Genomic DNA, 61488 nt, shown 5'->3' with positions numbered 1-61488 from the left:
CGAACAAAATAATAAAAATTCATTATTAGGATAAATGTTAATGAAAATTGGTCAATTTATTTCACGATTTTTTAAGATTATTAGTAAATGCTACTGGAGTTCGGTAAATTCGCATCAAAATTTGTCAATGATAGCTATTTGTGCAAGAAAAAGCACGTGTGGTTGATATTTGGGTTTATCTTTTGTTTAATTTACGTGGCGCTAATTAAACGGTGAGTTATTGGAGCTGCTAGTTCTAGTTTGTTAAAATGTCACAATATTCGTCTTATATTTTATATTAGAATAAGCAATGGTTAACACTTTGGGATTTATACCCCATATACACTCTTATAAATAGGTTAAATTGTCAAAATTAGGACGAACATACGACGAGTGAGAGAGAGAAGGAGAGGAATAGATAAAGGTGTAAAGTTAGTACAGAAAAAAAGTGGAAAAAATCAATGCTTTATATATTATGGAAAAAATATCATTATTTTCTCATACACAGATAAAGGAAGTTGAGGATGTCTGGCCCGAAAGATCAGTATAGAATTGGCTACGATAAAAAATAATTCTTAAACACTACTCAAGATACTAATGTACAATATATACTACGAAGATGGGGAAGAAAAGTCAGAAGAACGTGCAACTGAAGCTGGTACCCAATGTACCATTGGAAATGTATTTTGGGCCACAATTATTCAATTAAGGGGCCAAAACATATAACTAATGAGATTGTGGAAACCTATAAAGCTTGAAACCTTAAACACACAGTCTTAGGATCTTGTGTAAACTACTCAGACTTCTATCATTAATTAGGCTGAAACCTGAAGCACTTTTAATGCTCTCACTCTAGCACTCTCATTCAAACCAAATTGTTAGGCTGAAGCACTACTTAATCTAAAAGGCTAGATAGTTCAAGATAACTTGGTGGTAATTTTTTACAAGTTTATAGTATAGTCCAATCTCGCACGTGACCAATACCCTCAACTAAATTCCTACCATTCTCATTTGGTTTAATCAATGACCTACAACCAGACAAAGTTTCGGAGGGTTTTGTCCAAATTGAAAACAACATCCGACACATTGGGATGTCAGGTTCTCGTTAAATGAGGGGAATTAGCAAATAACTTGGATCCAAACTTTGACTAAATCTACAGCCAATGCCATTTTTTTTACATTTGAATCTTTTAAACATAAAATGAGTAGTAAATATTTATATTCGAAAAATCATCGGCATTTCTGAAAGTTTAATGAAGTGTTCTGAACACAGCTTTCATGATGGAAAACAATATGGAATGTAATAAGTTGCATAATTGTGAATAATGAATATAAAGCAAACCCAAAAAGACACCTTTTACTGTAGAACATCGATTGTCCAATGTGCATCGCATGCAATTTATATGTTGTGCTGGAATAAATGATAACTTCCGGGAATATTTATCTCTCTTCTTTGTTGGCACCTTATTCAGACCACCTAAACTATTCCCACTTTTGAAGCTGATGCATGATGTCCATGAAGACATCATGTTAAAAGGAAAATTAAAAAAAGCTCGAATGAAGGTAACTCATTGATTCAGAACTGTTACAGTACAGAGGTTATTATACAATAGAGTCATAAGAGTGAGCTAAAATCTAGGAGATTAACTAGGACATTGACTAATCTAAGGGAAAGGAAATTTTCTTCAGAAATTACTTACACATGGGCTAAATCGGGGAACGAAAATTGGAACTTTCTAACTAACAGGTATTTACACGTGTGAAACATATCAATAGATGTAACACTCCAACTGCCAACTAATGATTAATAAGTGATAGAAATCATCATGTCCCAAAGCCTGTAAAACCTCTACAAAACAACATCAAAACCTTATCCCACTATGTTATTTGACACGGTTAATTGACGATAAATTTTCAATGTGTTTAGTTCATTCAAGAAAATTAAACTATTAGATGCAATGTGAAGTGCGACTTAATTTGTGCTTAGTTTTTTCTACAGTTTTACGATAATTTATTTCCTCTGCTGAAATGTACCCTTTGTCAACAACACGAGCTGTGTATCGCTCAACGAGAAACTGCATGATAGTACGTATTAATTTTGAAGACCTATTTACAAGCTACAACCAATTAGTGGTTTCTTAATCAGATAGCAGTTGTAACAATTCGTGTCTTATCCTGTTCGAGGACAGCAATTTCTAATTCCATAGCATGGTTGGGACAGCTTCAACCAAAAATGCTTTGGTTACTAATGTGTCTGGGCTTGCAATGGGTTCGCATTAGTAGTCAAGTATTCGGAGTTAATTCTCATTTTCTCTAAGAATGTGAATTTGATTGTTCCTAATAATCCCTTTAAAATCCCGCTTGATAGACAACCTTTCTCAGTGAGATTCACTTATGCCCAAGGGCTAATTGAGTAGTTGTGACTAAGTAAAATTGTTTGCCATATAAATGCAGTAATCCTCTTGATGAATCTGCGCATTAGTATTAGAGGCATCTCGATCTTCATTCTACCACATTTAAGTTTTAACAAATATAAAACAAAAAATGGTAGAGGTAAGGTTAGCATTGAGACAAATAATGAGTAAGATAAAGGTAGAGGTAATGTTAGCATTGAATTAATTTCCAAGCATATTGTCTTATACTTTAGAAAGAAAGGCATGCCAAGGTGTGATTTAATTCAACACCACACACAACCTGACAAGAAAAGAATGGGTTGTTGGGGATATCGGGTGGTAGATACTTGATAGAGATGAGCTCTACCTCTTCTCAGATGTAGCAAGAGCCACTAGTTTTATCACTGAATGCGTGGTTCATAGCAAATCTAACTCCATTGCTGGGTAATTTATGGCTGAGGAGAGAGGACTATTTTCATGTAATTGCATTATTGCCATTTGAGGATAAACTTGTAATTCTTCCTAAAAAAAAAAGTATGGACCACATTGACATGTTTTATTTCCAAATAAAATTGCATGGCCCACCACCATGAAATTGATCATTGATCAAGGATATGATGTACTAGTGGGAGTACATGTTTTGGTCTTATTCAACCAAGCTTGGCTAGCTCAACAACCTTTTAGGTAGTGAAATTCTGATATAGCCTTCAAAACAGATGTTGAAATTTATCATAAAAAATTCAAAGAAATACTAACAATGCACTCTTATACACCACACAAAGATTGAATAAAATTCATAGACTTGTATATATTTCACTGTCATTAAAAAATGTGTTCAGAGAAGAACATTTGACAAATTTGGAACTGGAGCTCAATGAATCTGTTGGAATAGCACATGCGAGGTGTCTTAAGTCTCAGGTGAAAAAATAATACACTAGAGCAAGAATGATGGCTTATAAGCTTAGATTATTCTAAATGATAAGCCTTTAGGTTAGTGATGTGGTCCTTTTCTTTCTTGAATTGGGGGAAGAGATAAGGCACCATGACTTGAATCAGTGTTTAGAAGAAAAGTTGTCTAAATCATTGTTTTTTTCAATTTTCTTATTTCTACCCTTCAATTGATTTAGTTATTCAAATTCGATCTAACAGGAAGTTTTTTAGATTGAATTAGTTTTTATTTATTCTTTTATTTTTTTTAGAATGTAAATAACCAATCGATCTAATAATACACAATCAATATAATAAAAAATAATTCAGATTATCAAGCATCTGATCCTATAAGCTATTTGTTATCGTTACAAGTCTAAAATTAATGTATCTCATTTTATTTTTGAACTAGTGGAAAGAACACAATATCGCAGTTAGCATTTTTTAAGTTTGAAATTAAGTCTAAAAAATTGAAACTAACTCGCTTACTTTATTTTTGTTGTGATTTATTTTATGATTTTATTAAAGATATCTTATATATCCTATGTCATTCCCTTTAGAATTTATTCTTCAATACAAAATTTATATAGTAAAAAAGCAATTAAGTTTTAAGCTGAATTAGATTAATAAACTTATAAAAAAAATAGAATAGCGTGATATAATTTAGATAATAAGATAACAAAGAAAAAAAAACTGTTATAATAATTACGTAAGTATTTAATTATACCAAATATATATTAATCTAAATAGGATTAAATTATTTTTAAATTTAAATTTAAAATCAAATCCCTTTCAATAGAAAAATAATTTTTCAATTTTCAGCCTTTTTGATTTGTTTTTCAAATTTACATAATATCGAATTTTGAACATCTCTGCGCCTATCTTGAAGATCAAACTTGTTTCATTTTCTAATGAAACGTGTAATACTACATGAACATCTTACCTTGTTTACCACATGATGATTACAAGTTGTTGTTTTTTTAAATATAGAAAGCGTGTGATTCTAACCTAGGTATTTAGTTTTTTTTCTTCTTTTTTTTATAAAAAAAAGTATTTAATTTTTAGTTTAATTACTATTTTAATCATCTACTTTATTTTTTTGTTTAATTCGATCCTTTTATTTTTTAAAATTTTAATTTGATTCTTTAATTTATTTATTAGATCCAATTTGATCTCTTTATTTTAAAAATTTTCAATTAGGTCCTTTTATTTTCAAAATAGGTTCAATTTAATTTCACTTAAAATCAAATTTGGTTTCATTTTTAAAAATGTTTGGAGCTGACCGAAAAAAATTAGATTAAATTGAACTCATTTTAAAAAAAATAAAGACTTAATTAAACCTTTTTTTAAAAAATCAAATTAAACTTAATAAATAAATTAACAGATGAAATTGAACTTTAAAAACTGAAAAATAAATTAGAACAAAATAATAATTACTATCAAATACATAATTAAACTATAGTCGTAGGTTGTTCTAGCATAATTAATGATCTTGAATTTAAATATTGATAGTTACGTTCTTAGTTTTTTTTTTTTTGGTGGATATATAGTTATATTCTTAGTAATTCTATGATCTGATCTATCCACCTCGAACCAGCAAAAGTGAGTTACACTCAAAACAACTAACAAGTATTCAGTTTTTATGCCAAAAATGCTCGATTGTGGTTCAACATCCATAAAGCCGAAATACCAACTCAAACATTAAAGTTATTTCAAAAGGAAATTTGCATAGAACTGTCATAACTTACACTAGGTTCAACACTTTTTTCCCTAGATTAGATGATTAGAAATCACGAATATCTCTCGATCCACTGAATTACAAACAAATATAAAATTAGTAAATTTTAATTTAGATTTTATATAAAAAAAAAATCTTTAGTTTTCATCACCCAAAAAGTAAAATTTTAGTTTTTGTTTCTCCTAACACTCGCTAATGACTTTGTATTTAGCAGAGAAATTCAAATGACCATCCTAGATAACATCCGTTAGTATCTGTGATACAATGTCAACATGTTACCATAAAAAAAAAATCTAAACTTCTAAAATAAATATTACTTATCTGTCCTAAAATGATCTTTAGGAACCAAACATAGTAATTTCAAATCTTGGAGGGATTAAAAACCATGAAAAAAATTTGTAGGACCAAAGCCAAAATCCACTTATTTTATAGATACTAAAAATCAATAATTTTAAGTTTTAGAGGGATGAAAAAAAAGCTTAAATATGATTTTTTTTCTTCTTCTAAATATTGATCTATATTGATTTTAGTCCTTCAAAAATAATTTCATTGTGTTTAATCCTTGATTTTTCAAAATTATCCTTTTAAGTCCTTTATTTAACTTAGTTCATTTTTTCTGTTAAAAATTTATAGCAATAATAGAAAAAAATAAATCAAACTACAGTTATATTATTCTCAAACAAGTATATACAATTAAACTCGTATAATCTCTGTTCGTAGTGGAACCTAATTCTAAGAACAAACATTCATTGACTACAATAGGTGGAGATAACTTGCATTTAATAGAAAATTAATGAAGTTAAATAAAAGGACTTAAAAGATAAATTTTTAAAATTCAGGACCAAATACAATAGACTTATTTTTGGATATTTGGAAAATCAAAATTATATTTAACTAAAAAAATTTAGAGGGGTTAAAATTAAAACATGCTATTAACAATTTTACTAAAATCATATTTAAGAATTAAAAAAAACATCATTTTAAGTTATGTAACAAATATATTAAATAAGGGTGTGTCATGTGTGTGCATATCCAAGTAGAGGTGATAAAATGGATCGGATTAGTTAGATCAATTTAAACCTATCCAATGAAATGTATTGTTTAAATTTAAAATTTTTAATCCAAATTAAATGTAAGCTTTCTAGTCATTTTTTTATCCGATTCATTATAACTCATAACCCGCATTAGGCATCAGGATGCTATACCTGTATTAGACTTAATAGTTCATTTTGTCACCTATAATCCTAGAAACATTTCTATTGATCAGGATGGAGCTTTGTTAGGTATATCAGACAAATTGTTTGTGCATCCAGCATTAAAATAAAATTTCAAAAATGTTCTTAATTATTTTTTATTTTTATGGATTACATAATTCATATACCTCATACGGATTACGTGATCTTTAAGTGTTTTTCTTAATTTTTTTTAAAAATATTTTTTTTAATTTATTGATAAATTAATTTTTTTAATAATAATTTTTTTATTTATAAAAAATATACAAATTAAATAATTCGTATGAATTATGTCAAAATTAATTATCACAAAATTTATTATTTAAATATATATGCACATTAAATATACATTAGAAGTTTTAGTATTATATATAACAACATTATTTATTTTAAAATATAATTGGTCTATTAGTTAAGTTAGTTGGAGTGTCGTACTAATAATCTAAAAGTTGTAAGTTCAACTCTTGATTGAACCATTAATTTTAATTTAATTCATAAAACATATTTTTGAAAATAAATAAATAAATAAAATACTTACGGTAAGGCTTACCTATTGGGCTCAGCTGATCGGTATGCCCGTCTGGATGTTATTGATGATTTTCCCCACCAATGTTTCGTGCTTGCTTTGGATGAAGTTATGGACCAGCAAGTCTCTCGTGGCTATTCTTTTTAATGTTTTGTTTTTGGGCTATAAGGCCTCCTTTTTTACCGAAAAAAAAAACTAAATCACTAAGGAAATATTTGTGCCTTGAAAGTTTGCTCCTTCATATAAGTCTAATTTCGAAGGTTAAATTACTTCGTTAGTTCCTGAATGATTTGGTATTTTTTATTAAATCTTTGAATTTTTATTTTTAATTAGATTTTTAAATTTATATTTATTTTTTAATTAGGTTCAACACTCTACTGATCAGTGACATTTTGTTCACCAATATGGGCTCAAGTCCATATATTGTGACCTTGAAAATCACTGCAATGTTATGATATTTTATGCTAGAAAAATGAAGTAAATAAAATTAGTTTGAAGTTGCTTGATCAATGAAGTTAACATAATTTTCATAAAAATATGTTTATGTTTTATTATTCTATTCAAGTTTTAATTTTTTTTATAAATAATAAAAAAAGTACTCTTCCACGTATAATTTTTCTTGTGCACTGCACGGGATATATATATATATATGCACTAACGTATAAAATAATTCTGTAAACTTACATGAACCGTAAATTTATTACAATATTTCAAGAATCAAAAATATGAAATTCAAAACTTAAACTATTATTAATGTATTTTTATTATAATTTCTAACGACTTTTAAGTTTGTATTTTTTTTTTATCAAATTTGAGTCAAACTAAATCGATTACTAATGAGTTAAATTGTGTTAAGTTTATTAATTTTAAAAAACTTAAACATTTTTTAAATAAATTATAAATAATAATAAATATATAAAACATTTTTAAAATAAATTATAAATAATAATAAATATATATCAAAATACAAATAACACTAATTCATAGGATTTGCTAATTGTTTTCTTGGACATAAAACACAATAGGGATTTTAACATTATTTTCTCTCTCCTTCAAAAAAATATAAAGTATCACTGATCCCAAATTTTATTGTATTTAAAGATAAAATATCATTTAATTTTTATCTTTTTCGTTTTTATGGTTGTAAACATAACATAATTTAAATATATATATATATATATATATATATATATTATTTTTAAATAAAATAGAATTTGAAATGTAATAACTTAATTTAATAAAAATTTACTGATATTTTAATTCAATATTTATGTTGATACTAATTTTTTGTAACATTTTTATCCCTAAAGTAGACCCTTTCTAATGAAACGGAACTAACTTATGGATAGATTGACTGTAGTTTTTTTATTTTCGAAAAATAAAATTTAAATTTTGTATCTTTCAAGACCAATTTATCGATATTTTACATAATAAAGAAAAAATGTATAAAACTAAATTGTATCGGGTTACCTCCTTCAATTCTCAACGAAACCCGTCGTCAAAGTGGGTTTCCGGCAGAGATCATATATCTTCTAGGGTGTCCACCTTTGAAATTCAATCTCCAATTGAGCATCACAAACCCTAGAAAATCGTTCCAGATGAATACAAAATCGCTCCAAATCCTGGTGCACTCACCGGACCTCGGAATTTCCCTTCAATCCACAACCAACCACGAAACCCTTTCCGATCTCAAAAACTCTCTTTTCCCTCAATCACACCAATCCTTCTACTTCACCTTCAATGGCAAACCCCTCCCCGACAAAACCCCTCTTTCCCAATTCCCCCCTCTCTCCACCCTCTCTCTCCGCTCCCGCCTCCTTGGCGGCGGCGGAGACGGCGGCGCCACCGGAGCCGAGTCCCGCGACTGCTACCTCAACATGTACGCCGACAAGAAGCCCGACAAGGTGGACCCCAATGAACAGCGTCTCTCCAAGTGGCACAATTGCGCCCTCTCCAACGAACCCTTGAGAGAGCCCTGCGTGATCGATAAATTGGGGAATATCTTCAACAAGGAAGCGCTGGTGGAAGCGTTGTTGGGGAAGAAGCTTCCCAAGGAATTTGGGCACATCAAGGGTTTGAAGGATATGATTAATGTTCAGCTTTCTGCGATTCCTGGAGCGGATGATGGGGCAAAGTTTCAGTGCCCTGTTGCGGGGCTTGAATTCAACGGGAAGTATAGGTTTTTCGCGCTGAGGAATTGTGGGCATGTTTTGAGTGCGAAGGCTCTGAGGGAGGTTAAGTCTTCGTCGTGTTTGGTTTGTCACAAGGAGTATGCTGACGTGGATAAGGTTGTGCTCAATGGGAGTGATGAGGAGGTTGCGGTTTTGAGGGAGAGGATGGAGGAGGAGAAAGCTAAGATTAGGGAGAAGAAGAGTAAGAAGGTTAAGAATAATGGTAATGATGACGGTGTGAGTTTGGAAGGGACTAGGTTGAGTGGTACTAAGCATGGTGTTGATGGTAAGGGTGTAGAGAAAGCTTCGGCTAAGGTGGAACGAAATGGGAAGGTTGGTAATGGTAATGTTGGTTTGAATGGTGGTGCTGCTGCTGCTGCCAAGCGTTTCAAGGCTGTTGATCTGGCCCCGGCGAATGCTACAAAGGATGTGTATGCTTCCATCTTCACTTCGTCGAGGAAGTCTGAGTTTAAAGAAACTTATAGCTGTAGGTCTCTTCCTCTTGGAAGAAACTGATTCAGGTGTCTGGTATACAGTTGTCTCTACTGTTTTATTGTTATCCAATGTACTGAATTCTAGTTTGTGCCTTTGTGGTTATATAAGTGATTGACTTTTCCTGTGATGGATTTACTGGTTTCGTTCCCATCAGATTATTATCATTAATCTAACTTCGGAAGGAGTTTTGTTAATAACATCTTTTTATTTGGCAAGTGGTAGATTTTAGAAATTGTACTCATTGTTCTCCTACGATTCTGATTACACGCAGGTTGTGCATTATGATATAGACTATGTTTAAGTGAGAGATATCGTCTAAGTCGGGGGCTGAAGGTTCGAACATGTGACATTCACATTCAGGGTAATTAGTTTTGTTTCTCATGTATGAGTAGGTCAGCGATGTCCATGGTCCATAGAGTATTGCACTAGCATTACCCTTTGTAGATGAGGAATGTAAAGAAAGCGCTTGGAAGATGATATTATAGAGTGCTTATTTAAGCTTTATGAAAATAATTTAGGACTACTATAAATTCTTTTTAGCTTATTTCAACAAGCATCTTATTGTAGTTTATTGAAATAAACTATTTTTACCTTATTCCAATAGGTTTCATGCTTAAATATATGTTATAAATTCTCATGTTATAAGTTATTCTAAATTCTTCCTAATTCAATTTACCATTTAAACTATTCATATGCTCTACTTGGCTATTTCCTTGCTATCCTTTCAATGAACAACATTTTGACTTCATGTGTTGGATGAGCCTGTGTGATGCAGTGATGTCATGTTCTGTGTATATATGAAAAATGATAGTTTTCTGAAAGGGAAACAAAATAAAATTTTCTTGGAATGTTGTTTCCATCATATAAATACAAGTATATACTATGCAATTTTTGGTGTTTGTTGTGAGTGGTGATCAAAGAACTTAAATTTAAAAGCAAAACACAACAAATTTTCACAACTCTGCTTGTGGGCAAATTTTTCTTTCTGGACAAGATTCATAATCATAAAAATGGAAAGCAGAAATGGATTGAGTTGGGAAAGTATGGCGAATCTTGTTTTGACTTGTGCTCCTGCTGCCAAGCATTTTAAGGCTGCTGAAGTATGCGTCTATTTAGTCAAAGAAGTCTGAATTTAAAGAAACATTTACTTTTAGGCCCCTCCCTCTTGGTAGAAACTGATTGTGTCACTTGGTAATTGGTGTACAAGTGTCTGATTTTTTATTTTTTAATTTTGTTAAATGGAGTAAATTTTAGTACATGTTGTAGAAAAGATCGGCTTTTCATGTGATGGCTTTACCGATTTCATTCCCATTATATCATTGTCATTAAGCTTGCTTGGAAGGGGTTTTGTTAATGAATTCTGTTTATTTGGCCTCTTCTTCGGGAGGCAGATTTTAGATGAAAACTTGTACTCATTGTGCTCCCGTGGTCAATATTTTAAGTAAGACAAATAATCAAAATTGGGGTTTGAACGGTTGAACCTGTGACATTTAATTACTTCAGTTATTGTACTGCCTTTTCTTTGTAGATGAGTATTGTAATTTAAAGTCATCTTGTACTTGGTTATTTCTTTTTCATGAATGATATGTTTAAGATCCGGTATTTGGATTACGGTCCCCGCAAAGCATTTTGGATCTCCTCAAAACATCCGGTGGGTTTGCTTTTAATAAAATGGGTTAAATTAGATTATTGATCCTTTATTTTTTTTGGGTTCCATTTGGTCTTTTAACTTTTAAAATTGATTTAATTTACTCCTTTAATTTTTTTTTATTTGATTTGGTCTTTTACTTAAAAATAAAAAAAATTGTTCAATTTGATCTCACCGTCTTAATTAATGTAAGTTTTAATTAATGTGAGTGATCCTCTTGTCTAAATTTACTTTTACCGTTTAAATTTGATTTTATGGTCGATTCAATTGAATTAAATCGATTTTAAAAATTAGAAGATAAAATTGAATCTAAAAAAGAATTAGAGATCAAATCGAACATAAAAAATAAATTATAGAACTAATAAACTAATTTAACTAGATAAAATGTGTATTTGGTGAACCTGAATGACAGAATGGTTATGAAGAATGAAATCCGATTATAATGTACTAGGTAACTTCAGTGTTTGTTGTATTCAAAGAACATAAATTTGGAAGCTGCATTTTTTTTAGCAATTCTGCTTGTTCGCAAATTTTGCTTTGATGACGATATTCCTAATCAAAATATGAGAAGCCGAGATGGAGAGATTCCGAGAACTGGGAAAATAAACAGAGCATGGAAAAATGAGACAGATTTGCTGGCAAGTTGTAGGTAGTGTTTGGACAGAAAATTAGAAATCCATAAGAACGAAGAACAGAGGTATGTGGAACAAGGGGAATGCTGGGAATGTGAGATATCAAAATAAAAACAACAAAACACTTTCCCACACTATATCAGTATTCTCGAATTAAGGGATAATTAACGTGAGAATGAGAAACACGAGTTTGCAGAGCAAATAAAATATAATAATAGGATGATGAAAACTCTAAATTACTTTTCACAAGCATAGAATAAAGCTCTACATCTTTGTGGATTGTATACAGCATTGCAAATATCTTAGTAAATAAACTCAGTTTAAACATCAGTCTAATCTTGCTTATGTTAGCAACACTTGGAAGGCAGGGATCCATAAAAGTACTATCGGTCTCAATGCATGCCCACAGCAACAACAAAGTCCACGACATAGTAATCAGGCAACTTGTGCTTCCTTGACATTGTTGTACGAGGTCATTGTTGACCTTCCGGAGGCACAAAAAGAGCTGTTAACTTGCATTAATGAATGACATGTAATTAGGCAACTTGTGCTTACTTGACATTATCGATGCATTGTCTATAATCCATATATACAACAATGCATTATCGGTAGTGAGCCCTATAAATATATATAACGAAAGCATTCCAAGTTTAAATCACTCGTAGACATTGCAACAAAACATTTACTAACCACAAGATCATAAATAGTACATAAAATTTGCAATCGCCATATATAGAAGATGAAAGAAAGAAACAGAATTCACAAGTCATATAGGCATTTCTTTTGCAATGGATTTAAATTTAAAACACAGATAAATGACCATTGCTCAGCCATGGTTTAGATAAGTAAAAATCATATTGAACAGAAAATATAACAAAAATATTCTTTCGTTTCTTCTTATTAGTGTCTTTACCGAGTGACAGACACAAACAGACCACATCTTTTGTATATTGATTGTATGTGAATGTTGCGAAGCAGGGGTGCTAGGCAAATAGTAATCAATCAGAAGTAGTGAATAGTCAGGCACAAATCAATTAGAAAGAAAGAGTTCATATTGAACAACTGGAACACAATTCACTCAGTCACAACTTCAGGATCAGCACTCTTGTTATCAGTGATGGCTTCTTTGAGATCGGCACCCTTGTTATTAGTGGTGGCATCTTCAGGATCAGCACTCTTGTTATCAGTGATGGCTTCTTTGGGATCAGCACTCTTGTTATTGGGGATGGCTTCCTCGTTGATAACACGCAGATCTGGATAATTTCTATGGTTCAAAGAATGCAACCAAAGAGCGACAGTTCCTTCCTTCTGTTCCGTGGAAGCAATATGAGAATATATGTACTTCATTTTGAACTCATCAGCTTCTTTCTCATATGCTTTCATTGACAACTCTTCATGATCTTTCCACTTCTGGTTATATGAAGTGAAGAAGCACTCGTCCAAATATAATCCCACCTCAGGGGCAGTAGGCACATTAATGTTAACATCCCTGCATTAAGGAAACCAAAAGTGAAAATAAAAAATAAAAAATTACATCCAATGAGAATCGGACTGCACTTTAAATAGAAACTTGTAGATAAGAAACAATAGAAGTTGTACTCACTGCTGCAAAGCTTCATCGATAAGTGACTCTGGTGCACAATTTCTCATGATTGCCACTGCCAGCCCAATCATCTTCCGTATCTGATGAAGCATGAAGCTCTGTCCCACAACCTCACACTTTACAAATTCCACGCCCTCAACTACAAGAGTGGTGTTTGCATTGAATGAAATAATGTAACGTCGAGCAGCAGGGTCCTCAGCTTTTGTTCTGGTGGTGAAGTTATGGAAATTATGAGTCCCTACAAAGCACTTCAAAATCTTATTAAATCTCTCTCTCTCCTTCTCACCATAACAGAACCTACTTCCATTGGTTGGCTTATCCTCTCCATTAACTTTTTCTTCCTCAAGAATGTCTGAATTATTCACAGATTCACCATTCAAAGGAGTACCCTCTTCCTGAACAGGAATCACAGTCTCAAGGCCAGTTTTACAGTTCATGCCACCCTTGTTATCATTCCCAGATTCCTCATTTAAATGATTATCATCACCTTTGCTCAAAGAAACCTCCACATCTTCTGTAACTCCAGAGTCTCTGTTTGATGAAATACCAGCCTCAACATCCACAGCTTCTAGTTCCAGATTCTGCTTACGATTACCAACTAATCCTACCACCTTTCGGCCCCTCTCAGAACACTCCAAACACTTAACAAGCTCATTTCCAGATCCCAAACTAGCCATGACAGTCTCTCTATCACGATGACAGCTTGGATCAAGAGCAAACACGGGAATGAGATAGACATACCTCCTCCGGTCGCAAAACTTCTTGGCATTAAAAGAAGCTGTCACACGTTTGTAACCAAAGATCCTTATCTGAGAGGGGAGGTTTGAATTAAGGCGGTCAACAAGGCCAGGTGGATCAATATAGAACCGGCCTGAGACAACCTGACCAACAGCACTAACACCTTTATCAGTTCTAGCTGAGCGAGCCCAGTCATATCGTTTAGGAACTCCACGATCCTGTTCAGGAACAGCTCCAGACACATACAAGGCTTCTTCTAGGTCACCTTCAATGGTCTTTGCACCAGGGTTTTTCTGCATACCCTGATAGCCAACACCACAGTAAGCAAAGAAAATAGCAACCTTACGGCGCTTGTATCTTTTCTTGGTGCCTGTTTCTTCATCATCAGAAGTTGTGGTGGACATCTTCAACTTCTTGGGCTCTGGCTCCTCCGCAGATACTGGAGGTGGTGGAGGCAGGGATGAACTTGTCAGTGTTGTATCTGAGTTTTCCATTTTTTAGAAGTGACAAGAATATGACTGGTAGAAGGCAATGCTTTAAAATCCGGAATGTTCAACAACCCGAAAAAGGAACTGGCTCAAGACTCAAGAGTCAATGGCCTGGCCAGGCCAGGGAACAACTATGGCCAAACCAATGACACCAACATGAAGTCACAAACCTAAACAACAATTTGACATATTAATACAGAAATGAACAAATCTTTATCCTACGCTATATTAGAGTCTCTTTCAGAAACATTTCTAGTTTTTACATATAGCTTCAGATGCAATTTCCATTTCATAAAGTTTTAACCAACTCGTCTTATCACTCTTATCTCTAGTTTTTTTGGGGATTCTTATTGTCTTGCAACTTAAAAGGTAGAAGAATAAAGGATTAGAAACACGTAAGCTACAACATCTATTATTTGATTAATGTTAAAAATTGATTTATAATTGATACAGAATAAAAGACAGAATCTTTTCAGATAAAAAATAGATGGGAAATATCCAAAGATCATTAGGAACATCTACCCATAACATATGATTTTAAATTCCACATCCACTTTAGAGAGAGCGAAACAAATGGCACCTTTATATTATATTTTTTTTTTTTAAAAAAAAGAAAGAGCATAAGACAATGAAGCAAAGGTGCGCAGAAGAAGTGTTACCAGAGGAGGAGCAAAAGAAGGTTTGAGAATGCTTGCTGTTGCTGGAGGTTGAACTACAAAATGAGAACGTGAGTGCGAAAAAGATGTAAGAACGTTAAACCCTCGTTTCAGTTTCAGTATCAGAAAGAAACTAGACACGTCCACTACCTGCTTCCGATTGGGGCCCCCAAATTCAATGGACAAGCCCATAAGGTTTTTGTATATGGGCCTTAACCCAATATTGAATAATGAGACTATAGTTATTAATTAATATGTTGTATAAATCGTATATGAAAAAAAAAGGAAATATAAATCATGCTTACATCTATAGGTATATTTATCCACATTTGGTTTTGAATTTTTTTAGACATATTTATCTTTTATTTTCTATAAATTAACTACCTTTTTCTCTATTTTAATTTTATTTTCTCTTTTTTTATTCAGTATTCCTCATTTTTTATATATTTATCCTTTAACTGCTGCAAACCACTCATTACCTTCTACATCTTTCCCACTTGATAGATGCAAGAACAATGAATCTTTCTATCACAAGTATAAAAAAAAACATTGAAAAATTGAAAATTGTAGAGAAATAGGTTGGAAATATACTTTAAATAGCCTTGATAGTTCGATTGTGACTCTTTAATTTAAAGTGGTAGTGTATAAAAACTAAAGAGCGGTAGATATATCAATTCTTAGTTTAAATGAGTAAAATTTATACCCGCTCAAGTTAGCTTAGTGATAACAAAGTTTAGGTAATTTACATAAGATTTTAGATTTAAATTTCATTATCATTATTATATAAAGGAAACAAAAATGAGTATAAGTTATGTTGTACTTAATTTAAATTATATGTGAATTCTTTCTTCTTCTTTTTTATTTTCAGGTTTTATTTTATTGGGGTCAAACCTATTTAATTAAATACCAATAAGTCATGATCTCAAGTATTGAATTTGATCTCTTTAAATAAAAGGGTAAATAGTCATTTTGGTCCCTGAAAGTGTAACTCGCTGTCAATTTGATCCCTGAATCGAGATAAATTGTAAAATAGTCCCTGAAAGTGCAATCTGTTAATCACGTTAGTCCCTGCCGTGAATGGAGTAGTTAACGCCGTCAGTTATCGCCGATGTGGCTCGTTAAGTGCCACACAGACATGATTATGTGGATTTTTTATTTCTAATTTCGTTTATTTTAATGAAATGAGGGACCAAAACGAAAGTAAAAAACCCTCATATATCCTCCTCCTCCTCTTCTTCTTCTTTAACATAACCCTTAAATAGAACCTATGCCATCTTCTCCTCCTCCTCAAAAATCGCACCATTTCGTTCTCTCTTACTATCAACAATGTCGCAGAGGAGCAATGCATCATCATCTCGAACAAGAGTTTCATCACAAGTTGTTCTTTTTTGTGGTTGTGGTAAAAGGGCTGTTAGGCGTGTTGCTGGAACAAATATTAACAGAGGAAGGGCGTTTTTCACTTGTTCAATTAATAAGGTATGTCTATTTCACATTTATTGATTTAGGGTTTTGATTTCACATTGGGGGTTTTGATTTAGGGTTTCTATTTGGGGCTTTTCAGGATGAAGTTGGATATTGTGGGTACTTTATTTGGGTTGATCAATTGATTGAAGTACTTGGAGTTGATGATTCACTTGGGACATTTTCCATGGAACAAAGAAGACAATTTGGAAGAGAGGAAGATAAGACAATGTGGAAGGCTCAAGTTAACTCAAAGCTTGATTGTATGGGGATTGAAATGAAGATGTTTAGAACAATTGTCTATGGAATGTTCTTAATCCAATTGTTGTCAATGGTGGTGTTTGTATATATTCACAAGTACTAGGAATATATATATTAAGTGTAATGATGTAATTTGAGTCTTAGTGTGTTCATGTTGTTATCTACTTGAATGCTTTTAATCAATTTGATGTAATGCTAATCTAAGGAATGTTATTTTGTTGTCTTAGTATGTTCATTTTGTTGCAAAATTGCATAAGATTCAGTTCTGCATAAGGGCATAATCTGTCAAAAAACAATGTTGTATAACTGTATAATTGGTTCCAGAAAATCAATGCGTAACTGTCATTTTAGTCCCTGAAAGATATACGTTTATATTGTTTTAGTCCCTGTAAGTTGTCACTTACTGTCAACTTAGTCCCTGAAAGTTACACGTGAAATCAAAATAGTCCCTGCAATTTAACCAGAATTTTACCAACCTCACCAGAAACTTAACCAGGAAATATAGTCCCTGCAGTTTAACCAAAATTTTACCAGAAATTTAACCAGAATATTTCAACACATAAATTGTTCAAAACATATGCATAATTGCATAAGTGGTTCAAAACATATCCTAATTACTCTATTACAACTTCATAATTTGTTCAAAAGATATGCATAATTGCATAAGTGGTTCAAAACATATCATAATTACTCTATTACAACTTCATAACTAGTCTTCAAAAGATATGCATAATTGCATAAGTGGTTCAAAACATATCCTAATTACTCTATTACAACTTCATAACTAGTCTTCAAATTTCTTCAACCTTGATTCTGACCATGTCCGCTTGGGGGAAGTCTAGGAGTTGGCATGAATGTCATCATCACAAGCTGACTACTTGGCATGGGACACGAAACCATAAGTGGTGTAACATCCTCATCGGGTGGTGGTGGAATTCAATTGGGTGGTCTGCGTGAAACACCTGGATAGCAACATCCATTTGTGTTGTGACCTTGATGACCACATCTCTGGCAAGTTATGATTGAGTATGATCTCTTTGACTTTGTAGTTTATGAAGGGTTCTCAGTAGTGTCCTTCCTTCTCTGTTTCTTAGGTCTCCCTGGGCGCCTCTTAATTGGTGCAGGTGTTGGTCTATCATATGAAGTTGGTTCCCAATATTCCTCACCTTGTGTTGGTTTGATGAAATGCTCATATGTGGCATTGTATGATCCCATTGTCAGCCACCCATGACAAAAATCCTCAGGTTTTCTTACCTGATGTGCAATGCATGCAATGGCATGTTCACATGGCATACCTAATGTCAAAAACAAGGGAAGGACAGAATCTCTTATGTGTCAAAAATAGAATATTAAACAAGTTCTATTCTCTGAACAGGTAAAAATAAGCAATGCATTAAGGGTAGGCAAGTTCCTGTATACAAAATGAAAGGCTACCATTAAGGGTAGTTGTGCAGACTTAACACTTAAATATGAAGGTGAATAAGTAGGATCAGCCTCACCCTCACTATCAGCTTGTATCACTTGTGATTGAGTTTGAACTTCAATATCAACCATTCTACAATAACATAAACACATATATGCAGTAACTATAAGTCAAAATCACAAGCATTAACAATTTCATACTAACTTTTAAATCTAATATTCAGCTTCATATAACCCACTGTCTTAGTAGAAGAAGAAAATTAAATCAAGTAATACAAGCTTAACTGAAACAGAGAACAACACTTTTCTTCAAGGCAATGCATGCAACTATTCATATTTCTAATGAACATATCAGTGAAACATAAATAACAACAATGAAAGGCTCCAAATGATAAAAGCCCAAATTTTCCCTAATTTGTAACCCTAAAAACCTATCTAAAACATAAATAGAATCAAACCAACTAATAAAGTTCCAATATCAATGCAATATGAAACTAACAACAATGAAGTGCTAAAAGATTAACTTGCATCTATATTTGAAATGGGTATTTCTGTAAACCCTAGAACTATGAAACTGTAGAAGAAAAATCAGAATGGAAGAAAAAACAATCAACAATGAAGCTCAACGATGAAAATGGAGAAGAAAAACCGATGAAGATTATGGAAATTTTCAGAAACAGAGAAGGCGCAACATACCTTAAACCTCGTTTTCGAACGATCAACGATGGAAGCCGAGGACGAACGATGAAGAACGAACAATGACGAGAAGTGATCAACGACGATGGATGATGATAGTCGAGGAAGAAGAAGGTTGATGGTTGAGGGTTGATGGTGGTTTTGTCTTCTCCAGAGAGTTGAAATGGGTTGTGGTCCCTGATAGTTGAAAAGGTGAGAGAGTGGGAGTGTTTTTGTTGTTTACTAAGAGAGTTGAAAAGTTTTTGATAAAAAAACCTAAAACGTGACTTTTGATTGTTTTTTAATTAAAAAAACATTATTTAAATAAATAAATGTTTAATGTCACTTTGGTCCCTCATTACGTGGCATGTCTATGTGGCACTAAACGTGCCACATCAGCGAAAACTGACGACGTTAACTACTCCATTCACGGCAAAGACTAACGTGACTAACAGATTGCACTTTCAAGGACTATTTTGCAATTCATCTCGATTCAGGGACCAAATTGACAGCGAGTTACACTTTCAGGGACCAAAATGACTATTTACCCTTAAATAAAATCTCAAGTTTAAAATCTTGTAGATGAAAATTGTAATTGACAAAAAAAATCTATTAAAAGTGATCAGATTTCTTGACAGAGATTAATTATCGATAAAACATGTGACACCCTCTACCCCTCATATATATATTAATAAAGGAATAAAAATTCAAATATTAATTAAAATTATTTTTAAAACATTTTTAAATACAAGCTTTTCAAATGGGTAAAAGGCTCACATTCACTTTCTTCTACATCATATTCAAACTTGTCCAAATAAATAATAAAGTCATCTCGACTCAAAGAAAGTCATATAAGTTTCATACAATTAATATAGAACCTATATCCTAATGTCACATCCTATCAGAGCGTGGTGTTCCCGTGTCCTCTAGCATGAGGTTCTTCATAGTCATCCACCTATTCATCTGTTCCCCCGAACACAAGTTCAAGATCATCACAGGATCCAAACACAACAACACACAGGGAGTGAGTTATCACATTCCTAGCTAATAGAGAAACAAGACAATTAAATATGCATGTTATATAAATGAGATACCACTTGTTTAAACATAGCTCACGTAACTTCACCACTTTGTCATTCAAAATTCACTTTTTAATCATCAATCACATTACACAAGAATCCCACACTCTGATCAAGATATAATAACACATCAATTAGCAAGCATGTGCAACAGTTATGCTAAGACTCAATCCTATATGCAATGTGGTACCATGTCAGTGAAAAACCACCCTGGGGCGCTTAGGAGTACATAACAAGACACACCACACAATGAGTTTGTCAGGTCACTCTCACTAAGTAAGATCATAGGGAGACCAGTCAGGGTCACGATGTTTTGCGAGAATGCTCCAACCATATGAGATCAACATAGGCTTAAAGGAGCACTCAAATCCGGTGACCCCCAAGGCCTACACTCCGAAGAGTCCGTCAGGGCCTCTCCCTCCTGATTCAGGTCCAACCCCTAAAATAATTTTTTTTGCATGCAGACACTGCTCATGAATTATACAATACCCACGACCTTACACTTGTGTTTTAAACACGTTCAACACAATTGCGCTACGATTTAACACTTGTTCCTAAATAGGAAACCTACATTTTCTCTTTAACACTGCGCATCAACGCTTTTCTCAAGATAACACTGGTCGGGTTATTGTACAATTCATAGCTTACAACACAAGTAATTTCACATCAAGTGTTAACTACACACTTATCCACAACTAGAACTCATTCACAATTTCACATCTCATAGTGTGACAATCCATCATCACATGTTTACACGTATCTCACAAATTAACACATGTTCAACTTTACACTTATACTCAATCTCAATAACAATATTATAATCTCAAAGCAACATGTTATTCTACAATTCATCACATACTCACAATTTGAATCATCATTTCATATCCTCAATATAACAATTTATATAAAAGACCATCACAACATGAGGACTAAAACCCCTCAAATAATATTACACAATTATATCAAAATCATAGGTCGAAACATACAAATATCAAGAGCACAATTTATCAAGCAATCTTCATTAGGACATCAATATTTTATTTATAATCATAAAGGAAAAATTATAATTTAACAAACATCCCAAAATAAAACCCTAATTTAATCCTCTAAGGATCCCTACACATGTTCTCACTAATCCCCAATTGTAAATAACTCATCCCTTACCTCTAAGCGGGCTCACGTGTCTTTAGCCAGCGATAGCAACATCTCTAGCGGTTCCCGGAAATTCTTTCAATTATTCATCCGACTGCTCCGATAGAATTCCCAAACGTCAGAGAGACGGAGAAGAGATTGAAACCTCCACTTGTACTGTCTTCATACGATTCCTTTTTCTCCCTCCGCGAATATTATCTCTCAAATCCCAACGGTGGAAGCGTGCGGAATTGAATTTCAAACAACATATCCAAATTTCACAATAATCCAACGGTTAACGAAACCGGGATCGTAGTTTTACCAAGACAGCTCTGGGTTTCTGCGGGAAAGAAAAAGGCTACAATTCGAAGGATTTTTCTCTCAGTTCAGACATGATATCGAAATTCCCAACGGTAAGAATGCTAGGAATTGTGTTGCGAACATGATACTCAAATTTCACGACGATCCAACGGTGAACGGGTTCGAGATCGTCGTTTTTCTGAGACTGGTTTGGTGGGCTGCGGGAAATAGAAAGGGTTTTGAGAGAAGGGGAAAAACGAAAATGAGGCCAAAAGGAGGCAGCTAACTTAACATAACTATTTATACCTAGGGTGCTCAGCCTATTATTTGCTCTATATTTATTTATTTATTTATTTATTACTAAAAAGCTTTTTAAATTTATTTACGAAAAATTGGGATGTTACAAAACACATCTTTTGATTGTCGTTGTGACCATCTAAACCTCTATTTGAGAAATAAGTTCCTCAATACTTTTGCATTGAAGTTGCCTGGGACTTTATGTAACAACAAAATGATAAGAGAAACTAATATGCACAAAGTTGGTTAACATTTCATACAAATAATATGATAGTCAAGAAACCTATTTAATTGAATAAAAAAATCATCTTAAAAATCACATTAACCATAATTTATAATAGGATGACCGTAACGCACCACAGTTAAATTCTAATTTTATTACAAATGAGTTGTGATAACATTTGAAAGAACCATGACACAATAATAATATTTATAAGGGAGAGTGTTGACTATAACAATGTGGTATGCCACGAGCATTCAGCGATATTTGTTTTAGATTATGTCGGTACTGGTTTACATTTTACTGAAAACACGGTCCACAACAAGTTAGCAGAGGTAATTAACAAGTATGTTGCTTTTGTTAGATGCAAGTGTGCCTTATTGTCATACAATTGTTGGAAGCGCCCACGTTCACGTTCGAAATCTTTTGTTATATTTTATTTTATTATTTTGGAACATTTAGTTATTTTGAATCTGGTCCATTTTTCATCCATATTCAAACCATATCTTTGCAAATATATTTGCAACCACCTTCAGTAACAAATCACGTACCCATCATTTATCTCACGTACTGATAACTTCTTATACGTGATAAAGGGGTTTCTCAATCCTTAATACAAGGTCTAGATCCATGTAGTCAAGAACAACAATTTGCATGTTCTCTTTCCAGTCCTTAAAATTTGTACCATTAAGAACCGGAACCGAATTCAGATTAGTAGATATAGAAGCAACAACAACTGAAAAGATCAAAACAAATAATACAATAAGCTCACATAACAGTCATCAATGCATTTAAATTAAATAAAGGTATATCTCATCTCAAGATATCTAGTGCACCATTAATATGAAGTCTTTGGACAATGATATTAATTGCTAGTGATATCTTTGTTGTAATGTTCAAACATTGATAATAAAAGCATATCAAATAACAAACCCATCTTTTGACATGACTTATTATTCACATGCAAAACCTCATAATTACCACATGTGTGCGTATGTAAATTAGTTAAATGATAACTTTCCTTTGGGCCAATCACCATTCATATAAATAATCACACACGTTAAAACATTTCTCATGAACAATCTACACAAAGAGAGGTCACTTTGGTGATATCTTGATTCAATTAACTCATTTAAATGCTAAATAATTAAAATGATATACCATAATTGAATTTTGAACATTGATGCACCAAATCCAAAATTAAAATGTTTCTTGAGTAAATTACATCAATCATAATCACATGCTTTCTATTTATGTAGAGAGAAATTATTGTATAAAGATGAATAGAACCCATTTGTGTTCTCATACTCAAAATCATGATGAAAACTAGACGCGGAAGTGTACATGTATTAGACATAATGGAATGATGATGAAAGGTTGATCAGATGATTGGTTTTGTGATCTTCCAATTGTAGAGAACCTTTTTTTTTATCTTTTTATGAATTTTTCCTCTCCTGACGGATAAGATGGGGACCATAACCCCTTATATTGGTAACTGCCATCAGTTATCCCAAATTTGATAATTATAATTTGACCCCTCATCAAATTATAATATCACTAATGGTATCTACATACTTAGTCTTTCATGACATATATGCCCCTAGCTATACTTTTGTATTGATTAGATCACTTTAATATTTTGCCTAATTATATAATGGTCCTAACTCATTTGTTATATATATATATATATGACCCACAATTGCTAACACCACCACCACTACTGCTACAACTACTATTATATTTGCTGCAACCAATCAAAGATTTTCTCAATGATGATCACCCTCTTTGTCCCTTTCATTCCTTTTCAAGTTTTCTTCTTCTGCCTCATCCTCCCAACGTGGGGGTGGTGAGCCATGGGCTGAGCTCAAGGGTGAAGAGAAGTGAGATGGGAATTGGATTTGGAACACTTGGGTCATTTTTTTGCGCACGTGTGTGTTTTAAAAAATATTATAAATTTCCTTAAGGGGTAGATTTAATTTTTATTATAATACAATATTTATAAGTTTTATATTTTTTAATCGTATTCTTATATAATTTATTGGAGAAACATTTCAACATTACTTTTTGACCTTATTTATTAACTAACAATATATTTTAATTCTACATATTGAAGTTTTTATAATTATTATGGAAAACAATACATTAAATATAAATATTATATATATATATATATATATATATATATATATATATATTCACAAATTCTAGTTCATTTCTATTAATGTTTGAAATAATTAATAATAATATATTAATAAACAAGTCAAATGAGTTTTTTTTTTTAAAAAAATATACTCACATTATTTGAATTAAAAATCATGTGTGGTTATGTGGTTGTTAAAATCAATCAATTCAAATTATAAGATTTTTTTTTACTACAGACAGTGTAATTTTGAATGTCACTAACACTACTACAAAAAGTAGTTTTAACATCGGCTTATTAACATCGGTTTTATACAAAATCGATGTTAAGTTAAACGCAGTGGCATATTTGTAAATAAAGTATCCTTCTTAACATCGGTTTTCCAAAAAACCGATGTTAATGCATACACGTTAACATCGGTTTTTGAAAAACCGATGTTAACTAATGATGTTAACATCGGTTTTTCAAAAACCGATGTTAACGTATAATATGTTAACATCGGTTTTTTGGAAAACCGATGTTAATGCATACACGTTAACATCGGTTTTTAAAAAACCGATGTTAATGTATCATACGTTAACATCGGTTTTCCAAAAACCGATGTTAATATAAACTTTTTTTTTAATTATTTATATATTTTTAAAAAAATCATATATTGTGTTATTAATTATATTTTAATTAAAAAAATATAATAATTAAGAAACAATTATAAATTCAAAAGGTAAACATTTAAAAATTAAACTACATTTTTAAAATGAATTTCGTAATTTTAATCTTATTATTATTTAATCAACAAAATTTGACCAGACTTCGTCATATTTTTTATCATTTGACTAAGCAAAGTTATTTATAAAAAATTCTAAAAATTAATTTAAGATATGATTCTTGCATAATACTAAATACATGCCGTTAAGAAGATGCATATTTTAAAAAATGTGATTATATCCCATGAAAATTAATCAACATTATAATGATTTGCTCAAAAAGATCCAAATTTTTAAAATTATATTGAGCTTTATAGAGTCAAAAACTTTAATTATGATGATTATTTAAAATAGAAAAAATTTACAATTTATTATATAAAAAATAATTGTTAATAATTAAAATGCACTATGCCTTGTATTTAAGGATTTTTTTAAAAATAATCTTATATTTTTAAGAACAGAGGAGGAAGTATATCATATTAGTATTTTTTTTTTGAAATTGGCTTTAGCTTTAGGCCTTAATATTAGCTGTAATCGACTCAAACGCACGTCAGCAGGAGTCCCACGCTTCTCTACCCTTGACCTAGGTTTCAAACCACGTTTGGATTTTTTTAGAAAGATAACGGCGCCCATTTATCATTATTAACGTGTGGTGGGATGTCTAACTAATTAATTGCGATCTTCTAGTATTAACATTTTTTTATTCCATTCCATATATTATGTGATTTTTTTAATTTGAGAGGACCATATACTATGTGCTACTATATTTAAACAAAATATAAGAAGAAGAAAAATTACTTAATTGATTCATATAAATTGTTTAGGAGACTTCTTTTTAATTAGTACATACACCGAAAGTTTAGATATATAATGAACTAAATGGTAAGAGTAAACCTCCACTTTATATATGTGTTATACTAATAAGTTTGCCTTAGATTACTGTGTTGGAATAACTTATATTTAAAGAAAATCGAAACGTGAATATAAATATTAAGCTTAATGTTTATATTAATAGTATGATAGTTTGTTGATTTCGTAGTGTTTGCTGCACTCATACTTCTTTGATGATTTGACAAGATATCAGCAAACCATAATGCCAAAGAGAGGAATTGTGGCAGTAAGATTTATTACGTTAATAGATATTTTTTTTAGTATAAAAAGTTAATATATGTTATAAACATATCAAATATTAATATAATATTACTAGTATAGATACATGATTAGTTTTTTTCCAAAACACTCGACCATTTTCTTAAATTGATTGATGAATGATCGTAATTTTTTTTATCACTCTACTTATTTATTAGGACAACATTTTCAAGGATCAACTCAATAATATTTTACCTTTCAATTAATCATTAACCCTGCTAACTTTAACCGGGAACCCACAAACTTTATGAAAACAAATGACCATTATTCCAATCCAACCACGGATCTGATACTCTGTTTGGTTAAGAAAAAAGAAAAAAGAATGAAACACAGGAGAGAGAATACAGACAAATGATCAGATACATTTCTTATAAAAATTAGTTTTACTAAATTCTAAATTAAATGGGACCGACCTTCTTCTGCACGCAAAGCAAAAACCTAGCCAGCCACTTTCATCACTCTCAAACCATAAATTCCAAGTAGACGCTGCGAATCACGTTTTGTTCGAGCTTCCTCCATTCTCAATTTTCAGAATCGATTTCGAAGAGCTGCTTCGTCTTTGCTCCACCAAAATTCTTCACCGTTGTAGTTGTACTCAGCCACTCGGAGACACCGCTAATCGGTAATAATCCTTATTTTGTTTTTAATTTTAATTTTTTGTAATTTTCTCTGTCATTTTGCATCGAACACTTTTTTCTTAATATGTTTATCTTGTGTATTGGTATTTGAGTCAAGATGAGTGCTCTAAGAGTATTGTTCTACTGTTAGGGCAAAGTATGCCTCCGATTTGGGGTTTAGAATCTCTATGAAGAAGCGTTGGTGACGTCGATATTATTGATTATGCAATATGTCTTTAATATTGTAGGTTTATAACCCAAAGATAAGAAAAATCCTTGATAATGCAATTATAATCCCAATCTAATATAAAACTTTAGATAAATATAAAGTCCCTGTAGCATTCTTTTCCATTTTGCGCTACCTACATTGACAGTGGTAGAATTTGCTCTATGCATTTCGTTACTATATCAACGATTGCCGCTTTTTATAATTTAATTTTACAATCTAGAACCTTGTTATATTTTTCTTGTGAACAAGAGAAAATGCTCTAACTTGAACTGCAAATGTTTTGTTGATTCACTCTCTTCGATGCTAGGTTGGCTTGTAAGCTATTTTTGTGTTAAATTTGGTATACGATCACTGTTTATATTTATACCAAATCCTTTGCAGATTGTATTTGTAGGACATATAGTCTAAACTGAAAAATATGCCAAAGTTTTATTTTGAATCACCAATGGTCATGCCAAGTAGAGCAATGCTAATTCATTTGACAGTCTTCTAATTATGCATTTATTTTAATCTTGATCCTTCCAGGCATGGGTCACACTTGGCAGAGCACAACTTAATTTTGGTGAGCCTGATAATGCTATTGAAAGCTTTGACCGTGCTTTAGCTCTCAAGGTTAGTCTATGTTAAAATAATGAATGTTTTAATAAGTTGACTAACTTACAGCAGAACAATGTGTTAAAACTCTCAAGGTCATCTCATAATGTACTGTCCCCTTGAAAGGAAACAATGTTCCTGGATACTTTGTTCAACTCAGAATTCTTAGGCGGCTTAGAATTAGAGCATTGTAATCCAGAAATTTGAGTGGCAAAGCTAAAGAGCTTTTATCACGGATAGGTTAATTACCTGTTAGCCATTAACTTTGGAAAAGACATCTTTAGAGTCAACTAATTATTTTTAATGTAAACAAGATTCATTTATTTTATTTAGATGTATCTAATTTAATTGAAATTGTATTGTCATCTCAACCAACTAAAATTTAAAAATAAATTCGACAATATTTTAGAATAGATCATGTATTTTTTATTAGAATCAATTTTGCTAGAGTCAAATAGGATATTATAAGCTGAAAAACTCTTTATATGAGATATTTAATATAATCGCATATTTAGTACTCAAATTCGAAACCTATAATTAAGGTTAAATAGTTTTGTGTCAATTTACCATGCATAATCTATTTAGTCTTTCTTCTAATTAGTATCAAAAAAATTATGTGGCCTGAGTTTTAGCATTTTTTAGGCTTCAAATCATCACTGATACAATTTCTTCTTTCATATATAACTTAACTTACACGTGAACAATAAACATGTCAAAAACCTGAATGTTATTGTGATTTGTGAATGTTATTATTGTCTAGGAACAATGAATTACTCCATTTTACTTATACCTACAAGCCAATGGAGCCATGGAGGCTTTTTTCTTTAATTTGAAAATTTCCTGATTATGATAATAACTATTCAAGTGAAAAACGAAAGAGATGGGAGTGAGCGAGCGTTACAAATCAATGTCAACAGTGAAAATTTTAACTATTGAGTTAGGTTCCCCATAAGTAAGTATTGCCATGTGTTCGAATTTGAGTGTTACATTTCTACTTTGTAAGAATTGATTAATTTAGTATACTCCCAACCAAAGATTATAAGTTGTGTGTGTATATATAATTTAGAATAAATTGTTTTCATATCTTCTGAGCGCTTGTTATACTTAATCTTACTCTTTTTTTTTATCATACACAAAATTGTCTTATGTAGGTGTTCATTCAGTTATTTCTTTGATTCTTGCTTTCATTTTGGACCGTGCTGCTCATCATCACAGGTACAAATGTTTGTTACCAATGAATATTTTTATTACGTGTTCACTGCCATTAATGACAATTGATATATGCTATACAAATTGTGTTCATGATGAGTGAACCTTAGATTCCCGTTTGAGATTGGATGCAATGATTCTTGCGGACAGTTTGCATTAATCATTGTATTCAATCTTGAATTGTCCGTTTGGACAGTTTGGGGAGACTGATATTTTTATGGTAGATTCATGTGTTAAGGTTAAAATTATTTTGTTTAATTTGATGAAATTTTGGTAATGCATTTCTAGTTGTTCTCTGAGTGCATACTTGATTATCGGGAAATTAATTTCACCGATTTCATGTCGTGTACTTAGAGACCAATGCGAAATGCTGCCAAAATTTTGTCAAATTTAACAAAATAGAATTAACCCTGATGTATGAAGCTACCATAAAAGACGGTCTTGCCGAATGGGATAGGGCCACACCTTTAATAAAAAAGTGAGATTTTCATGCATCGAATAACTTTGAGAGTATGACCGAGTTATTACTTAGATGGATCGAAGTTGGATGAATGAAAGTCGCATCAGCCCAGAATATGAGGAAGGCGTCGAGCAATTCTTACAATTTGCTTCAGAAAGAGGTCAACCGGATGAAGATGGAAAATATTATTGTCCTTGCATCAATTGTTTGAATGGAAGACGACAAATACTGGATGACATACGAGAGCATCTGTTGTGTGATGGAATTAAGAGGAATTATACGACGTGGATATGGCATGGTGAAATGACAGACATGCAGAGTGGGCAACAATCCGAACCGTTTGATGTAGAAATGGGAGATCGCTTGGAGGATATGATTCGTGACCTTGGACAAGAGTCTTTTCAGCAAGCACATGCCCCTATGTATGATACATTACAAACTGATTCAAAGAAACCTTTGTATCCGGGGTGCAAGAATTCGTTGACGCTGTTGTCGGCAGTTTTAAGTCTGGTTAATATCAAAGCCAATATATGGAATGGAATAAAAAAATGTTAATATATTATTATGATTGCTAATATATTATTAACTTAGGATGAAACTTAGGATGTTTAGACAATCATAATATATGAAACTTAGGTCTGATTTTTTTATTCCATTCCATATATTAACCAAATTTCATATATTATGATTGTCTAAACATCCTAAGTTTCATTTTTCACTTTCAAATATTATCAGACCATTGGAACCAGAAAGATTGAAGGCGCTTCGCAACCAGTGGGCAAAGTACTATTTGAAAGTGAAAAATGAAACTTAGGATGTTTAGACAATCTTGTAATTGTAGTTTATATTTACTTACTTAATTTACAATTCATGTCTCAACATTAAATATGTTTTAAATTCATAGTAATTAGTAAATTTCTTATTGAATTTTCTGGTAAAAACTGTTTCAAAACAGAATGAAAATTATATGTTGTGTGGTCTGATTTTAAAATTTGCAGGTTATTTTTGGGATTTATTGAAAAAACAGACATCATGTTAAAAATAAATTTCTAAAACAACATCGGTCTTTAAAAAAACTGATGTGAAATGTTACTTACAACATCTGTTTTTTTAAAAACTGATGTTAAATGTCACTTACCTCAACATTTTTTAACATCGGTTTTTAAAAAAACTGATGTTGTAAGTAACATTTCACATCAGTTTTTTTAAAAACCGATGTGAAATGTCACCTACAACATCAGTTTTTTAAAAACCGATGTCAAATATCACATTTAACATCGGTTATTTTAAAAACCGATGTTACATGTCACTAACAACATCAGTTTTTTAAAAATCGATGTTGATTTATAGATTTATAACTTTTTTTTCTTCATAATTCATATCATATAACATCGCCTATTTAAATAACTGATGTTAAATATCACTTACAACATCAGATTTTTAAAAAACTGATGTGAAATGTTACTTACAACATCAGTTTTTAAAAAACCGATGTCACATGTCACATTTAACATTGGTTATTTAAAAAACCGATGTTAAATGTCACTTACAACATCAGTTTTTTAGAAAACCGATGTTAAATGTCACTTACAACATCAATTTTTTAAAAAACCGATGTTAATTTATAGATTTATAATTTTTTTTTTCATAATTCGTATCATATAACATCGCTTATTTAAATAACCGATGTTGTATTTATTAGTTAACATCGGTTTTGAAAAACCGATGTTAATGATACTACTTTCCACATCGGTACTTTCAACATCAATTAATAACCGATGTTGAAAGTCTTAAATAACCGATGTTAAAACCTTATTTTCTAGTAGTGTAATGATTGAATACACCAAAAAAGCAATAATGATGAAATGTTTGTATAAAATCTAATCAATCTAATTTAATACAAAATTCTTTATTGTTCGTATTTAGTGCATAAATTAAAAGACATTAAATACACATTTTAAATATTTTTTGATTTAAAAAAATTAGCTATTTTTTAAAATATAATAATTTTTAGATTTAATTGGATTTTTTATTAATGTTCACGGGTATAAATATCCATGAACTCAAATTTACTTAACTCAATTAATTCAACCACTTTGATTTGATTTTTTATATTGTTCGGCTAAAACCTAACTCAACATATGTAGTCAAAATCATTATTCTTTATGTTGGGATATTGGGTTTTAATGTTTAATCATGAATTCAATCCAAACCAATCTATTGACATGACATATTTTAAGTTTAGACTTATTTTAGTTGCAATGTAACTTATTTTTGGAGATTGAGTTTTGCTAATAGACTGTAAATTAAATGATACTAGACATAAGTTTATTGCTCATGATATTGGGTTTTGTTGACTATAATGACACAATTTATTGTTTTTGTTAATCGGGCAATGTTTTCAAATAATATTTAAGATAGGCTGATTGCTGGTTACAAAGGTTGTTGATTTATATAATAAGACAATTTGTGTTTCCATTGTCTTGATAGTCGCATATGAAATAAGTTTATAAAGCGTGAACAAATATCAAAATCCATATTGCAATATTTTAAGAAAAAAATGACTTGTAAAGAAAAGTCATAGAACATAATTATTCAAAAGAAAAAAAAATCAAAATACAATTATTCAACGGTCATATCAAATATAAACCTCAAAAACAGTTTCAACAAAAAAATGAGAGCAAAGGAAACATGAGGTAACAACAGTGTTAGCCAAATTAGAACGGGACATGGTCTTAGCTAGAGATAACCTTAAAAAAACATATATCTTTACTAAGATACTCCCAGAATTAGAAACATCCAAGAATATTTTCCTATCACTGCAGCCTCTGGATAAACAAATATTAAAACCCCAAAACCGCTTATACTCCCAAATCAACAAAAAATTTAACTGACCCTTCATGTAAACATCAATACTCAATAGTTTATTGTTCATGGCAGGTTCTAAACTTCAATGTTTCCCATCTAAAATTATTTATTTTTATATTTAAACCAATTTATAAATAATTGAAATATCAATACTGAGTAGTGTGGTATGCTTACCAATATATGTTATCTTGCAAACGGCATAATGACCGCCTCCTTTCCCCAACCCGTTGGCATTGCATCAGCAAAAGAAAAAACACTCTCTCATTATCCATATGCATGTTATACAAACAATACGATGGGGATATAGACAGATACAAACGATATCTTCAGCTAATACGAGATTGGAAGGTGTATTTGTGTCATAAACAAGTCTAGCCGCCGAGCACATATGTGGGACAAAGTTGCCATGGACGTTGATAGGATATAAGTGTAATTTACTTTAAAAACGGTAGTTAACATCGTAAGATAGAGAGAATGTGAAACATATAATTTGTATTGATAGAAGAAAATAGTGTTTATAACAAACAAAGGAACGGTGTTCATAATGAAACCGAAATAACGACAACGTATCAACAAAAGGGATGAGATGGAATCAATAACGCAAGGTCAACGTTCTGCAATGAGACCAACACCAGTTCAAAGTAACACCTGAAGATTAAAAAAGAGCAGAAAAGGTTTAGAAAGGAGTATAGAGAAGAAGGAAAATATCAGAAGGATCGGAGAAGCAATCAGGAAGGATTTTCACCTTCAACATGCCTCAAAGTGAATATTCACGCAACCTTATATTCTCCCTCCTAACAAGTGTGCTCTTTTGACCCCCACATGCGGATCATCAGCCATGTGTCTTTCCTTTGTAACGGACTCACGCGCCAAATTTCCCTCCTGCTTCCTACATGTTACATTACCCTCCCCTTTAAAAACAACGTTGTCCTCAAGGTTGAAATGAGGATAACTTGCCTTAACCCAAGTCGCATCCTCCCATGTAGCTTCCTTAGGAACAGCAATTTCCCACTGAATCAGCACCTGTTCCACTTGGGAAGAGTCTCTCAATAACACCCTTGAATCCAATATTGCTATGGGTTGAACCATCGGACCACTTTCACCCACTGTTAATGGTAATGGTAAATAAGGCTGCTTTGAGCTACCAATGAACCTTTTCAATATAGAAATGTGAAAAACAAGATGTATACGAGTTGTTTCAAGCAATTTCAACTTATATGCCACTATGCCAATTCGATCCACCACTTCAAATGGACCAAAATACTTCGTTCTCAATGCAACTGAGTGCTGTCTATAAGGCTGCAATTTAACCAAAGCCAAATCTCCAATTTCTAATTGACAATCCCTTCTTTTCTTATTTGAATTCTGCTTCATATAATTTTGGGCTTGTAAAAGATTAGATTTCAATTTTTGTAACAAAGCATCTTAAGTAATCAAAGAATCTTGCACATAAATTGGATCTTTCGAATTACATTCATAAGGAATTACAAATGGTGGATCCCTACCAAAAATAGCCTTGAAGGGAGACATACCAATGTTATGATGAAAGGAAGTGTTGTATAAAAATTGAGCCCAAGGAAGCATCTCAAACCAGGCTTCAGGATGATCAAACACAAAGCATCTCAAGTATATCTCTAGTGTCTTGTTCAAAACCTCCGTTTGACCATCTGATTGAAGGTGATAAGTAGAACTCGTAGCCAATGTGGTGCCCTAGGCTTTGAATAATTGTTGCCAAAAAGCACTGATAAAAACATGATCTCGATATGAGACAATGGTCTTAGGAAAGCCATGCATCTTTACTATATTAACAATAAAGGCATATGCCACACATTTGCTGGTGAAATCAGCTTTTAATGGTATAAAATGAGCAAATTTAGATAGCCTATCAACAACAACAAGGACAATAGAATAACCATATGAAGATGGCAAATGCATAATAAAGTCCATAGCAATGTCCTCCCAGATTCTTTGAGGAATTGGCAGTGGTTGTAATAAGCCAGCTGACAACGCTTGTTCTACCTTGGCTTGTTGACAAATAATACATTTTCTCACAAAATCCCTTATATCTTGCTGCATTTTGGGCCAATAAAATTGTTTACAAATCTTGGAAACTGATTTGGTGACTCCCTCATGACCTCCAATCTTAGAAGCATGAAACTCGTGCATAATTTTCTGTTACAATGCCTCATTCAAAGGAATCATCATCCCGCCTTTCCAAAACAACAAGCCATCCTTCACTGTATATTTAGTTCCTGACACAGTTCCCTCTATACATTGTTTATAAAGTGCAGCCAGAATAGCATCCTCCTTAATTAATGTTGCTACTTGAGTCATCCACACTCCTACTGCTTTAGACCATGCCATAGAAAAACTTCTGGGACAATGCATAAGCAGGAATATTCTCCCTTCCCGGCTTGTACTGAATAACAAAATCATATCCCAAAAATTTGGGTAACCACTGTTGTTGCTCAGGAGTTTGCAACCTTTGCTCTAATAATTCCTTCAAGTTTTTCTGATCAGTACGGATAATGAATTTATGTCCCAATAGGTAGTGTCTGAACTTAGCCAAAGCTTCCGTAATGGCATGAAACTCTCTAATGTAAGCAGATTGTTTTTGCATTCTAGATGATAGCTTTTTGAAAAAATAAGCTATTGGATGTTCACTCTGACTTAATACAACCCCAATTCCAGTACTTGAAGCATCAGTCTCTAGTACAAAAGGTTCCTTGAAGTTAGGAATGGCTAAGACTGGAGCTGAAGTCATAACTTCCTTCAACTTATTAAGGGCAGTAATGGCACTTGCAGACCACTTAAACGAGTCCTTCTTTAAAATATCAATTAAGGTTGTTGCTATTGTAGCATAACCTTTCACAAATCTTCTATAATATCCTGTCAAGCCCAAAAATCCCCTTAATTGCTTAAGAGAATTTGGTAATGGCCAATCCAAAATAGCTTGTAATTTTGTTGTCTCCATTGCTACACCAATTCCTGATAAGGTGTGTCCCAAATAATCAATCTCTCTAACTCCAAAAGCACATTTAGAGAATCTAGCAAACAACTGATGCTGCTTCAAAATGCTCAACACAAATTCCAAATGAGACAAATGATCCTTCCATGAAGGACTGAATATAAGAATATCATCAAAGAATACCAAAACAAATCTTCTTAAAGCACCTTTGAAAATGTCATTCATCTAACTCTGAAAAGTGGTTGGCACATTGGTCAAACCAAATGGCATAACTAGCTGTTCATAGTGCCCATGATGTGTTCTAAAAACGGTTTTGTGTCTATCTTTAGAATTCAAAAGAATCTGATGATAACTGGATCTTAAATCCATCTTGGAAAAGAAGATTGCCCCTATAAAGTTCATCAATTAATTCATCAATAGTTGGAATTGGAAAGGTGTCCTTGATAGTTATGACATTAAGTGCTCTATAATCTGTGCATACTCTCCAAGATCCATCTTTTTTTTTTTACCAAAATAATTTGAGAGGAAAAAGGACTTTTACTTGGTTGAATAATTCCTTCTTCAAGCATACCATTCACCAATTTCTCTATTTCCTCCTTCTGGCTGTGAGGATACCTGTAAGGTTTGACCTTAACAGGTTGATAACCATCCACTAAGGGAATGGAATGATCATGAGCTCGTGGAAGAGGTAATGACGTAGGAGTTCCAAACACAACACTATAAGAATGTAGAAGTAAGGCCAATTCAAGTTCCATATCAGTGGGCAACTCCAATAAAGGAAATTGTACAGAATTGGGCTCAATTAATTGCATGGTAAAAATCTCAGCAACAACATCTGTATTCAACATCCTCTTGATATGATGTAAATGAGCCTATCCTGGAATTATATCTTTCTCTCCTTGTAAGGTCGTAAATTTTCCATCATACATAAATTTCAATTGTAACTTGTCATAATCAGCTATGTGAGGACCAATAGTTTTCAGCCAACTAGCTTCTAAGATGAGATCAGCACTTGATATTGGTAATAAAAACACAGGCAATTGAAACCTAGCATTTTGAGCTTTGATAGTTAACTTGTTAATCATTCCTTCAGCTTCCATATAATTCCCATTTTCCACCATAACCTTAAAAAAAAGGAACGGTGTTCACAACGAAAGCACCAATGAAACGTATAATTTGTACTGATAGAAGAAAATAGTGTTTATAACAAATAAAGGAACGGTGATCACAACAAAACCAAAATAACGACAACGTATCAGCAAAAGGAATGAGATGGAATCAATAACGCAAGGTCAGCGTTCTGCAACGAGACCAACACCAGTTCAGAGTAACACCTGAAGATTAAAGAAGAGCAGAAAAGGTTCAGAAAGGAGTACATAGAAGAAGGAAAATATCAGAAGGAAGCGGAGAAGCAATCACGAAGGATTTTCACCTTCAACATGCCTCAAAGTGAGTATTTATGCAACCTTATATTCTCCCTCCTAACAGGTGTGCTCTTTCTGATCCCCACATGTGGATCATCAGCCACGTGTCCTTTCTTTATAACAGACTCATGCGCCAAATTTTCCTCCTGCTTCCCACATGTTACAGAATGTCAAAGAAATACATATGTAATTAGAGTAAAACTTAGAGGGTATCATTATAAGTTATTCTATTTTTATCTTGCTCTTTGGGCCATATCAACTCCTCTAGTTTCAATAAATTGTTGAACTTCTTCTCTACTGTAATGAGTGCTGAAATGTTCTAATAAGTTTGATGGGCTTTTTGTAGTGCCTCCGATCAACTTTTTGCACAAAGAAAGATATTAACAAGTAAATAAAAAGTGAAAAATAGACAATGCTTGACACAACCTTTTGCACTTAGCAGAAAAATCAACTTTAAAGGAGGTCAATTATTGTAATTCGTCGAATCAAATTTGGAACATGGTTTGCATTTAGCTCTTCACGTGCAAATGAATACTACTAACACTCCTTAAACTATTACATTTTTTTTCCTATAGTGAAATACCTTTTCTCTTTGGTGATTTTGACCTTACACTACAAATTTGTGGTTTTATCTGTTTTTGAAAACTACAAGCACTCAGGCTCATACCCCATTTTAGTGGACAAAACATTTTTTAAAATTACACTATTTGTAAAATAAGAAACTGAAAATGTAATTACCATATTTCAAATATACCGCAATCTTTTATTTTTTGAAGAAAAATTTACTATAATCTTAAACCACTAAAATTTATGAGTGGATATATCTTTACATGTAACCTTTGGTTACAATCTCGATCACTTTAAGTAACTTGTTCTTCCTATTGGAGCAATAGGCATCGTCCTTTAACACCAATCAAAAAGCTAATTATTTGGCTAATTGTAGTTTGCAATTCAATTGAAGAGGACTATTGGATTGGTACCGTGCTACAATTTATCCCAATTATATTTTCATATTCTGAGCAAGAAAAACCTTGCTCTCGCATAATCTATTTCACCATAGTTTATTTTGTGCTTTTATTGAGATTTTTCTTTTATAATTGCATATGTGCAAATGTATTTTTAATTTATTTTCAAGTAATTTTTTACAACTGCGTGGAAAGAAAACTTTTAAAAATTATTTTCATTGGAAAAAAATTAAACACCCACTAAGTCTTTTGGTCAAGTTAACTTGTCAAAACTGTAAATTAAGGATAAAATCATAAAAAAATTAACAATTTTTTTTCTATTAACAATTAGAGTAGTACTAATTTGAGGTTGCAACTTGGGAACTACATATAAAGTTCACTTAACACAGTTCAAGATTTCAAACTCAAAACCACGAAATAAACCTATAGATAGTAAAATAATAAATAGCATACTTTCCCACACTCATTATCAAGCGAGAATCATACCACTAGACCAAACATCCAGCTGTGACAGTTTTGAAAAATAAAATGTTATTTATAGAAGAATTTTCATGTGCATATTATGACTGATATTGCTATTCAAACTTTTCAGCGAAGTTAGCATCAGTGTTTTGCTAGCAAACTAACGTTAGATGTGTGAAGAATTTAAATCCCTTTCAATGTCAGTATCCGATGGTTGTTGTTATTCAAACTTTTCAACGAAGTTGGCATCAGTGGTTTGCTAAGAAACTAACCATAGATTTGTGAAGAATTTAAATCCTTATGTCAAAATCATTTTCACTCGGTAATGAAAAAAGAAAAATATTATTTTTCTTTTATAATTAATAGTGTCATTTGACCTTAAAAATAATGTAAAAAATTCATGGTTATTACATTTTGTTTGTAACTATTCAATTAGAGCTTTTGGTACTTCAATAAAATCTCGAGATCTTCACAAATTCCAGTTTTTTAAACTGGTTACAAGATTAATTCTATCGAGGTTTAGTTACACTTAAGTTTTATGATAAGCTGATAAAAAAAACAGTTTTTTGGGTAATTTGGCAAAAATCAAAGCTTTGGCATGGAAGTGACTTCTTTACAATTAAGTTGGGGGTGAAACCGGGTGTGTTTTTCTCAACCCGAGAGCATGCTTTGCTTGATGATATTTTGTAATACATATAGGCCATCATATGGGTACTGCATAGCCTGTGTATCTTTTTTGGGGGCATTTCTTTTTTATATAGTTCTGGTTTTGTATAGCCTCTGTACACCTTGTACAGCTTTGGTCCTCTCCTTATACATAATATATACATATTTTGCCTTCCAATAAAAAATTAAGTGGTGCTACCTTGTATGACATGGGTAAGATAAACATCTAAATCTATTTTTGATATTGGCCAAAACAAAAAGGCATCAAACATGACGATGCTACCCCATTTCATTTCACTTCAATTGAGGATCACATAATTTTGATTCGTGCGGGATTGCCGGGAGAGAAAGCAAGCAATGGACCCTAATTCACAGGACAGTTCCGTACCTAACGCCATGACATAAGAAAGAAAATCATATTTACCACAGTCAAACATTGTACGGGTCTCTTAAATTTTGTCAACGAAAACAGTGGTAGGATCATAGTAATTTACTAATCATGGGCCACAAAACAATAATAATAATAATAATACAATCTCAACAGTCAATAAAGATTGATTTAATGAAAAGGATTAGTATCTCATAATATAATAAATCAAAATTTAAATCTTAACTTAAGAAATATTTATATTTAATGTCTAAGCGTCTCTCAAACATGATTATCTTAAAAAAAAACCTAAAACCTCAAGCTGTTTGGTGTATTTGTTACTTTGTTATGCTTGCACCAGTAAACCCCACAAACAATTTCCTTGGCCCGGCCCACCCCACCACCTTCGTGTTTGTGAAGCATTTTCCTTTGACTATACGACCTCTTAGCTAACCTTTCTCTTTCTAGATTCTTTTTCTTTCTCTAGTTTTTTAATGAACTATGTTGACTGTTTTTAAGGTTAATGGAATTTCAATCTTTTATGATATTTTTAAATGCATGAAATTGAAAAATACATTAAAAATATAAGTATCATGTTCTAAAAGTCATTTATCCTTTCTTAGTAAATATGTCTGAAGGCTGGATGCATACCTTTATATTTTCAACTCCCTTACTTTTGCTTTTCTCCTTGCACGTTGTGGGTCCTTATGACTTCTAAGAGAGGTATAGATCCAAAATCGTTTATTTAGATGATTGATTTTCAAATTAAATCTCTCAAATTATTATATCTCTTTTAGACTACTATTTATTTTACTAGTCTTATCATATCTTTTTAATAACAAAAAGAGTGGTGGAGAAGTAAGATATAAGATTTCATTGGGTTTTTAAAAACAAGATTCAATAGTAAGAACATGCATTTTTCCAATTCGTGGGTCACCATTTCTGTGGCATTCGCTAATTTTAGATTTTAGATGAGAATTCCTTGGTGTAGGTATACGATAATAAGAAGCCAAATTAAACCCGTAAAACAAAAATGTACTAATTCATTTTTAGATTCAAACAACAATAATTCCTAGGGAGTGGACCACTTATTATCACGCCCACCGGATTAGTGTGGTCTTATCATTTTTAATGAATGATATCAAATGCTTAATTAGATGCCACCCATTTTTATTATTTTTCTTTTAGCCTTATACAAATACAAGCCCTTGGTTTGCGCCACTTCAATGACACGTATGCATTTGCCACCTAATAATTCACAACCAACAAATGTGGACGTGAGACTCACACCAACTGTATTATCATGCTGCTCTACTACTACTTTAAAGTGGTAGTAGTAGTGTGCCACACATTCCTGGTGTCTTTATCCATAATTTATAACAATACCAAGTTAACTAATTTAATCTCTTTAACTATTATTAAGTCAGGCTTAAGCCAACGGCCACTTAAAGACAACTTGAAAGACCTCTTGAGAATTTTTTTTTTCCATGCTCAGGACATTATAATTCAAACGTGGAAAAGAGGACTTTTCAGAAGGACAACATTCCCCCCTGTACCCTCATTTGTCTATGATCACCTTCTTTTGCTCTTACATATACCATCCTAAATCTAAATCCTCCCTTCAACTTGCACAATAGCCATTTCCTCATCTACAAAACTCCCCTTCCATATTCTCAAAGACCCTTTGTCGCTTTAGTGTTTTTTTTTTCAACATCAGGTATCCTCCACAGAAGACAATTTTTTCCATGATTCGTGTAGTCTGAATTGCAAAATGCTAGGGAAGAAGATGGTATCACTGAAGAAACTAGCCAAAAGGGTGAAGGGTGTTGGAGGAGCTGATCACTCGGACCCTCCCTACCAAGAATGTTTGCTAAAGGGGTATGAGGAAGATAAAGAATCACCCTCTAGCCCAACCCCAACAGGGTTTTTTGCACTTTATGTTGGTGAGGAGCGTCAGAGATATGTGGTACCAACCAGCTACCTCTCTCACCCTCTATTCAAGATGCTGCTGGAGAAGGCCTACAATGAATTTGGCTTTGCACAGAGGAATGGCCTAGTGGTGCCATGCAGTGTTTCCACATTTCAGGAGGTGGTGAATGCTATTGAATGCAACAATGGCAACTTTGACTTAGGCAAGATTTTTGAAGATTTTGCTTAGCTAGAGTGCAGCAAAACGGAACATGTCATGTGCCTTGCCATGTTAATTAATTTCTTTTTTGTTTCTTAATTTGGTTAGTGTTGAAATGCATCATAACTATGACCTCTTTGATGGGGTTATATTTATTGGATGTTGTTCTAGCCAGAATTTAGAACATAGGTCTTCATGATGGCTAGCTAGGTGAGTTAGCTTTAATTTCAATTGAAGCTATTGCTGCAAATAACTTTCAATTAGGATTGATCTGACATGTAAATTAGTTTTTGCCAGTATGATAGTGAACTATTAATTAATATTTTTTAGTCTCTCATGCAGCTTATGCTTTTACATTTTTCTCATATAATTTTAGTAGTTAAACTTGTCCCCTATACTTTTACAACTGGCATCCAGGGCCATAAAAGTGACATCAGTAATCAGTGGCAACAATCGTGCACGTTCAATTAGTCAACTGGGTGTCATCACTGGAAATCTTGTAATGCCTAGATTTGGAAAAAGATGATCTGCCTCAGTACGGCTACATTGAATTTTAACGTGTATTAGCCTATTAGGTGCTTCCCTCAGAATTTCCTTGTCCAAGGGTAAATATAAAGTTTATGTTAGTAAGATTAAGATACTTAACTTTTACACTACGCTAAACCCCAACACATAAAAGGAAAAGTTGAGCAAAGTTTAACACTCCTATGTTAAAAACCTACACATGTATTTACAGGGATGTGATCGGGGGGGCAAGTGTGTGTGTGTAGAACAATGTCATTGAAATATTGCTGCCATGTAATCTTTCTTTGATTGTTACAGTTTTTTCCAATGTGTTTTCCTACTCCCTTGAAGGAACAAAAAAGCACAAATTAGTCACAAATAAAAAGATTGCTTTAAAGGTAATTCTTGTGATCAAGTATATGAACAAACACAAGTGACTGGAACTGCAAGTAACTAGATACAAATATTATATAAAATTGTAGGCGTTAGTCATTTTAATAATGATTTTTTTATTTTTTTATAGATTACATATATCATATTCTACATGAGACAATTCTACAATTATATATCTAAAGCTCAATCTCTAAACCTCCAGCTAACTTTAAACAATCACATATCAATTCAACCACGTACATGATAGTTTTGAAACTTCATTTAATTACTGGCTTAACAGAAGTTATTTCTTTTAATAATTTTTTTTATTGAAGCCATAAGTAAACATTTAGAAAAGTTAGGAATTGTTAAAAAAGAAGTTAGGAATTAAAATAATCAAAATAAAACGACTGGACCAATGGCCAAGTTTACCAGTTTAGCGGCTTATAATTTAAGAAAACGTTATTAGTTTACCTAGATAATTTTTTTCCACGAAATTAATATTCATTCATTTCTGTCATAAATTTCATTCAATTTTTTTTTTTTGGAACTTAAATTTCATTCAACTTTTACATCTTTAAAATTCGTTTATCATCTGCCATTGGATTATAAAGCAATAACTTAATAAATAATCCTTATTGCGGAGATGCTTGGTACAAGTCAACACCAAGCACATCGCCTCAGAGATGACAGATTCAAAGTGCTAAAAAGGTAAAATAGAATCAACGTATAGTAAAATGATAAAAATTATGTAAGTTAGTGCAAATGCGTGAGTAGCATCCTTCTTAACTCGGTCATAAATATGGTCGAAGTTTGAGACTGAAATAAATCAATAAACCTTGCATTTCTTGAGGCCATATGACAGTAGAAAAATGAATCTCTGCATTTTTTTAATGTAATGGCAACTTTTGCAGATGCTTTGAATCCTTCATTGTAAATTGCATGCAATATATTTATTTCTACCTTCATATTAAAATACCTGGCCCTGGGAAATTCAACAGAGCAAGGAGAATCACAGAGTCACAGACTGAAATTGAAGAGGCAACGAAGTTTATGAATTTGATTATGAAATTATAACCAATTGCCCAGCCTCAGAAGCGGATTATGGTTCAATTTGTTGATTTTCACTGTTACAACCTTCCACAAGTATTCTCTTCATATGATCAACTAGTCCTTGAATCTGCTCTCTTGAATGAAGGGGTGATGGATATATACAAGCACAATCCAACTTTCCATTCCGTATGGTGTCGAATACGGCAATGGATGGACCAACACCATGAGCAGAAGCACAACCTACATAGTCTTCCAATCCAATCTCTCCATGCATTTCGGCCGAGTCGTCGAAGACAGGATCTTCAAACACAGAGATCAAGGCTGTCCTAAGTGATGACGATGGCGTCAAACCGGGGTTCTCAATAGCCTTGCACATGAGGTAGTTCAGGTCAGACATGTCTGTGAAATGCTTGTTGCAGTTCATAGCATTTACAAAGGCTGTGTAGCTTTTCTTTGCCAACTCCCATAAGGTTTCTGTTTCCCCACACACGTCATGTGTGTTCAGGACGGCAGAATGGTAAAATCCTGAACCAAACAAGAGAAGCATTGGCAGCAGAATGTTAAAATTATACCAAGAAATTCAAAATGGTACAATATTCCTTCATATGCTCGGATTATTAATAATTTGAAAATTCCAGTGTATCATGCATTGGAGGTTACCCAAGTTCAAAGCTTTCGTATTTCTAAAGAAGAAGCTTCAGGCAATTATCTAATTCGTCATGAATAAACTATCTCAAAAGCTTAGACTTTTTATGTAGAGACATGTGAATGGTTTTCTATTATATCCCTAACATAACTAACAAATTAACTAAAGGCTGTAGCAAATGATTTCATTAATATAAGAGACAGCCTCCCTTACCTACCAACCCAATAATTGTTTTTACCACTTTCCAAAAGATTAAATAAAAATGAAAGCATTACCAAGATACAGGGAACATTGACATGGTTTAATACTGTTTATGTTGCAAGTGTTAGTCAGCTTATGGTTCCATATTTGTAGGGGCAGTTGTGTTTTTGAATAAGTCTATCACATTATTAGGAAATAGTGGGTCATATATGCGTAATATACGTGAGCAGTTTTCTTTTGTTTTCAGTTCCACAATTCTGATGTAAGGCTATATATTAGCTAGGTTTGTTTTCAATAATAGAGAGTGAATTTCTTCTTTTACGTTTTATCTTTTACGTAAGTTCTGTGAGACTCCAACATTTTTGGTATCAGAGCTCCATCACGGGGCCTGATCCAAAGTAGAAGCAACAGTCTTCTAAGTATACAAAGCTATGGCATCGGAGAATTCATTTGTGCAGCCCGTTATACCAAAGTTTGACGGGCACTATGACCACTAGGTGCTACTCATGGAGAATTTCTTGTGTTCAAAGGAGTACTAGGGTCTGGTGGAAAATGGAATTCCTGAATCAGCGGAAGGAACACCTCTTACTGAAGTACAGAGGAAGAATATTGATGATCAGAAATTAAAAGATTTGAAGGAAAAGAACTACCTATTTCAAGCATTAGATCGTTCAGTCCTGGAGACAATTCTTAACAAGGATACAGCAAAGGATATATGGGATTCTTTGAAACAGAAGTACCAAGGCACTTCACAAGTCAAGCGTGCACAGTTGCAAGCTCTAAGAAAGGAGTTTGAAATTCTCCACATGAAGGAGGGAGAATCTGTAAATGTTTATTTTGCTCGGACACTTACCATAGCCAACAAGATGAAGGCTAATGGTAAAAACAAAGGCGATGTTGCAGTAGTTGAGAAAATTCTGAGATCCATGACTCCCAAGTTTGATTATGTTGTGTGCTCCATTGAGGAGTCTAAGGATACAGACACGTTGACCATTGATGAATTGCAAAGTAGTCTCCTCGTCCATGAACTACGCATGACTTCTGATGTTGAAGAAGTGCAGGCCTTGCATATTGCTCATACAGATCAACATGCAGAACAGGGATGAGGTCGTGGAGGCTTTGGACGATGCGGAAGGGGATGAGGTCGAGGACGTGGCAGACAAGGATTTGACAAATCCACTGTAGAGTGCTTCACTTGTCATCAACTCGGACATTTCAGCTGGGAATGTTCAAACCAAAGAAAGGAGGCCAACTATGTAGAAAACGACGAAGAAATGTTATTGATGGCCTGCACAGATATTACCAAGGCGAATGAAGAAGGTGTGTGGTTTCTTGACTCTGGATGTAGTAATCACATGTGCAGGAAGAAGGAATATTTCTCAGATATTGATGAAAGTTACAGAGATTCAGTCAAATTGGGCAATAATTCCAGTATGGCTGTAACTGGAAATGGTAATGTTCGGTTAAACATGAATGGCAACACTTATACTGTCACTGGAGTCTTTTTTGTACCAGAATTGAGGAATAACTTATTAAGCATTGGGCAATTACAAGAAAAGGGACTTAGTATTCTGTTTCAACATGGAAAGTGCAAAGTGTTTCATCCTGAAAACGGTTTGATCATGGAAACCACAATATCTTCCAATCGCATGTTCATGCTGCATGCCATATCTCAACCTAACAAATCCACTTGCTTTCACACAGTTACAGATGATATAATGCATCTTTGGCATTGCAGATATGGACATTTAAGTTTTCGGGGTTTAAATACGCTTTACCAGCAGCGTATGGTATATGGTTTGCCAACAATGAAAGCGCCAACAAAACTGTGCAAGGACTGCAAGGTAGGGAAGCAATCACGAGCTTCATTCCCAAAGAAGAGTACTTGGAAGGCTACACAGTCTCTACAACTAATTCATGCGGACATTTGTGGACCAATCACACCTATCTCCAACAGCAAGAAAAGGTATTTGCTCACCTTTATTGATGATTTCAGTGGAAAAACTTGGATTTATTTCTTGACAGAAAAATCAGAAGCTCTCTTTGTCTTTAAGAATTTTAAAATTCATGTTGAGAAAGAAGCTGACTCCTTAATCAGAGGTTTACGCACTGATCACGGGGGAGAGTTTACATCTCAGGATTTTACCAATTTTTGCTGTGACAATGGTATTCGTAGACAGCTGAGAGCTGCATACAGACCACAACAGAACGGGATTGCCGAACGAAAGAACAGAACCATTATGAACATGGTTTGGAGCATGCTTTCAGAGAAGAAAATGCCCAAAACTTTTTGGGCTGAAGCTGCCACCTGGTCTGTGCATATTCTGAATCGGTGTCCCACACTAGCAGTAGAAAATAAAATGCCGGAAGAAGCCTGGAGTGGAGTCAAGCCTTCAGTTAAGTATTTTAGAGTTTTTGGATGTATTTCTCATGTTCATGTGCCTGATGCTAAAAGAACCAAGCTAGATGATAAAAGTCTATGTTGTATTTTGTTGGGGGTTAGTGAAGTATCAAAAGCATACAAACTTTATGATCCGATTTCACAAAGGATCATAATAAGCAGGGACGTTGTCTTTGACGAAGATAAAAGTTGGCATTGGGATAAGAAGTATGAAGAAACCATCTTATGTGACTTAGATTGGGGTGATAAGGATGTGGAAGCTGTTGTAGAAGAAAACACATGAGGTACGACATAATACTGATACCCCAGAAGAGGATATTATTTCCTCTGATTCTATGGCCGACACTTCTAGTCCCGTTCAACGAAGGTGTAGAAGACCACCCCTTTGGATGGAAGAGTATGAAACTAGCGAAGGACTTTCTGAAGGCAGTACAGAAGCTAATCTGGTTATGTCTGCAAGTGAAAGTGATCCTACTCACTTTGATGCTGCTGTTCAAATTGCAAAATGGAGGAAAGCCATGGATGAGGAGATGGAAGCCATAAACAAAAATGGCACATGGAAATTGAAGGAATTACCTGATGGAGCAAAGAAAATTGGAGTAAAGTGGATTTATAAGACAAAATTCAAAGAGAATGGAGAAGTGGACAAGTACAAAGCCAGGCTTGTAGTGAAGGGGTATGCACAAGAATATGAGGTAGACTATACAGAAGTATTTGCACCAGTAGCCCACATGGAGACAATTCGTTTGGTGGTAGCACTTGCAGCTCAAAAGGGATGGACCATCTATCAGCTGGATGTAAAGTCAGCATTTTTACATGGAGAGTTGGAGGAAACAGTGTATCTGGACCAGCCTTGTGGTTATGTACAAAAAGGGGATGAGCATAAAGTGTATAAGCTGAAGAAAGCCCTTTACGGACTTAAGCAAGCACCACGTGCTTGGTACAGCCGCATAGAAGCATATTTTTTGAAGGAAGGATTTGAGAAGTGTGACTACGAGCATACTTTGTTTGTGAAGAGAGAAAAGAAAGATATAATATTAATTGTTAGTTTGTATGTTGATGACCTTATTTTTACTCCAAATGATGAGTTGATGTTTGCAAAATTTAAAAGCTCCATGAAGCATGAATTTGACATGACAGATCTTGGTATTGGTAAAATGAGATATTTTCTGGGTCTTGAAGTGATGCAACGAATAGATGGCATTTTCTTATGTCAAAAAAGTATGCATTAGAGATGCTGCAAAGGTTTGGAATGGATAAAAGCAATTTGGTGCAAACTCCAATTATTCCTGGCATTAAACTCACAAAGGACGACACTGGTGCAAAGGTGGATAAGACTTACTATAAACAAATTGTGGGAAGTCTAATGTATCTAACATCTACTCGACCTGATATGATGTTTGTGGTGAACTTAATTAGCAGGTATATGGAGAATCCTACTGAGCTGCATTTACTAGCAGCCAAAAGGTTGCTAAGATATTTAAGGGGAACAACTGAGTTTCGAATTTTCTACATGAAGGGAGGAAACAAAGAGCTTCTTGCTTACACTGACAGTGATTATGCAAGAGATTTGGATGATAGAAAAAGTACTTCGGGTTATGTTTTCTTATTGTGTTCAGCTGCTGTTTCTTGGTCATCAAAGAAACAACCAATTGTGAGTCTATCAACTACAGAGGCAGAGTTCATAGGTGCAGCATCGTGTGCTTGTCAAGCCATATGGTTGAAAAGGGTGTTGGGAAAATTGCGTAAAATGCAAAACCAGGCTACTGTAATTTGTTGTGATAGTAGCTCTGCTATTAAGCTTTCGAAGAATCCAGTAAAGCATGGTCGTTATAAACATATTGATGTCCGATTTCATTTCCTTCGAGATCTTACAAAGACTGGAGCTATCAAGATGATGCATTGTGGGACACAAGAACAAGTGGTTGATATTATGACCAAACCACTCAAACTGGATACTTTGTTAAAGCTTCGCAGGTCACTAGGAGTGTGTTCAGAGTTTGATATAAACTAATTGCATATAGCATTTAGTTTAAGGGAGGATTTGTTAGTCAGCTTATGGTTCCATATTTGTAGGAGCAGTTGTGTTTTTGAATAAGTCTATCACATTATTAGGAAATAGTGGGTCATATATGCGTAATATACAAGAGAAGTTTTCTTTTGTTTTCAGTTTTACGATTCTGATGTAAGGCTATATATTAGCCAGGTTTGTTTTCAATAATAGAGAGTGAATTTCTTCTTTTACGTTTTATCTTTTACCTAAGTTCTGTGAGACTCCAACAGCAAGAGTCACTTTGTAGCCCACTCAAATAAATGTGAACATTAATAGGTGGATTTGGACAATACAGGCCCCTTGTTTTAACAAGGTCTTGCAGTTTCACTTAAAAATTCATAGTAGTTAGAAGAACTAATATTATGTGCCAACTGACAATAAAAGAAAAAACAATCTTTCCAATTTATATTACACATAAGACACAGCCTGAAAAAAGAAGAGAGCATGTATCTGTAAACAAGTTAGGCATGATGCCAAAGGAGCAGCAGCATAACAAAACAAACGAAAATTACAAGAAAATATGGCTTACCAGCATGGTTGCTGGGAAGGACTGGATCAAGAAGTGAGCGGCAATCAACAAGTGTTACTACAGCATACTTTTCTCTTTGATAATCAGGAAGGCATCTAGAGGTCCATGCAGCAATCATTCCAGCTGCAGCAAGTGCCCCACAAAGTTTGATCCCTCTTGATTTGCATCCCTACATGATCTTGCATAATTAGCTTAAACCCATCAAGCTAGCTACCAGATCATAAGCAAAAAGTGAGCAGAGTGCCATATCAATTATTCACAGAAATTAGATTATAACACATTGGATGCATAAGAATGAATTTTAATTACAAATACGCAGAGACAAAAAAGAAGATAATGTGACATTGAGGCTGCTTTGTACCAGGAAAAATAATAGCAGCTGATATTATTAGTTATAATTGGCTGCAAATTTCTCCAAATTGTAAATATGAATTTCATTAATCACTTTATTTAGCTGATAAATCCAATTGATATTATAAAGAGTTTGGATCAAACCATAGGGCTGTGACCTGTGAAACACAAACTCCTCATTCGTATTAGAGGCTCTACCCTCCTAATAGCTTTGGCTTTACTGTCTTATTGACTATCTTTGTAAATGTCTTACAAAGACTAATGACTTCTCCACAATGTGCCAATTAAGTTTATCTTTTTTGAAAAATAAATGGCTGGTATCTTCATCCCTTAAGAAAATAGGAAGTTTAGGCTTGAAAATAGAGATTGCAATAGGCAAGATTAATTTAGGGCGTGTTTGGGAAAAAGTTGCATCCAACATTCTCTTTAATTCAGTACAAGAGCTCCTTCGCCGTTTAGTGTATAGGAAAGCGCAAACTGATGTTTGGAAGCTTGAAACGGCAATCTAAACACCCCCATAACATAACAGTTGAATAGAGAGAGCCAATGCTCATAAACCAAATTAATATAGAATAGTATAGTATTATAAATGTATAAATTATAGAGTCAAATATGTTTTTGATTTTTAATAAATATTTGATTTTTATATTTTCTCTTTTAGTACATTTTTGTTTTGTGTTGAAAAATAACAATTTTATTTTTTGTTGTTTGTCTTTAATACTTATTTTTAGTTCATGATAAATTAATAAATTTTATATTTGTTTACTAATAAATTCTTTCTATTTGTTATTATTCGGGACAAAAATAGAATTCGTTAATTTATTAGAAAATAAATATAAAATTTATTAATTTATCATAAATTAAAATAAATTACGAAGGAAAAAAATAAAAGTATTATTTTATTATGTACTTAAAGTAAAACAAAAATTTACTAGAAAGTAAACTTAAAATTTAGGTATTTATTGGAGATAAAAAGATATTTAAGACTGAATTATAATACATTTACCAGCAAAATACTCTTGGTGAGTTAGTGTATTTGTGGTGATATCAATGGTTGGTTTCTTACGTTTAACAATGTAATAACGAAGTAGACACATAATACCGAAGATATAACTTTAATTTCATGTGAAACTGAAGTAATGACCCATGAACTGAATGCAGGAGCAGGACTTATTATCTTAGTAATTTATGCTGCAATTGGGTGTTGTCGTACATGGAGATTAGAGTTATCATCTACACATCACGAATTTTTTACCCCATGCCTTATCCCCATTCTCGATCATTCTTTCAGACAACGACTCCAAGGGCCAAAACAAAGTTACCACCCACAACTTCTGATTTTCAAAAGTGGTCATATATATTCTGTGGAAGAAATTTCTTATTATTGTTTTCAAAAGGGTCACTGTAGAGAGGACCAAAATTTGCGAAGCTTACGATAAGGATACGACGTTACAGTAACACATAAGATATGTCCAATTTTGAAAATCACAGGTTAGGCATCGATACGATATGACATTGTTATGTTATAAAATTAAGTATTGACGAAAAAAAAAACTAAACTACCATTTTGGTCGACAATGATTTTAAATTTATAATTTTTATCGTCTTATTTTTAAATTAAAATATTTAGTTTTTATATTTTTAAAATAAATAATTTTAGTCTTAGACGCTTATGTGACAAATAATTAAATAAATTAAAAAATAAAAAAAGTTAATAAAAGTTAAAATTATAATCTTTTATTTAAAAATAAGATATTAAATCTCTAAAACATTTGTTTTATTTAACTAATTTTATAAATATTATTTTATATGTATCATTAATAAAGAGTTATTATTTTTTCAAATTAAAAAAATTTATAAATTAAAAATTATTTAATATATAAATCTATATTTAAGATTTTATATCATTTATATAATTTTATTTTCAATAGTGTATAACTTTTATTTTAATTTTAACAATTTATAATTAAATTTCATAAATTAACATATAAATTATTTTTTAAATTGATTTTAATATACAGATTGTTTTTACTCCAATTAGATAAATCAATATAACTGTATTAATTAATATATAAATTATACAAATTATGTAAATTTATTTTAATATGTAAATTATTTTTATTTTAATTATATGAATAAATAAATTTTAATATTTAATATTTTAGGAAACTTATGCTAAAATTTTTGTTTTAACTATAAAAAACTATTTAATAAATAATTTTTTAATACCAATTAAGAAAATTACATAATTAATATGTAAATTATTTATATAAATTATTTTATGCAATTAATAAAAGTTATGTAAATTCATTTTTAAATTTAAATAATAATTTTTATTATTTTAATTACAAAAAGTAATAAATTTTAATGTTTAATTTTTGGATTATTTAAATATCATTTTAATATAATCAACATATTAGTTTATGCAATTTTTATAAAATTATAATAAAATAAGAACAAATTTTTATATGTAATAATTTATATTAAAATAAAATTTTATCATAAAAATAAATACATATAACATTAAATGTACTTAAATATTAACTATTTTATTTTAATATATAAAATTTTATAATATAAAAAATGAATAACTTTCGACTAATAATACATATAAAATAGTGTTTACATAGTTAACTAAACAAAATAAATTTCTTCATGGTTTATTATTTTGTCTTTAAATAAAAAATTATAAGTTCAACTTTTATTTAAAAAAATTATTTTTTATTTTATTTAATTTCTTACCACATAAGCATCGTAACAATAACTTATCTACTTCAGTACCAATATATTACATTGAAATTGTTTTATATGATCACTAACACACGAAACAAAATTATTTATTCTGTAAAAATAAAAAGACTAAATGTCTTATTCAAAAATAGGAAACTAAAATTACTTATTTAAAAAAATAATTAAAATAAAATTAATGTTTACAATTGAACATTAATTATTGTAAGTATTATTTATCTTATTATTGCGATAGCCAAATCCAACTTATATCTGTAACAAAAATTAAAAATATAGGCTAAAGGTATTGAAAAATAGTCAACATCAACCATTTAATTATCTTTTATATATATATATATATATATATATATATATATATATATATATATACGGGAATTAAAATAATGCATAACCCCATGACGAACAAATGTTACATAAGAGAATCGTTCCATTTTCTGTCCATCGGATCCTCCAATGTCCTAATCAGTACTGAATAATAATATTCCAATCGGATATTTTATTTTACCTAATGCTTACTACCTTAAGTCCATTTTATAAGAATTTTGAGAAGTTTGCCCAGATTTTTTTTATACAAATACTTTAAGTGAAAGCACATTAATTAATTAAGACAAAAAAAAGATCGAGAGAATAAAATTCTAATAAAGGTAATTTAAAAATATACATATACACACAAATTATTCTACTAAGTAGAAACTAAAATAATTAATTGTTGTAAACTAATTAAATAAGTTGTACATTTTTTTTGACGAAAGATATCTTAAAGATATGTCTTTCATATGCATATATTTAAAGGATAACTTACTAATCATATCCCAATCACTGATGATGGACCATTTTGTATAATTTTATTTGGATTTGTACAACAAATATTATAATATTACCTTTGTTAAAACTTTTTTTTTTGAATTTTTTATTTAATATTTTTTGTAAAATATACGGATATGATAGAAGTAGTGATTATAGATATATTATCAATTGATTTTTTCTAAACAGAGCGTTTGGGTACTTTATTTTATTGGTTCAATCGAGTCAACAATAAATTATTTATAATTTCGAGTAACAATTTAAATTTATAAATAAAATATCAATGCAAGTCTCTAAAACATATTTATTAATATAAATTATTACATATTTATCTAAAACATGACACTTGTCAACTAATAAATCACATGTTATCTTTTCCTTAAATTTATCCATCAAACTATTAAGTTTGACCATTTTGACCTGTCAATGTTCAAACTAGATCTATAATGATAATTTATTTTAAAAGAGACTCATGCTTTATTTTGTTTATTAAAATAACTCAAATTGGCGATCACTCCACAGCCACACCATGTCGGTGAAAATTAATTAAACAAATAAGTTCTACATTGACTACTCAAGGTAATAATTAATTAAATTAGTGAGCATAACAGAAAATAAAAAAGTTTAAATTAGTATTTTGGTTATTTAAGTTTTATTTAATTTTTAATTTTTTTATTTAATTTGATCATTTAATAAAAAAAATTATATTTAATTTGATTTTCTAATTTTTAAAATCAATTTAATTTTTAAAAAATATATATTTTATCATAGTTTAGAATTACTTAATAATGATTTTGAACAAAATATCATCTAGACGGAATGACCAAATTAAATTAATTTAAAAAATTAGATGAATAAATTAAATTAAAAAAAATCAAATTCATCCTAAATAACAAATTAGGGTAACAAAATACTAATTTAAGCAATAAAAAAAGAAACAGATGGTGGTAACTCACAGCTAATAAGTTCTCGGTTTCAGCTACGTTCAGTTGCAACCTTATTATCCTCGAACTCCGGGGCGAGCCAGCGTCGACGAAACTCAAATTCGCGAACCTGAACGCGTTGAGCGTGTACCCGAGCACGTCCAGTCCACGCGCCCAGAACGGCTTGTTCGTCTTCCCCTCAGGAATCAGATCCTCGATCGGAGAATTTACCTTCTCCCCGCTCGCCTCGTCGCCGCCGGCGACGAAGCGGAGGAGCTCGTTGAGCAGCGCCACGGCGGCGGCGCGGTCGCAAGAAGCGGTGTGGAGGCGGAGGAACACGGCGAAGCGGTCGTGGCTGATGCTATACACGGCGGCGTGGAGTACGTCGACGTCGGCAGCGTAATCGCGCCACGTGTCCTCCTGGTTCATCTCGTGCTCGAGGAGCACGTGGAAGGGATCGTGGCCGTCGGATTGGCATTGGATGATGTGAGCCGTTGATGCGAGATCGAAGGGGTGGATTTGGACGGTGGGAGTGGGAGGGGTGAGGAAGTGGAAAGTGTTGTTGGAGGGATCGAGATGGATCTTGGAGCGGAGAATAGGGTGGGAATTTTGGAGTTTGTGGAGGGCATTTTGGACAACAGCGATTTGCGGCGGTTTTGAGAGGAGGAGGCTCAGAACCGTTACGCCAGTGCCGATGGGAACAGCCTTGCACCAGCTGAACTCGGTGCCGCCGACGGGCCGGGCCTCGGGGGTTGATGGGCTTTGGGCCTCAGTGTCGCCGTTTTGGGCCATATTGTTGGATGGGAGTGAGTGAATGAGAGCGAAAAAAGGGTAGTGAAGTGAAGATCGAGAGAGGGATAATAAGAATAACGTGGAAAATAATAGAAATATGTTATGCTATCTGCGGGTTTGTAGGGGACCCACTCCCACTGTGGTTTTGTTTTTTAAAGAATGAGTGTTGATCATAACAAGGAACAAGAAAAGCCGTTCACGTTATCGCAGGTTGGGTGGGGGCACTATCGCAAAATGGAGATTGAATTAGGAAGATTAGGAATAAAGTGGTTTTTTTTAGTAAAATATTAAATTAAAAATTAAATAATAAAAATATAAATTAGTTATTAGATTCTCATACTTGAATTGTAAGAAGAAAAAGTTCGTTAATCTAAGTCATATTATTTGATTGAACTATACAAGATACAAATGAATATATACGATAATATACACCTACTTAGTTTATTTAATTTTAAAATAGTCTCACTGGAGTAACGTGTTTAAACTGAAGCAATGATATTTTTAAAATATATGAGAATCAAAATTACAAAAATGAAATAAAATGATATAATTTGTTAATTAAAAATGATGGAGGATTAAAATTGTAATTTGTCTTTTTTAAAATAAAATAAAATAATAGAGAAGCTTATTTTATTGTTATTCTTATTTTCTTTTTTTATAAATGCTTTTAGATTTCTGTCAAAAAAAAATACTTCTAGATAAGTTTAAGCAACCAGACCATTATATATTTTTACGTCACTGGGAGTGACAACTATGAATTTGAACATGTGATATGTTAAAAATGTAAGACATTATTTTGCTTCACACCTTCACACGACTAACGTTCTAAGAATGTACCGAAAGATCCATATCATGCATGTTACTCCAGTGAGACTATTTTAGAATTAAATAAACTAAGTAGGTGTACATTATCAGATAAATATTTATTTTTATATACTTAAAATTTATAATAAATATTTTTTTAAAATATATAATTTATATTTAGAATTTATAATCAACAATTTAAATGGTGATATAATTTTTTTAACTATAAAAAATGATTGTTGAAAGATATAAATGGTTAACAAAATCAAAAATAGAAAGATAAAAAAATCGTTTGAGATAGTTGAATAATAATAAAAAAAATTGTTAGTTGTAATATTACTATTATTTACAATACATTTTCGAAATAGAAAAAATATTTATAATGTCTAATTAAGATAGTAGAGAGTGAGAATATGTGTCTTTAATATGTGTATTTTAATTTATAAGAGTTTAATAGTTTTTTATTTGAAGGGCAACTGAGATGTATTATATATAGGGATGGATAAACATAAGTTGCAGACCTCCACAACACAAGGAGTGGAGATGGACCTGCAACAAAATAAAAATACCTTCAGTTAATTACATTAATAATCCCAACTAATCCTTAAAAGACCATTCATAAGTACTCAATTAGAGTTGTCCCCTCAATCATGGTTATCCGCCAATTTCCATTGACAGTAGAGTCCCTACGGAGAGAGACCCAACTCGAGAGAGAAATTGAAAGGCATCATAAGTGTTATAACAATCCTCTTAAGCAGACCATGGGGCATGCTTGCTATTCATAAAAAGAGAACCAAGTTGTATTGAGTTTCCCTTTTATCCAACACCATGTTCTAAAGATAGCAGAATCCAACACCTATTGAACATTTGATTCCTCATCTTTAAAGACTATTGCATTCCTATGCAACCAAATCAACCATAAGATTGCCATCCACATCCCCATCCAGACCATGCGTAGCTTCCTCCAACCACAAAGGCCATAGTGTTGCCAAAAATGTTCCAAGCAATTGTTTGGGAATGATTGTTGGAAACCCAACCATGCATAAAATGTAAAAGTATACATACACTGATCTAAACATGCAAATAAATTTAAATAGCATATTTAGATCAAACAGCGGAAATTAAAAAGAATTACAAGCGTACCTCCAGCCATTGCAAATTGAACGGGAAGCGGCTCACACACGAACCTAAAAGACAGTTTTGTTCTTCCAGACCCTTACTCACTCTGAATAGATGATGTTTTTTTTTAATAGAGAAGTGAGTTTGGTGATACAAAACTGAGAGCACTCCATCCTATTTATAGAGTCTGTCCATCACAGAGCTCTCAACTTGTTATCAGAATGTGAGATAGAAAGTTATCAGACGTGAGATAAGAAGTTATCAGTACGTGAGATGATGGGTACGTGATTTGTTACTGAAGGTGGTTGCAAATATATTTTGCAAAGATATGGGATGAATGTGGATGGAAAATGGACCAGATTCAAAATAACTAATTTTTTTAAAAATAATAAAATTAATTAATTAAAAGAACGTGGAGGTGAACGTGCACTTCCAACATTCTCCCACTTGGTCCATTTAACCCAACATCAACCATAACAAGAAACATAATATATGAGTCATGGCGATAGGTCCTCTAATGATGAGTAGTATCTTCCATGTACCACAATATATCGAGTCTCTCAACACTAGCTCTCAACTTAATGAATAAACCATATGTTTATTCTATATCTAAACCGAATGATTTTTCTCGAAATAAATAAATATGTGCACAAAACGATATGAGAAAATATCTAACTGAATAAGAGTTTCATTGAAAATAACAAATGTACGTACAATGAAATTACATCATGGAACTAAGTCCCATTCGTACTACATGATCCTTAAAATTCTTTGGTGGCATGCCTTTAGTTAAAGGATCAGCAATCATTAACTCAGTGTTAACGTGTTCAATGACCACTTTCTTTTCTTTAACACGTTCTCTTATGGATAAGTACTTGATGTCGATGTGCTTACTTCGACTTCCACTTTTGTTGTTTTTAGCCATAAACACTGCATCAAAGTTGTCACAATACAACTTTAATGGCCTAGAAATAGAGTCCACAACTCTAAGGCCAGATATGAAACTCTTCAACCATACACCATGCGAGGTAGACTCAAAACAAGAAACGAACCCAGCCTCCATAGTGGAAGTAGCAGTCAAGGTTTGTTTGGCACTTCTCCAAGATACAGCTCCACTGGCTAACATAAAAATATAACCAGATGTTGATCTTCGTGAATCAACGCAACCAGCAAAGTCTGAGTCGGAGTAGCCAATCACTTCCAGACAATCAGTTTGTCTGTACATGAGCATGTAATCTTTTGTTCCTTGAAGATATCTCATCACTTTCTTTGTAGCTTTCCAGTGGTCAATACCTGGATTACTTTGATATCTTCCCAAATCTCCAACAGCGAATGCAATATCAGGTCTAGTGCAAACCTGAGCATACATAAGGCTTCCAACTGCTGAAGCATATGGAATATTTTTCATGTGTTCCCGCTCAAAATTATTTTTAGGGCATTGACTCAAAGCAAGTTTGTCACCCTTCACAATGGGAGCTACACTTGGTGAACAATCTTTCATATTAAATCTCTCTAAAACTTTGTTGATATAGGTTTCTTGAGACAAGCCTAAAATGCCTCGAGATCTTTCTCTATGGATCTTTATGCCTATGACATAAGATGCCTCTCCCATATCCTTCATATCAAAGTTCTTTGAGAGAAATTGTTTCACCTCATATAGCATACCCTTATCATTAGTCGCAAGCAGAATGTCATCTACGTATAATACAAGGAAACAAATCTTACTCCCACTGACCTTCTGGTATATACAGTGATCCATGACATTCTCTTCAAAGCTAAATGAAGAAATGACCTCATGAAATTTTAAATACCATTGGCGGGAAGCTGGTTTCAATCCATAAATGGACTTATTAAGCTTGCAGACTAAGTGCTCACCAACACTAGATAAGAATCCCTCAGGTTGTTTCATGTAAACCTCTTCTTCTAGATCACCATTCAGGAATGCCGTTTTCACATCCATTTGATGCAGCTCAAGATCAAAATGAGCTACTAATGCCAGAATTACTCGAAGAGAGTCTTTCTTAGATACATGGGAAAAGGTCTCTCTATAATCGATTCCTTCTCTTTGAGTGAATCCTTTAGCAACAAGTCTTGCCTTATGTCTCTCAATGTTGCCTTCTGAGTCTTTCTTTGTTTTGAAGACCCATCTACATCCGATGGCTTTTACACCAACAGGCAACTCAACGAGATCCCAAACTTGGTTAGATGCCATAGAATCCATCTCATCCCTCATAGCATTATACCACAAATTTGATTCCTTAGAACTCATGGCTTGTGAAAACGTCTCAGGATCATTTTTGGCTCCAATGTTGTAGTCTGATTTTTGTAGGTACACTACATAATCACTAGGAATTGCTGTCTTTTTTACTCTAGTAAATCTTCTTAATGTTGTTTGGTCATCTTGCTGAGGAACTTGTTCAAATGGTTCTTCACCAGTTTGTTCAATATCATCATGTTGTTCCTCACAAACAACTTGATCTACATGATCACTTTCAACAGCTTGTGGAACTTCAATCACTGGTTGTCTAACACCCATTTTGACTTGAGGTGTGGGAATGACTACCAACCTATTACTTGTCCCAGAAGGTTCAGCTTCATAGTGATCCCTTTCAGAAGAAATGTTCTGAAATTGATCACTCCCACTGATCAAGTCATTTTCAAGAAACTTTGCATTCCTTGATTCCACAATCCTAGTGTTGTGGGATGGACAATAGAACCTATACCCTTTAGACCTTTCAGCATATCCAATGAAATACCCACTAATAGTCTTAGGGTCTAGTTTCTTCTCTTGTGGATTATAAATTCTTACTTCAGACGGGCATCCCCAAATGCGTATATGTCGCAAACTTGGTTTCCAACCCTTGAATAACTCAAAAGGTGTCTTTGAGACAGCCTTGGTTGGAACTCGGTTTAATATATACGCAGCCGTCTTAAGAGCATCAATCCACAAAAATTGAGGAAGCTTTACATTACTCCTCATGCTTCTCACCATGTCTAATAAGGTTTGATTTCTTCGTTCTGCCACACCATTCTGATCCGGAGAACCAGGCATAGTGTATTGGGCAACAATCCCATGTTCTTGAAGAAATTTCGCAAATGAACCTGGTGCTTGTCCATCCTCTGTGTATCTACCATAGTACTCCCCACCTCTATCTGATCTCACGATCTTAATTTGTTTTCCACATTGTTTCTCAACTTCAGCCTTAAAAACTTTAAAGGCATCTAAAGCTTCATTCTTAGAATGAAGTAAGTAGAGATACATATATCGTGAATAATCATCTATAAAGGTTATGAAGTATTTCAGACTATTTGCATCCATGTCTGGACAACATATGTCTGTATGTATGATTTCTAATAAATTAGAACTCCTCTTTGCACCCTTTTTAGACTTGTTAGTTTGCTTACCCTTAATGCAATCTACACAAGTCTCAAAATCAGCAAAATCCAAAGTACTAAGTACTCCTTCATTTACTAATCGCTTGATTCTTTCAATAGAGATACGTCCTAATCTCCGGTGCCACAACATAGAGGATTCTTCATTCACAATACATCGTTTTAACCCAACAGAAACGTGCATAGAAGTAGCGTCATTTTGCAATTCAATCGAATAAAGACCATCAACCAATTGACCACAACCAATAATTTCAGATTTATTTAGTAAATTAAAACCAAAGTCTGTAAAATTAAAATAAAATCCCAAAGGTGCAAGTTTAGAAACAGAAATTAAGTTTTTACAGAAACTAGGAACATAAAAAACTTTCTCCAAATGTAATTTAAAGCCACTACTTAAGACTAAGACGCACGTTCCAATGGCCTCTACATGCGAGCTCATCCTACTCCTTGAGTAGATGCACTGCTCACTTCCCACTGGCTTCCTTAGGCTTTCCATACCCTGCAAGGTATTAGAAACATGGATTGTAGAACCAGAGTCAATCCACCATGTATTATGATTCACATTAATCATATTAGATTCATAACAAACAAAGGCAAATGGTGTACCTTTCTTCTCAAACCAACTTTTAAATTTGGGGCAGTCCTTCTTCATGTGTCCTTTCTTTTTACAGAAGAAACACTTTGACTCCTTTTTAATTGTTGGTTGAGTCGGAATCTTTCCTTTATTGGTGCCTACAGACTTCTTCCTATCCTTTCCAGAATTAGAAGTAGTCAAATTTACCTTCTCACCCTCTTCCATTATCAATCTCTCCTCTTCTTGAACACACATGGTCATCAATTCATTAATAGACCATTTATCCTTATGTGTGTTGTAGGAGATTTTGAAGGGTGTATACTGTTGAGGTAGGGTGCACAAAATGAAATGTACCAGGAAGGATTCAGACATGGTAACTTCCAAGGTTTTCAACTGAGCCACTATGTCCCTTAAGCGCATGATATGTTCACGCACACCTCTCGTTCCAGTAAGCTTAATGGAAGAGAATTGCATAATGAGTGTGCTAGCAAGTGACTTCTCAGAGGTCGTAAACTGTTCATCAATGGCTTTCAACAGATCTCTGACCTTATCATGCTGGTCAACTGAACCCCGGATACTAGCGGATATGTTGGTTTTTATGAACATAACGGAGAGACGATTAGATCTCTCCCACTTTTCATAAAGATCAACAGCATCAGGTTCGCTAGTTTCAGTAATAGCCGGTGGCTCATCCTTCCTTATAGCATAGTCAATATCCATCCAGCCCAAATGAAGGAGAACTCTTTCCTTCCAAACCTTATAATTATCACCTTTCAAAATGGGAAGGTCACAAGAAATATTCATAGATTGTGAAACTGCAAACAAACACACATGCTCATTAAGAAAATTTGAGACTAAACAAATGTCATGTTTTGCCAATGCAAATCATGTCTCAATATATGAATCTAGTGACACAAAACTTGTCTATGGGCTAAAGTCCTACTCAATCAGATTCATCATGCAACTTTATGATAAAACTATTAAATCATGTTCTTTTCCTTAATTCCTGTGGGTAAATTAAGAAATATAATTTAATATTTTATCCTAATTAATCATACAAATATAACAAAATTTCTGTGGGTAGATTTCATCACATTACATATGATTAATCACAATTAATATTTCTAATGTGATTATAAATTTAGTATATAATTTTACTCAATTAAAGATGTTGTGGCTATTCTCTAATTTAATAAAAT

The 61488-nt window shown here is 32.7% G+C and overlaps 4 protein-coding genes and 1 long non-coding RNA gene across 7 annotated transcripts; 3 read left to right on the top strand and 2 right to left on the bottom strand.

Annotated features, from left to right (window-relative positions):
* The first annotated feature begins 8251 nt into the window (after positions 1-8251).
* LOC114394186 (protein RTF2 homolog) lies at positions 8252-10103 on the top strand. Of its 2 annotated transcripts, none has more exons than XM_028355833.1 (2): positions 8252-9487; positions 9733-10103. In XM_028355833.1, the coding sequence occupies exon 1, from the start codon at positions 8394-8396 to the stop codon at positions 9480-9482; it is 1089 nt and encodes a 362-aa protein (XP_028211634.1). In that variant the 5' UTR covers positions 8252-8393; the 3' UTR covers positions 9483-9487; positions 9733-10103. The 2 variants fall into 2 exon arrangements, with proteins under 2 accessions (XP_028211634.1, XP_028211627.1); XM_028355826.1 differs by having other exon boundaries at positions 8252-9494.
* A 2474-nt stretch (positions 10104-12577) lies between these two features.
* On the bottom strand, positions 12578-15358 carry LOC114394176 (tRNA pseudouridine synthase A-like). 2 transcript variants are annotated; one of them, XM_028355804.1, is made up of 3 exons: positions 15230-15358; positions 13345-14740; positions 12578-13230 (listed from the first exon to the last, which is right to left on the bottom strand). In XM_028355804.1, the coding sequence occupies exons 2-3, from the start codon at positions 14574-14576 to the stop codon at positions 12816-12818; spliced, it is 1647 nt and encodes a 548-aa protein (XP_028211605.1). In that variant the 5' UTR covers positions 14577-14740; positions 15230-15358; the 3' UTR covers positions 12578-12815. The 2 variants fall into 2 exon arrangements, with proteins under 2 accessions (XP_028211605.1, XP_028211615.1); XM_028355814.1 differs by having other exon boundaries at positions 13345-14521; positions 15230-15339.
* Positions 15359-26453: 11095 nt separating this feature from the next.
* LOC114371693 lies at positions 26454-28764 on the top strand. The gene is made up of 3 exons (XR_003658070.1): positions 26454-26687; positions 27437-27523; positions 28657-28764. It is a non-coding gene; the product is annotated as an uncharacterized LOC114371693 (long non-coding RNA).
* An 11570-nt stretch (positions 28765-40334) lies between these two features.
* On the top strand, positions 40335-41355 carry LOC114394171 (auxin-responsive protein SAUR21-like). Its single transcript, XM_028355796.1, has one exon. It carries the CDS (start codon positions 40666-40668, stop codon positions 41050-41052), a length of 387 nt encoding a protein of 128 aa, XP_028211597.1. The 5' UTR covers positions 40335-40665; the 3' UTR covers positions 41053-41355.
* Positions 41356-42654: 1299 nt separating this feature from the next.
* On the bottom strand, positions 42655-54673 carry LOC114394162. The gene is made up of 3 exons (XM_028355784.1): positions 53641-54673; positions 48782-48950; positions 42655-43476 (listed from the first exon to the last, which is right to left on the bottom strand). The coding sequence occupies exons 1-3, from the start codon at positions 54397-54399 to the stop codon at positions 43001-43003; spliced, it is 1404 nt and encodes a 467-aa protein (XP_028211585.1). The 5' UTR covers positions 54400-54673; the 3' UTR covers positions 42655-43000.
* Positions 54674-61488: the final 6815 nt, after the last annotated feature.

This window comes from Glycine soja, chromosome 2 (assembly GCF_004193775.1).
Source record: "Glycine soja cultivar W05 chromosome 2, ASM419377v2, whole genome shotgun sequence".
Taxonomy (NCBI): Eukaryota; Viridiplantae; Streptophyta; class Magnoliopsida; order Fabales; family Fabaceae; genus Glycine; species Glycine soja.
Note: the sequence above shows the minus strand (reverse complement) of the source record. Positions and strands in the feature narration are given on the sequence as shown.

Bases quoted from the DNA above. Each gene is read 5' to 3' on its own strand.
- LOC114394186 (XM_028355833.1), top strand. From the start codon at position 8,394: ATGAATACAAAATCGCTCCAAATCCTGGTGCACTCACCGGACCTCGGA.
- LOC114394176 (XM_028355804.1), bottom strand. From the start codon at position 14,576: ATGGAAAACTCAGATACAACACTGACAAGTTCATCCCTGCCTCCACCA. The intron at 13,231-13,344 runs GTGAGTACAACT...TCCTTAATGCAG, and splicing joins ATCGATGAAGCTTTGCAGCA to GGATGTTAACATTAATGTGC.
- LOC114394171 (XM_028355796.1), top strand. From the start codon at position 40,666: ATGCTAGGGAAGAAGATGGTATCACTGAAGAAACTAGCCAAAAGGGTG.
- LOC114394162 (XM_028355784.1), bottom strand. From the start codon at position 54,399: ATGGCCCAAAACGGCGACACTGAGGCCCAAAGCCCATCAACCCCCGAG. The intron at 48,951-53,640 runs GTGAGTTACCAC...AAGATCATGTAG, and splicing joins AAACCGAGAACTTATTAGCT to GGATGCAAATCAAGAGGGAT. The intron at 43,477-48,781 runs GTAAGCCATATT...TGTTTGGTTCAG, and splicing joins CCTTCCCAGCAACCATGCTG to GATTTTACCATTCTGCCGTC.